We start from the raw sequence: 55,400 nt of genomic DNA on the forward strand, positions 1-55,400 counted from the left end.
TAAATCCACACAACAGTAATTGTAGTGGATATCATTTACCACACTCAAAGCATAGGAAACAAGATAAGACTCAACGTACCTTTGAGCAGGTCTGATATTTATTCTAGGTCTATCCTTAACATTACAATATATATTTTGATGGACTGACACTTTCTTTCGAGCTTAACTTAATCTGAGATGACAACTTAGATATATGACTCTTACCAATTTCAAGCTCCACCTAAATGCATGTCAGAACTCTGGTGACCTGTAGGGTTAGTTTCTTTTGCAAATAAACCACGAAACATAACAATTTCATCAAAAATAACATCTCTACTAATCACACATTTAGACGCTTCTGGATCATATAACTTATAACCCTTAACATCATATTTATAATCGATGAAAAGACACTGTTTAGACCTTGGTTCTAATTTTCCATCATTAATGTGAACAAATGCATGACATTCAAAAATTTTCATATCAAAATAATTTGCAGGAGTACAAACCATATTTCTTCTGAAGTTTTCTTATCAATAGCAAATGAAGGAGATCGATTAAGCAAAAATGATGCCATATTTGCATCCTTAGCCTAAAATGACTTGGATAAACTGGAATTGGACAACATACACCGTATCTTATCCATCAAAGTTCTGTTCGTCCACTCAGTTACACCATTTTGTTGTGGTGTACTTGAAATTATTAAATGTCTTAGAATTCCTTATTACCCACAAAAATTATTAAATTAATGTGAATAAAATTCTAAACCATTATCAGTACAGAGACGCTTAATCTGTCTTTCATTTTTTTTCTCAATCATAATCGTTCGCTGCTTAAAAGTAACAAAAATATCAATTTTCTGTTTCAAAAAGGATACCTGGACTTTTCTCGAAAAATCATCAATAAAAGTCAACAAATATCTGGCACCACCTTTTGTAGGTACTCTGGCAAGACTTCGGAGATCAAAATGAACATAGTCTAATATTCTTTTCGTATTGTGAATGCCTTTATTAAGTCCGACTCGTTTTTACTTACTAAAGACGCAATGCTCATAGAACTCCAGTTTTATAGTACTTTAGTCTCTATCCTTCAAGAAGTTATTTTTTTCTCAATTCATCTATACCTGTTTCACTCACATGTTCAAGACGCATATGCTATAATTGAGTGATATCACTATTAGACAAAGAAGAAGAAGTAGAAACAACATCACTTGTAATAGTATAACCCTACTAAACGTATTATGTACCATATTATTTTTTACTTTTCATTACAACAAGAGCACCTTTACTTACCTTGATGACTCCACCTTCACCAATGAATTTGTATCCATTTAAATCAAGAGTATTCAATGAAATAAGATTTCTCTTAAAATTGAGAACATGCTTGACACTAATTAAGGTTCTATACCTTTAAACATATTAATTTTAATTGTTATAATGCTAACAATTTTACAAGAAGAATTATTTTCCATCAACACATTACTAATAATCAAAGTTTGATATGTCGAAAACCAATTCTTATTAGGAAACATATGAAATGTGCATATTGTATCAACACATTACTAATAATCAAAGTTTGATATGTCGAAAACCAATCCTTATTAGGAAACATATGAAACGTGCATATTGTGTTAATGATCAAATCTTCACTAGGCTTGGTAATTTCATTAATTACTACCATAATTTTCCATTACTATTGTTATCTTCAACAACATTGGTTTCATCTGAAGTCTCAAGTTGTTTCATCTTCTGGTCAAATTCCTATCTCTTAAGTTTATTTTGCAGTTTAAAACACTATATTTTTATGTGTCCCTTTTTCTTACAATAATTATAGGTTTTGTCTTTATTTATAGACTTAGTTATACTTTTCCCTTTGCTATCAAAATTTCTATCACGCATTCCCCTTCTAATCAACAGACACTCCCTAATTTTAAGAATTTCTCAATAATTGCTTATCAATTCTCTCTTCTGGAACAAAAGTATCATAAACTTCATAAAGGGTGAGAGTATTACGATTATAGAGTATGGTGTTTTTAAAAGTTGAATACGAGGTTGGTAGAAAACATAATAAAATTAAATCTAAATTTTAATCATCATATTTAAGATCCATACTTTCTAAATCAGAATCAATTTTCTTAAAGGTTGTTAAGTGGTTTTCAATGGACACTTCTATCATTCGATGAGAATATAACCTTTATTTTAGATACAACTTACTGGTCAATCTTTTTGTCATGCATAGTTGTTTCAATTTCAATCATAGAGCAATAATAGTTTTTTCTTTCAAAACATCTTACAAAATTTGATTCGATAAATGCAGATGTATATGAGATAAGGCTTTATGATCCTTACGTTGTTTTTCTTCAATACTTCATGCTTATGGCATTTTATCAAAGCCTAAAAGTGCATCATCTAAATCCATCTGTGCCAAATTGCACGCATCTTAATTTGCCATAGCAAAAATATAATATTTCGATTCAATAATGAAATATCATACTTCAAAGTAGTCATTATGAAAAATTAAATAATCCCAAATAATATAAAATGATTGATAAATAAAAGTCCAATGGAAAACATACCAATATTTCAAATATGGGTAGCAAATATGGTTTGGACATATCTGGTATTGATGAGTAAGATTTGATTGGATCTCGGTGGGTCAAGCAGATCTGGATTGGATCTGGGCAAGAAACAATCGATGGTGAATGACGAACACAATGTCTACGACAACTGCTACTGCGAAGGACATGACCCGCCAATCGATCATGAAGACAAAGAATCAACTATGGCAACCTTGGAGGCTACGTTGCTAAAAACCCTAGCACAAGAAGATGATGAAGAGTTACAAATCCAATAACTGAGATTTGCCAATAACTAATAGATTGATCCAACGACTCTGATAGATTTTGGATCAAAACAAACCAAGAACCACACAAATGAACACATAAATTTAACATGAAAAACCCAAATCGAGAAAAACCATGGGTAGAAAGAGCAAAATATCACCAATCTAATATTAGTACTACAATAATAATGATATTGTCACACTAATTCCAGGGTATTGGTCACTATTTATTAATAGATATAAAATTCATCTATAGATGTATACAATAAATTATATCCTGATAAGAAGATAAGTATTCAATTGAGATAAATTTCAATCACATTCAAATTCGAAGTCTTAATCATGATCAAATTAGGAATCCCAATTTCAGATGAATTTAAAATTTGGGTCATAATTATCACATATTGCATGTTTCAAACATGGTTGTTGCTTATTGGTTTTGCAGGTTTGTAGACACTATTGATCGTTTGCTCTAGATGGTCAACTATTTTTGGTCTTTGCCTTGAGAAATAGTCTATTGTTTTTGAAATAGGTCAATTGTTTTTGGTAAACCTAAAAAAACTATCAACCGATGTTGGAAACTGTTGACTAGTCCTGGCTAACCCACTAAAACAATCGACATTTTTCTTTGTAATATCGACTTTTTAGCGATAAGACGTTTGGATGATAGGGGTAGCTCTGCATCAAGCATCTTTATATATATAAAAGTAGAATAGTTGAAAAAAAAAATTCCCTCCAAAACTTACATTAATAATTTATATTTAATACTTATTGCATTAATAATTTAAAATTTTCAATTGTTTTGAAATAATAAGTATTAATTAGTGTAAAACTAATAATAGATTTTAAATACATGAGTTTTTCAATGATAATTATAGGTTTTCCAATACATTATTATGTGAATATTAAATATTTAATTAATCCGTCAATTAATCAAAAATAAATACTATTTATGAGGAATATGAATAGATATTTAAAATATTAATTAAGTCACAGAAAATTATTCATTACATAAAATCTTATCTTTATATAATATAATAATATATAACATTTTTATATCTTTATATATATATAAGTAGGATAGTCTGAAAAAAAAAATCCCCCCAAAACTTGCATTACTAATTTGCATTTAATACTTATTACATTATTAATTTGCATTAACAATTTAAAATTTTCAATTACTTTGAAATAATAAGTACTAATTAGTGTAAAATTAATAATAGATTTTAAATACATGATTTTTTCAATACTAGTCATGGGTTTTCCAATACATTATTATGTGAATATAAAATATTTAATTAATCCATCAATCAATAATAAAATAAATAATATTTATAAGGAATATGAATAGACACTTAAAGTATTAATTAAGTCACAGAAAATTGTCTATTAAATAAAATCTTATCTTTATTTGATGTAGTGAACATACTATATGATATATTATTAATGTGACAGGATAATTCCTAGCCAGGGCAAATTGAAAGTTAGGAAAAGTGTTTATTGAGGTGTTACCTAGTCACATTAATGAGGTCTAACACATAGTTATTGAGTTTGTGAATTTGTCACTCCATGACTCTCACTCAGTCAGGACGTGAGGTGATTGAAAGATTATAGCACGTGATAATTGTCCATTGTAATAAGTTCACTTGAAGTGAAACTTCACTGCTACTTATACTATCATGAACTGGTGCTAGGCGCTATTCAGGAACTCTCAGAACATTGTTAGGATTTGGAGAAGTTTTGGTGATGGGTCAAAGGGTTGACCGATACTGAAAAATGTTTCGATTTTATTTGATTGCTAGCAAGTAATGAATCTAGAAAGTCACACACTATATAATGTTACGTTTGGTATCAACATCGTGTGCCCGATGTCTCTAGAATTGATTGATCAAAAGTTGACCATTGGCCTCCTATAAATAGTGCATAGTGCATAATGCATAGTATAAAATCAATTATTGATTGCACAGTAAAAGGCACCGAGCAAAATTGTATAGTGCATAGTAACCTCTAAATTATTGCATGCATAATTGAGGTGGTGGTGGCGGTAGAATCCAAAATTAATTGGATTTGGAGAAGAGAAAAATTAATGGGGAGAGAGATTTAATAAAATGATAGAGGCAGGGCCTCTGCATTTTTTCTTCTCTCATTTCTTATGATGCTATTATCTTTTTCTTCTTCTTCTTTCTACTTCCTCTGAAAAATCATCGAAATTATAAGTATAATTGTTACGCGTATAATTTTGAGACACGGGTACCGGTCATAAGTAAATCCTTTGTGTCTAATACGGGAAGAGGTGATCGGAACGGTACCTTACTACATACTAGGTGTGGACAGACTATGACCATCACAACGTGAGGTGGACACGGTCTCAGTATATAAATAGTTTCTGTACCCTAACCTTATATCGGATAGCAGGTATGAGATTTATTTATGCATTCAATTGTTGAATATGCGTGTTGCTTAAATGCCCAAGCTATGTATGACGTGTATATTATATTCCGTTGCATGCATTCGATACACGGTACAAATTTTATTTTTGTCTATACTGTCATACTAGTGATTCCCTTCAATTAATACATTTATTGTATCTTTGTATCTATTAATAAAATGCATATTTATCATAATTCATAAACTCTCTAGTTTAGTATATGAATGAGTCTCTAGATCTCTTATTTGAGAATCTTATTCTCAAGATGTTTAGACAGTGTGACAGAATTATTTGGTAACAGGACTTCTTAAATGATTTATGATCCTTAGATTAATCAGATGGGGACTCTAATTAGTTAAGTATATATTAGCACAGTGTTTACTACATTGTTCAGTATGAGATAGTGATGAGAGGATCGTGTGTTACATGCCATTTGACATGGGGATGTCTTTAGTAGATTTGTGGGTGGTTGTTGGGGAGTAGTGCACTAAATGTGACGTTGATGATTGACCACATGGCATTGTGGGCAATGGTCATGTCGTCTAGTTGCGACAATGTATTTGATCTTTAGACTCGAACTAGAACGATTGTTTTGTGTATAGATGTGCATGATTTGCTAATGCATAGAACCATCCAATTGCAATGTGAAAAGGTTTATCTGTGTAGTTCCGTATTGTTGGTATATGGAGCCAGGTGTTGAGGATAGGATTTGTCACCCTTATCGTAACTGATAGGGTGAACGTTCTATGTGATCTACTATTAGTGTGACGAGATAGTCCCTGGTTAGGGCATATTGATAATCAAGAGAAGTGTTTCCTAAGGTGTCATCTAGTCACATTGGTGAGGTCAAACACATAGTTAATGAGTTTATCATTCCATGGCTCTCGTTTAGTCGAGGCGTTAGGTAATAGAAGAATTATAGCATATAATAATCGTTTGAAGATAATCAGTAGTACGGCAGGTATAGACAAAAATAAATTTTTTATCGTGTATTAGATACACGCCGCGAAATATAATATACATATCATATATAGCTTGCATATTTAAGCAACATGCATATTCAATAATTGAATATATAAATAAATCTCATATTTGTTGTCCGATGTAAGGTTGAGATACATAAACTATTTATGTATTAAGACCGTATCCACCTCACGTTAAAGTGGTCTTAGTCTGTCCACACCTAGTATGCAGTAATGTGTTGTTCCGGTCATCTCTTCCCGTGCTAGACACAGAAATTTGAGACACAGGTGCTGGTGATACAGAGAACATCTTATCTAGCATGAGAAGATGTGATCAAAACAGTACTATACTGCATACTGGGTGTGGACAACCTAGGATCACCACAACTTGAAGTGGAATTAGTCTCAGTATAAAAACAGTTATTTACCCCAACCTGACATTGGACTTTAGGTATTTATTTATTACATTTCATGTGATGAAATAACGCGTTACTTAAATATCCAAATTGTGTATGGTGTGTGTGTATATTACTTTCGCTACGTGTATCTGATGCATATAAAAAATTGTATTTTTACTTGCACCACTATATGGGTATTCTTTCAGGGGTCCCCCTTTCTCCTAATATCATTATGGCCTAGGGGATCTCCAAGAGATGTTGGACCTTCTGGTGAGCTATCGAAGTAAGACATTTGTTATCATACGATATGTCTTGGAAGACATCTTTTAAGGACAAATTAAGCATGCTGACATCCATAAATAACCTCTTGGAGATACTTATTTGCCAAGTGGTCTCCCATAGGTAGGTCTCGCAACCCCTAGCTTCGAGAGGTCTGGAAATCTAAGATGGTCCCCTTATAGCTTGAGCAAATCCTTTAGGAACACTTTTAGCCGGGTTTATTAAGAGATCCTCATCTCCTGATAGTCTTCGAGTCGACCCGTTTCTTTGGAGGTTCATGCCACTACAATACTTGATACTCTCTCTTATTTTGTGAACGTATCCATCAATCTCTTTTAATCCATCTTGCACAATTAAATTCAGAACATGAGCACAACACCTAAGATGGAAAAATTCCCCTCCACATACCAGTGATTTTCTTGTATTCAGTTGATATTTTAACAAACCAATAAAAATGTCATTCGATTAAGTATTATCCAGAGTAACACAAGATGTTTTATTATCTATTCCCAATCAACTAGAATACTGTAAACTTTTTCATTCAATGCTACGCCATTATGCGGAGGCAGCATGAAAGACAAATTCAACACTTTTTTTCGCAAAACCCAATCATTGTCAACATAATGGGCAGTCACAAGCCAAATACCCATCAATAGCAATTGAGGTCCACAAATCAACAGTCAAACAAATCCTCCCTGATGTTTTCTCAAGCATGCATTTAAGTTTATTATTCTCTCTTTTATCTATTTTAAGCAAATTAGACTTTAACGTATTTTTAGATATAAGTTTAGCATTAAGATTGAGGTAAGAACAAAATGCTCCAACACCAATATACTCAACAAAAGACAATGACAAATCATGCATAATAATGACAACCAAAACTAACTCTCTAAATTTATCATGATTAAATCTCACAAACCTCATAAGCATATCTTAACCCAATAACAATTACCCAATATTAGAAGTGTCTTTTTTAATACAAACTTGAATATGATGTTTGAGATTATCTATCCCATATTTGCTATAATAAATGAATATAACACCACATTTACACATTTGTTTCCCATCCACAGTATTGTTTGTTAATTGATTAAAAACTATTGAAACGTGTAATGCTAGCCTCCTTTTTACATTTTCCTTTAACATTTATTTTGTCATTGGCATTTTGATGTACTTCATCTAACAACTTAACCACATCATCCTTATCATCATGTGTTTTTGTTCTTGATGAAGCTGTAGTTCGTGACTCAAGATTAAATCGAATACCATCAAGGTCCATTGGGGTTTGTTAACTAAGAAAAGCTTGAGATTTATATCTAAGTAGTAGGGATTTCTAATAGGCTTCAATACAAACTCATGCAGGGCATGCCTACAAGAAAAGTTTTTGTATACAACAAAACATACATGTGAAAGAAGTTGACATATTCTACGTATAGCAAATTCCAATGATTGAACCGATTGCTGGACACCATTGGCCATAGATTTCAATGATCGGGCTTGATTATTAAAACTCTTGACCATAATAGCTCATATACTAAAAAATAAATAAGATTCAATGATTGGATTTTTTTTAGATATAGGTTTGAAGTTTTTGTATTAAAATGAAATATACATATATATGTATATTGTTAGAAAAGTGGAGAAAGACACCGTAGAAGGAAAATAGTGGTTGATGGTTTAACTTGGAGGAGGAAAACCCTCGGTTCTTGAGGATGTTGACAATGGATAAGAGGTTGGAGTGATCGATTTTGCTTGAATGGGTTGGCTTTCATGGCTTTGGCATAACGGAAAAAGGGAAGAGTAGATTAGTGAAGAGTCGAGGGTGCAAAAAGAAGAAGATGAGCACTGACGTGAGCGAAAATATGAAAAGAGATAAAAGTGAAAGGTGACGGAATAGGCCTATGTTGGACTTATTATTTAGGAATTAACGTTAGGGTTTTAGTTTATTCACATTTCATTGTTTTCAATAGATAATATTTATTAATTTTAATAATAAAATTATGAGTTGATATAAATATAATTAGGTTAATAAGTCATTATGTATATAATAATTGAGTTATATAAGTTTATATTAACTTGTTAACCTATGTAATTAAATAAAATTATTATATGTCTAAATGAGTTAGGCGAGTTAATTCACTTAAGACACGACTTTTTTCATATTATAAATGAGTTGAATCGTTTTTGACACGGACCAATCTAGTCTCAATCTTAATTTGCCTAAATTGGTGCCGGGTCATATCATATAATTGGGCCGGGTCAAAAATTGACCGCCGGACCCATTTCATCTGTAACGGTTTACTCTAGACCGATGGCTGAACGGGCTGGCTATAAAAGTGGTAATTTGGGAATTATATTTTAAGAGGTGGTAAAGTCGGAATTAATTTTAAAAATATAGCAAATTAAGCAAACTCTGAAAAATGGTAGTATTTAGGTGAAAAAAATCAGTCGGAGCCTTCACGTATCGGGAATTGGGAATTGGGAGCGGAAATAGCATTTTCGAGCGAGAATGAAAAAGCCCTAGTCTCTCTCTCTCTCTTGCAAGAAATTTCCGTATCTCATTCCACCAAAACATCAATCCCCTAAACTCTTCTAGGATTTTTCACCCCAACCCTCAATCTCTCTGATCACTTCCTTCGAATTCAACCTCTCGCCGGCTCTCCAAACGCCTCAATTGGACGCAGGGAGAGCGTTTCCGTTCCATGAACCTCACCTTGCGCAAGCTCTGAGACAATGTCGGAGAACGCAGCGCTGCCGAAGAACGCCCTGGTATCGCCGACGAGCTCCCGGTCGGTCACGCACACCGTAAATGGCTCGCACCGCTTCGTGATCCAGGGTTACTCTCTTGCCAAGGGTATGGGGGTTGGCAAGCACATCGCCAGCGAGAACTTCACGGTCGGGGGTTACCAGTGGGCCATTTACTTCTATCCCGATGGGAAGAATCCGGAGGACAATTCGACGTATGTGTCCGTTTTCATTGCGCTGGCGAGTGAGGGCACGGATGTGAGGGCCTTGTTTGAGTTGACCTTGCTTGATCAGAGCGGGAGGGGGAAGCACAAGGTTCATAGTCACTTCGATCGGTCGTTGGAGAGTGGGCCGTACACCTTGAAGTACCGAGGCAGCATGTGGTAAGGCTTTTCGTGATGTATGCGCGTTTAATTCTATCTGGGCGTTGCTCGATTTAGGGTTTCCATTTGTGTCGGTATCCATTTGATATGTTTATGCATAATCTTGTGAATTATTTTGTTACATTTGCATAAAATAATGTTGATTGTATATTGGTGCAATTGATGTAATGGAAATGCAAATTCGCTGCTCTAGTGGGAATTCTTTTTTGTGTCAGAAGCTTTCAGGCATCAGAAATTATTTACCAATGTGGCACAGATCACTAATGTAATCTAATTGGCTACTGATGGTGGCTATATGTATATTTGCACATGCGATGCCTTCAAAATTAGTCAAAGAAAATCAAGTAGCCTCATCTGACACGGTGGCAGATTATAATTCTTCGTTTAAGGGTTGTCCTTGTGATGGTCATCAGTCATCCAATTTAAGATAGTGTCAATTATGGACCTTGATGATATTCTCTTGTAGTTTCTCATCATCAATGCTCCACCTAGAAAGACCACCTGTTGTCACAAACTATCATTATCCACCACAATGCTCTGTCATCCACATCATCAATCTCCATCCCCCAGCTTCAAGTACACCATGATGCTATCACAACTGAAGTGCATCAAGCTATATCATATGCACTGTTGCCCCCATCTCTATCTGATTTCCAACTCCTAAAAATTTCCTGTTTTAGAATCTTGAATTTATAACTTGGATTATGTTATATGTTTACATATGTAGATTTAATGGGTTGCATATGGAAAATAACCTGAGTATACTTGTATATCTAGAAGTGATACTGTTGGTTGCTTGTGACATCTTAAATTCTATGGATATATAGGGTGAAGAGATGTGGCTGCAGATCACCTTGAACAGTAAGGTGGTTAACTCTTGAGAGTGATATAATCAACCATCATGGCTGGTTGTTTTCATCCATAACCATGTCCAAAACCACATTTCTTGTGTGCTTGGTTAGCTGGAAAATTATTGAGCCTCCCCCTATTCTGAATAGAACTAATAGATGCTTTGAATTTGGTTAGTGGCTGGAAGCATCCTACGCCATCTAGATGATAAAACTCTTCCATTGATAAATACGAATCATAGATTGCTGCTTAAATGATCCTATTCCCCCATCTGTTTGGACATATCAAGAACACCAGTTTTTTGTTCCCCTTTGTTGAATCTATGTCACAATTAGGAGGAGTGTTTTGTCCTAACTTCTTTCACGCATGCAAGTTCGTTTTGTTTTGAAATGTCATGGGTTAAATGTTGGAATATATAAAACCAGAAGATCAAACATCTCTTGGTTAAAATAACTGCTGAAATCTCATGCTAATATACACAACTGAAAGAGATATGAGAGAGGAGGAAAAAATAAAGAAATCATGCAGGGAGTTAGCATGCATGTATGCCTTTCTATCCTAATGGGCCAGAAGTTCAGTAGCGAAGCAATAGTTAGGGCCTGATAGGGAAGCTATATGGGGTTTGTAATGGGTTACAGGAGAGGTTTTTATAATTCTTTGGTTTCGTCTGTTAGGTGGGACAAGGTTCAGCAAAGCCAGTACTGAACCTCCCCCTTTGCATATGCCCCATATCTGTCAAGTTTGAAGTGGTTTTCTGACTAAGAATAGCTAGATAGGGGCTACTGTTTTTCTTTTTTACTTTTTTTTGGTGTGCATGTGGGCACGAATCTAATGCCTTTGTTAACATGAAAGAATTTATGTTTTTTTTTTTTTTTGGGTGGGGGGAGGGTGAGGGTGAAGGACATATACATTTTCATGGAAAGTAATGTGCAATTGTTGATGTAATGCAAGCAATGTTGGCAGGGCATGAAAGCGATACCATAAATTCTTGTGGATTTTATGAGGCAGGTACCATGCATGCAATTTACTGTAAGCTGCCACCATAATGTCCCATCAACAGCAATGAATGGCAATTTCTGAAGATACAAGGGCATTTGTGGGACGATAGTGGTGAGAGTTGTGGTGTGGTCCAGATCTAGTATGGTGTTTTCATGTTTCTTGGTGTCTAATCCAAGTCCTCTTCATTGCTAGGATTTGCCTTAATGCAAAAGTTTTATGATATAGCAATGCCCAATTTTACTTGATGGAGTTTTGGTAATCTGTTCTGATTCTCGCAATGAGATGGATTGAACTTCCATGATTTTTGGTAATGATTACTTGTTTGAATTGTAGAAAAACTGATTAATGGAAATACTAATCTTGGCTTTCTGTTTTCTGTGTGATTCCAGAACTTAAAGCTTGAGGGAAAAGCTTCTAGGATTATGGATTTATGTTTTAGGGATCAATAGCTAAGAAGATAGATGTTTATTATTATAATTACAAATATGATGATGACAGGAAGAGAAGTAGATTAATAGCTGTTTGGTCGTGCAATGGGAAGCCAGAAAAATACTTTTTTTAATTTTTTTATTTTAAGTAAAAATATTATGTGAGTTTTTGGTACTGTTTGGCCTAAATTAAAAAAAAAAGAAAGAAAGACTTTTAGTGACAACAAAAGCTATTTTTCTGCTGTGAAGCATCAGTAGAAATTTGGAGCTTCTACTGTGAAGCAAAAGCAGAATTTAAGAACATACATAATTATGTATAGAGTGTGAGTGCAAAAGAACTATGTTAAAGTGTGAGAAACTTTTAAGAGGTGAACCCATTTAGTTGCCTTTTCAGAGGGTCAGATGCCAGTCTCTAGAGGAGATTGAACAGTGTCTTTATGAATTGTGATGGCTTGAATAAGTGGCTGGTAAACCGATGCAAATAAAAAAAAAAAAAAGGAGAGAACAAAAGTGGAGGAAAAGATGAATTTATGGCTAATTCCACTAACTCCATCTGTGTTTTTTCCTTTTTCTTTTGATTTTTTTCCTTTTTCCCTTTTTGTTTTGAGGAACTCCAACCAAGCAGATCAATTCATTCTCTTATTTTACAGGTGGACTAAAACAAGCGGGAGCTTTTGCATTCCATTGTCATATTTTCCGCATTGTCTTTGATAACTTTGTATGATTTTGAATCAGCTTATTTAGTTTTGCATTTATTCAGGGGATATAAGCGCTTTTTCAGAAGAGCTTTGCTGGAGACTTCAGATTATCTCAAAGATGATTGCTTGAAGATCAATTGTACTGTTGGAGTTGTGGTTTCCTCAATAGACTGTTCAAGAATGCACTTGATTCAGGTCCCAGATTCTGATATTGGAGCACAATTTGGTGCTCTGCTGGAAAATATGGAAGGTTCAGATGTTATTTTCAATGTAGCAGGGGAAAAATTTCATGCTCATAAGTTGGTATTGGCTGCTCGATCTCCTGTCTTCCGTTCTGAACTTTTTGATGGATCAGAGGGTAATATACAGGAGATTGCAATTACAGATATGGAACCTGAGGTTTTTAAGGTGAGGACAATGCCCATTTTTTATCTTTTTTTCATGGTTTCATTGAAGTGTTAAATCATCTTTGTTATAATAGAAGAAAAATATTGAATTATCTTTGCTCTTTTACTGGCATTGCTTACTTCATTATTGCTCTGTTCGTTAAACAGGAATGAACTGTTGTTTCTGCTATTCTCATGAAGGTGTTCTAAAATTTTCTGGCATTTGACAGGCAATGCTACACTTTATATACAGAGATGCTCTTATGGTAGATGATTTGGTAGCATCTAATTCATCACCTGCCCTCTCTGTATCTGACACATTAACTTCAAAGTTGCTAGCTGCGGCTGATAAGTATGATTTGGGGAGGCTGAGGCGGATGTGTGAATCTCATCTTTGCAAGTATATATCTGTGGATTCTGTAGCAAAAATTCTAGCTTTGGCAGACCGTTTTCATGCAACAGAATTGAAAGCCGTATGCCTGAGATTTGCTGCTGAAAACCTTGCTGGTAAGTTGTCCTTGGTTTAGAAATTTTTTCTCTGTATCTGACAGACTGACACAGTAACTCCATGATTTTTTTTCACTTCCATCCTTGATTCAGATAATTCTTTATTGAGGTTTCTTATAAATGGAAGAACTTTGTGTTAATTTAATTGGGAAAACCTCCTATAAGATATTTCATACCAACTGCCTTCACCTGTTGGTTGAACAGTTATTTCTCTTGCAACTGCATATTAGTTGATGTGTACTAGTCTCCTTAAATAGTTGTCTTTATTCCATGTCAATAAACTACTTGTTATGCTCTTAAAGGAAAACCTATTAGAGTTGATAGCTGCTATAGAAGTATGAACACATTAAGTGATCAAGTTTTATTTAAGAAGTATGGACATTTCTAGAAGGGACTTATCCGTGTTGCATTCCGACATGGACACGGGATCTCAGATACCTCCTGTAAAATGTCAAATTCATACAAATGCAGCCTTTTTATTATTTTCCAAGTTTTTGATGGCTCACACATATATTGATCTCTTAGGCTATAGACATTAAACACTTTGAAGGAAATAGATCTTGTAGTAAGATAAAACTGTCAGGAAAGGAAATCAGAAATGAAACTACAGTAGTTAGAAAATACCAGAACTAAAACAAGTGAAACAAATGTCAAATCTCTAGCTAATCTCCCTCTTTTTTTGAACAATTGATCCAAGATATTGAAATTGAATATTTTTTTGGAATTACTTGATCTCTAAGTTTCTCAGTAACATATATCTCTACGGTTATATTTTCATTGAACTTGCACTCCACATACTCAGTTTTGACCTACTTAGTTTAAAACCTTTTGGATTCTAAGGTGTTTATTCATAATTCAAGTTTATTATTCATGCTTTGCTTTCTTTCATGTGTCAATATAATTTGCAAATAACATACTCTAAGAAACTTCTTGGATATGTTTTGTGTGTTCATCCATAAAAAGGGCAACTGCTTTATTATTTTTCATCTTTTTCAATGTTTTCTTTATTTCATTTGGACAAATACATCTATAAAACATTTAGTTCTTTTCTTCTTTGGAGTTACTAAGATGCTCCAATGGAGCACCTATTTCTCCACCTTTATTGAATAGCTTTGAGAAATACTCTTTTCATGTCTCCTTGATTGTCACCTTATCTACTAGTACCTTTTAATTTCGTCTTTTATACATTTCACACTTGAGTACTTATCTAAACTTTTAGCCCGCAAAGAGTGGCCTTGGAGCAATGCAGGGAGTTGATTTACTCTAGTTGGGCTTGTGGCATTAAATTAATATTTTTTTTTCTGAGAACAGATTTTCTCAAGGGATTACCTTGAAATGGTTTCTGAAATTACTTCCTGTGATTCCATCTTTCTCTTTGTTTTTATGTTTCCAATTTCTTATAATGCAAAGCAGCTGTTATAACTATTCCAATTCAGAAATTGTTTCTCTCAGAATTATTGAGAAACAAGTTTTTGTGTTTGTAAACTTCTGGTGATCTCCATCGGCCCAACTATGGTGTAATTTTTACACCTTGTTGCTCGAAGCACACAAAGAAAGAAACAGGAGACAAAAGAATTAATATGCATATAGAAAATGACTAATCAACCTATTTTGACATCTCAGGTCATTTATTTGGCTTTGACAAAGGATTATGATGGTATAACCACTTTCATGAATTCAGTTTTCCTGCTGTTGTTCATTTATGGTGAGAGCTCTTGGCAGTAATGGATGTACTTAAGGTTGAGAGATGATATGAATTTTCGGAGGATAAGATTCTCTAATCTGATGTTTTAGAACAGAAACCTGCAGAGAACTAAATATATGAAGTGCTGGTAGAATCTACCTTGGGAAGTTTGTACTTGATTTAAATTTTCACCTGATGAAACTCTCTCTCTCTCTCTTCCACCCCACATTTTACCTCATGGAAGTCTATGCATTATCAATCTCAGCATTGATGCTTAAACATCATTGTGTAGCGTTCTAGCTATCCCAATGTGCCTCAACAAAAAGTGGCAATAGGCTTGAGCGTAAACATAGTTAAGTAGCATTCTAGCCTTCTAGAAGTACCTCAACAGAAAGTGGCAAAGAGCTTGTTCGCGGATTTCCTAAATGATGGTTTTTCTATGTTTACCTCCATTCCACCTTTTATTAATCTCCTTGTTAGCATTCCTTAATTTAAGATTACAATCCTAGTTGATTATGTTAGGATTCCTTAATTTTGGGGATTTAATTAGATTAGATATCCTATTATATCTAAGTTGATTCTCTTTTGATTAGAGATCCTAGTTAATTAAGAAATGCAAATCTTAATTGACTAAGGGAATTCTAAGTTGTTCTTTAGAGAGGTTGTCGAGGTGCTTGGTTGCCTAGTTATATCGTGTCATTTGAGGGATGTTAACTTCACGAGTCACTTTTGGAAGACCCTGAAGAATTTGGAGAATAATGAATTTCTCTACATTCCTTTGATCGAGAAGTACAATTATATAGAAGTAGGAACTTCCAAATACAGCTTAGGAGATTGCCAAAAAAGAATCATTAATTCCATAGGATCAGAAATTAGGGTTCTTGAATTAGGAAACAAACTAGAAAGCCAGGATTCTACACTCCTCCTTAAGTTGGGTTATGTTTGTCAAGCATGCCTAGCTTGGCCTCCAAATTTTTGAATGTATTTTGCGAGAGAGCCTTTGTAATTTGGAAAATAGTTGGAGTATAGATCAATTTGACAATCCCTCCTTCCACCTTTTCTTTTATGAAGTGTTGATCCAATTTTATGTGCTTGGTTCGGTCATGATGAATCGGATTCTTAGCAATTCTTATGGTGGTCTTGTTGTCACATAGCAGTCTCATAAAGGTGTTGGATTGAACCTTCAATTCCCGAAGTAATCTCATAAGCCATATACCTTCACAAATTCCATGGGACATGGCACGAAACTCTGCTTCTGCACTGCTTTTAGTGAGCATTGTTTGTTTTTTCACTCTTCCATGTAATGAGATTTCCCCAAACATAGGAACAATACCCTGTGGTTAATCGCCAATTTGTTATAGACTCGGCCCAGTTTGCATTAGTGTATAGTTCTACATCTCTATTTATAGTTTTCTTGAATTAAAGGCCCCTCCTGGGTTCTTTTTTAGATACTGGAGGATGTGATGGACAACTTTAAGGTGAAGTTTTGTAGGATTATTCATATTTCTACTTACCATACCTACTGCAAATCCGATATCAGGTCGAGTGTAGGAAAGTTAGATGAGTTTCCCCACAAGTTGCTAGTATCTTCCTTTGTCTGTGAGTGAGTCTCCTTCGATTTCACCTGATTTGTTTGCTGAGTCCATTGGAGTATCTGCTAGTTTGCACCCAATCATTCCTATCTCTTTAAGTAAGTCCAGGATATACTTCTATTGAGAAACATAAATTCCCTTTCTTGAGCGAGCTACTTCCATCACAAGGAAGTACTTGAGGAATCCCATGTCCTTTACTTCAAACTCATTGGCTAGGAGCTTCTTTATATTACTAATTTCTTCACCATAATCTCCTTTGATAATGATATCATCCACATACACAATGATGATAGCCCTCTTCCCCTCTTTTGAAAATTTCACAAATAAGGTATGATCATATTGACATTGCAAAAATCTGTACCTTTTTAAAGCTTTGCTAAGACAATACCATGCTTTAGGAGATTATTTGAGTCCATATAGAGATTTTTTAAGCTTGTTGACTTTCCCACTGCTGCCTTGATTTTCAAATCTTGGAGGGATTTCCATATAAACATCATCTTCCAAGTCACTATTCAAGAAAGCATTCTTGATGTCGAGTTGGTGAAAAGGCCGGTCCATGTTTGCTGCCAAAGTCAGTAGGACTCATACTAAATTCAATTTGGCTACAGGTGCAAACGTCTCCTCATAGTCTATGCCATAGGATTAGGTGAATCCTTTTGCAACCAGACGGGCTTTGAACCTGTTTAAGCTTCCATTTGCATTGTATTTTATCATAAAAATCTACTTGCACCCAATCAGATGTTTTCCTTTGGGAAGATAAGTGATTACGCAAGTTCCATTCTTTTCAAGTGCTGTAATTTCATCTAACACTGCTGATTTCCACTTGGGTTCCTTGAGGGCTTCGTGAAATTTTTTCGGAATCTGCACATTGTCAAGTTGAGTAGCAAATGCACGAAAGTTTGGTGACAACTTTTCATAGGAGGCAAATTTGGCAATTGGATATTAGGTACATGACCTTATTCGTTTCCTTAGGGCAATGGGAATGTCTAGATTAGCAAGAGGCTCATATATTTTGGCTTCAGGTTCAAGAGAGGTCTTACCTGTGTCAATTGTGTTCCTTGGGACCTGGATTCTTGGTCATTGTTCGGAGGTGTGCAGTCCTCTACTTCCTTCTAAGTTTTTTGGCACCTCGAGTACACAAGTAACTCCTTAGGATCAGTTGGCTGATTTTGAGAGACTGCAGTAGTTGGTTGAAGGACCAAAAAATGATATTATTTGTGAGTATGATTCTCCCCTTGAATATCATTTTTGGTGTAGAAGGGCTAGTTTTCGAAAAAGTTGACATCTGTGGAGTTGTAAAACTTCTTGGTAATTGGTGAATAGCACCGGTATCCCTTTTGATTTGGTGAGTAGCCAAGGAAAACACCTTTAAGTGATTTGGGATCAAGCTTGCTTTGATGTGGCTGAATGATGTGAACAAATGCAGTACAACCAAAGACTTCCAGGGGAATGGAGGATAGTATTCTAGTTACCGGGTAAGTTTCATGAAAGGTTTGATATGGAGTCTTGAAATTTAGAATTTGGGAAGGCATTCTGTTTACAAGATAGGTGGCAGTAAGGACAGCTTCACCCCAAAAATGTTTAGAGACATTGGATGCCAGCATAAAAGATTGAGTAACTTCCAAGAGGTGTTTGTTTTTCCTCTCGGCAGCTCCATTTTGTTGTGGAGTGTCAACACAAGAGATTTGGTAGATAATACCATGTTTGAATAAATAGGCACTGAGGGTAGAATGAAAATATTCTCCTCCATTATTAGTTTTGAGGACTTGGATTTTTTCTTGAAATTGAGTAATAATTGTGAAAGAATTCAAAGATTTTCCCAACTTTTGATTTTTCTTTCATTAGGAACACCCATGAGAGTCTAGTATGGTCATCAATGAATGTGACAATTCATTTAGAACAATGATATTGTGAATTCTAGAGGGTCCCAAATATCACTGTGTATCATGGAAAAAGGGTGAGAAGACTTGTAAGGAAGGCTAGAATATGAGGCACGAGTGTGCTTGGAAAGTTGACAAATCTCACATTGAAAGGTTTCTGCTTTCTTATTGAATAAAGTGGGAAACAATTTTTTGAGACACATAAAGTTTGGATGTTGTAATCGATAGTGCCACAACATAATTGGACTATCAATGTTAATGCTAGAGTTCAAGGCCATACATGGTCGTTGTGATGGTTGGGGTTTGCTGGCATCTTTGCCTAGAAGAAGGTAAGAGTCCTACACACAGCCTAGCACTGCCAATTATCTTCTTCGAGCTCGATTTTTTGATAGTGCTCGTATACTGGTTTATTTTAGCAGGAGAGAAAGAATGCTGTGTGCCTAGCATTATTTTTTTCCAACTTTCTTCCCGGGGAACTTTTGAGAAGGCTTCTCGGATGTTGGGAAAGGGCTTGATACTTAGGATTCTTCCTCTCACATCATCTAGATCCTTGTTGAGCCCGAGAAGGAAGTAGTAGACTTGGTCTTTTTCAACAATTTTCTTGTTTTGTTGACCATCTTCCGGGCACTTCCAAACCTTCTCTTCAAGGATATCCAATTGCTGCCATTGTCGAGTTAAGGCATTGAAATAGTTCGTCACGGACAAGTCTCTTTGCAGTAGCTCATGCAACATGCTTTTTATTCCAAGGATCTTCAAGGTGTTGTCAACATTGGAATAAATATCTTTAACTGCATCCTGTATTTCCTTTGCTGTTCTATAATACTTAAAATTCTCACCTGTTTCATTTGTCATGGAATTTATCAGCCATGACATGACCATACTATTTTATACCTTCCAGATCTTGAAGGTAGGATCGGTTTCTTGCTGTTGTACAACAAGTCCGATGAGATAATCCTCTTTGCCTCTCTCACAGACGAACAACATGACAGATTGCGACCATTGGATGAAGTTCTGGCCGTTCACCTCGTGTCTAGTAATATGAAGAATAGGGCCTTCAGGAAGACTGGAAACTGATGTTGCTGCTCCTTCAGATCTAGATGATACTTCAGAGACCAAGTTCTTGCCCCCACTAGCCATGGGTGGCTTATTTGGACTGGATCAATGGTTTAGATAAACTGCTATGATACCATGAAGAATTTGGAAAATAATGAATTTCTCTACATTCCTTTGATCGAGAAGTATAATTATATAGAAGTAGGAACTTCCAAATACAGCTTAGGAAACTATTAAATACTGCTTAGAAAACTACTAAATATAGCTTAGGACATTACTAAATACAGCTTAGGAGACTACCAAAAAAGAATCATTAATTCCATAGGATAAAAAAATCAGGGTTCTTGAATTAGGAAATAGATTAGAAAACCAGGACCCTTTGGAAGATGTGTGGCAACAGTCTTTTGTTTTGTTTTGGCATTCCACCCATAGACTGATGCTCAAACTAAGGTTGTTAAACATAGTTTGGTGATTTCCTTAGATGCATTTAAGACGAAAAGTTGGGAGTTTGCAATCTTGTGTTTTCAACCATTGAGTTTGCTTATAACGTGTTGCCAATAGATCAGTTGGCGTCAATCCCTTTTGAGTGTGTCAATGTCTATAATCCTCATTCAACTATTGATCTTATGACAGCTCCATTTGAATGTATTTTTGAGCCTGCTAAATCTTTTGCTCAATACCTATATGATTTACACCTTGAGAGGTTAGGTGTAAGATTGTAATGAGCAATGTTGATTGTAAGCTTGTTGTTGATGTGCATTGTAAGGCGAAGGGCTTTAATGCGGGTGATTATGTCATGGTTCATATCCATTGTGAGTGTTACCATATGCGCTCTTTTAAGAAATTGCATGCACAATCCATTGGCCCATCCCCATTATTTAGAAACTTATCCTAATTCATACTTGTTAGATTTTCTTGATGATATGGGTATTAGTTGTGTTTTTAATGTGGAAGATTTGACACCTTCTCGAGGACCTTTGAGCATCTTGTTTTGCATCATGGTCGTTCTACAGATTCTCCAGTTCCTCAGACTCCCCCTGTCTCTTTGCAGAAGGATGAAATTGAGGCTATTTTGGATTATGAGGTCGTCACTTCCTCTGATGAGAACTTCCATTATCTTTTGGTTCAATGGCGAGGAATGCCGATATTGGATGCAACATGGATACCCATGGATAATGTTTGTGCTTTAGCTCCTAATCTTCTACTGGACTTTCTCTTCCATGCCTTACCAGAGTCAAGTCCTCCTTCATCGGAAGAGTATGGGTATGTCGAGGGACTGTCTCCAGGGAGATATGGACAAGTTTATCGTAGGCATAGGAGTAGATGTTCCGATTCATCTACATCTGAGGTTCTTTAATTTCTTGTAATTGTGGGTATTCTTGATATTTTATGTTGGACATATATTATGCATGTTTGTAACTTTGCGTACTTGGATGTGAAAGGCAGTTATGTGATCAGTTTTTTTTAGAACACCCTCTTTGAATTGCTCTCCTCTCTACCAATCTCCTCTCTTCCCTTCTCCATTTCCTAGTGCCCTGCATCACTTAATGATGGGCAGGCTGAGGATTTCGTTGATCCGTTTTTTTTTTTACTTGATTTAGTTCACCTTATGCGGTTGATAGTAAAATCTGGGTGCTTCAAATTAGGTGGTTTTTCTTGTAAGGCCTTTTTTAACTTCGTTGTTAAAGGTTCTTGTTTCCTTTTACTCTATACAAGTTTATTTGGAAGTTGAACTTTCTTTTTAAGATCAAGACTTTTATTGCTTCTCTTGTTAAGATCAACACAAATGATTTATTGCAGAGAAGACAACCCATAAAGCTATCTCACCTAATATTTGTGTTCTATGTTGTTATTTGTTTTTGCATTGCCCCTTCTCGTGAATATTTGGAACAAATTGGTCTCTATTACTGGAGAGGTGTGGATTTGCGCTTTATCTTTCGAGGATTTCTTGTTACAAACATGTTGGGGTTTTTGATGTTAAGGATGGAAGCAAGATTTTGTGGAGGAATGCTTTATTTTAAAAAATATGGTGCATTTGGAATGAGTGAAGCAATTGATCCATTAGGAATAGACAAATGGCCTTGGATTTATTTTGGCATGGGATTAGCACTTTTGCTCCTTTGTGGAGTATTGCCTATGGTTCCTTCAAAAGGTTATCCTTTTCAGATGTTTAAGGAGATTGGGTTCCTCTCCTATTGTTATCATTTCCTTTTTTCTTTCTTTTTTGTTTCGTTTTGAGATATCTTTTCCTCTTCTTGTACTCCGTTCCTCTCCTCTACAAAATTCTTTGCTTCTGTCCACAAAAAGAAAAGAAAAAAAGAAGTAGCATTGGATGACTACGCACCACGAACAACCAAATTTACAAGCAATAACTCATCTCCATGATGCAATATTTCCCAAGCAAACCTACATAACCACTTGCCAAGAAGTGTATTGTTAACAATACACAGCCATCTTCTAATGCACTTTTTCCGAAAAATTAATGGACTTGGATTTGAACTCATCCTTCAACCCTCCCAAAAAAAGAGAAATCAAAGAAATTGGAATAGCGAACAACATAGTCTTAATGCATAAGTTTGCCACATTTAGAGAGATACTGTTTCTTTGAAAAACCTTACCCATTCTAACATCATTTCGCCTTACCGTTCCAGATAAGAAGTGTCAAACCCCTCTCCCAGATTTGATCCTGGGACCCTTCTACGAGAATCCGCAAGGGACTAACTCTCATACTAGGTTTTTAATTTTTATATCTTTTATCTTATTCCCATTTCCAAGCCCTCTTGTTATCCTATCACGTTAGGGAAGCGTTTCAACCTCCCATGACCGCACATTTTATTTTGTTTGGAAATTTCTTTCTTGGCTTCAAATCCTACTATTTTTCCTTGCAATTTCTAGTCATCCAACTTATTCTCCTTTGCAATTAATCATATAAATAACTCAATTATAGCACATGCAACTCATATAAAGTAGAATGAACAAACTACCTTAAAATGTACAACCTTTTGCATATTTCTTTGTTTATACAACATTTCTTTTCCAAGACATCATGCAATGCCATACACACAAGATTAGGCATCGCATATTGCTATTACATCTTAAGTCTTGAAACATAAAAGCTTGGGTTTCCATAGCTTGTTCCAATTAGTCAAGTGCCTGGCTCACCTAGGTGCTCGGTCGGTGCAGGGTGTTGGGAAGTGCCTCGCCTACTGGTAGGCGAGGCTCCTTCACTCAAAACACCACCTAGGCGAGCGCCTCGGTTGATGCGTCAAGCGTCACTTCCCTAGGTCCTAAAGAATCAAATCTGAAAGAAAAATGAAGGAAACTGAAGAGTTACCTGTAGAATGTTGAAGGCATGCAAAAGGTATCTCCACGTAATAGGATCATAGGGTAATAATACCATAGATTTCAGGGAGGTGACTTCAATAGCAGTTGCCGGAGGTCTGACGTAGCCGTCACATGCCGGAAACCCTTGGTGTGTGCCGGTGTGTTGCCAATCCTTCCGGCGACGGCTCACCACCAACGGCCTAGCCTGTGACAGGTGACCCTCCTATGGCCATCCCTCCTTTGAGAACCAATTTCAGATTGGTTTCTTCATTCTGCTGCAGCTTTTTACTTTTTACTGTTTGTGCCTTTGCGGGTTGGTCCTTCCTTTAGTGTTCTTCTTCTGCAGCTTTCTTTCTTTGAATCTTTTGTTTGGTTACTAACTTACTATTTTGGTTATTTTTTATTGTTACTTACTATTTTATTTGTTCTTATTATTTGAGTATTTGAGATGGTGTATATAATGTATTGTGGTTAGGATTTTACACTTTTATTTTATTTTTCAAAAATTACTTTTCAGATTTGAAGTTCAAACTCACAGTATTTGCAGCTGTTGTTTGTTGGGAATTTTTATATTAACTATTGTATATTTAATTTATAATATAATTTAAATATATATTTGCTAATTAATATAATATAATTTATATTGTGTGATTTAATAAATATATCTTTTGTCTTTGTTAGCTTTTCTATAACTATTAAATATTTAAAATTGCTTATTTTTATATAATATTGCAGATTTGTTATAATTGTAAAACTTTTGATGTTTGAGATGGTGTATAATGTATTATGGTTTTACAATTTTATTTTGTTTTTCAAAAATTACTTTTCAGATTCAAAGTTCAACCTTCAAACTCACTGTATTTGCACCTGTTGTATTTTTTTTACTGTATTTTAGATGTTTTACCATTGTATACATTATCTGATTGGCTTTTTCCTATTAAATATATTTTTCTTTTTTTTTGGGTTAATTTAACGCCTCGCTTCAGTCAGGCGAGCATTTTTTGGCCCCTAGCTCCTCAGGCGATAGAGTGTTCATAGTGCCTTAAGGGTGCCTTCCACCTCTGACTACCTTGGCTTCTTCGCAAAATCAACCATCCACCAATTTAAAACCTACTAATCTGTCGTGATTCTTTGGTATCTCATGCTAATTGTTGCACATATATGTAGAGAATGCAAGTTTTAGCATAGACATGCCTATCATGAATATGTAGGATAAATGATATGTTCAACAAGATCATGTGAACATGTGAGGATTAAGCGCTAATTTCTCACCTTTAATAAATTATCTAGGCAGTGTGCTTGCTACACATTATTACATCTCGACTCTTTTCTTTCTTTCTTCCTTTTTTGCTTTGGCCAAGACTGCTTCTCTTTTATTTCTCTCTTATGTTTTGCTCCTAGCTGAACACTTCTTATTCACTTTGTTTCTTCTTCACTCAGCTTCCTTGATCCTCAGGGCCAAGACTTCAATCTCCAATATTTTTCTTCTGTTCTCTCAGCTTTAGCTCTCCACTAGACCGAGATTGCCGATTCCTTATTTCTCCCAACTTTCTTTGCTCTCTGTTTTTTCAAATTGGCTGAGCATTCAAGCTTTCAAGATACTTTTTCAATTGCAATTCAGGCCACTATTTATACTAATGAAATTTGGGACACCTTGCGGTCTAGACTTGATTAGTCATTCCCAAATTAACCTCATCTTCATCTCTTCCAATTTCACTAGAATTTGACATCTCATGTTTTACTTTGCTGAGTTATTTCTCAATCTCTTCTAATTAGTCTAGGCTTGACGCATTGCAAACAATCAGCCACCATATACAATTCTAACTTTATTTTATTAATTTCCTCCTTTTTTTAATCCTAAACACCTTTCAATAATGAGACATCTTAAGGTTAGCAAAGTAACTATTCATAGTCACTTCCAAACTCATCCTTAATAAATCACCAGCTTTCACCGTTAATTCAGGTATACCATCATCTCTTTGAAATATAACTATTTTCACTTGGGTCAGCCACTTCCCAAATTGCCCACAGTGCCACACCAATGCTGGTCAGAAAATTTCAAACATATCTCTCATGTCAATTTTTATTACCCATGCTCAATTTGGCTCAAATTAATATTTATTATTACTTTTCTATATATATATATATATGTACGCACTCATGTATACATATATATATATATACCTCTGTATTCATTCCTCTTTACTCCAATATTCCAATATTGGATAGTCACTTCAATTCTTTTAAGTTAAATTTTTTGTCTCTCGTGTCATATGGCTTCATGATATCTACCACAAAAATACACATCTGCCGGCACTTGTCCAAAAACCTATTGAATTATATACCAACAGACTCATTTTGACACCAATATTTTGAATCCATGGTTTGCTTCTCAAAATTTCAGCATTTTCTAAGTTTGAATGCTCTTTTGCCACATTTTGTTTAGAAATAATCTACAAACTCATTTCAACACTAACCCACTTCCTTGCAACTTTAAATAAGTGGCTGCCCCGACTTCCAACTTCTCAATGGATGTCACTCATTTTGTAATATAACTTCTTAAAATCAAGCATGGTGGGATCACAATGGAAACAGAACTAAATTATGGGTGTTGTGGCTAATTTTGGAAAGTTTAGGGACTAATTGGGCCTATTTTTAAGTCCAAGGGGTGTGCAGACTGAAGGGTGAAAGATCAGGCAGTATATGGTCAATTTACCATTTTTCTAATACCAGAAGAATTTAAAAATTCTTTTGCTATCTTAATCCAATATTGAACTTCATATAAAATTTCATTTATTTCTCAAAAAATTCTGTTTTCTTCTCTTTCCTTGTATGAGACCCCTTAATATACTTGAACAAGCTTAATAACTTTGGATGCTCATTTTGACACTTTTACATAACCTCAACTTCCCTCCACTTAGTTCCACGTCACTAGTTGACCATTTCATACATTCCCACCGTGTCATAAGCAATTTTCAAAAATTTAGTTAGTGTATATCTAAATCACTAAATTACTTAATTTACAAATTTCTTCAAATTTTGTACGAAAACACAGGGTGTTACAAGAAGTGACTTGAATTTTGGATTTAAAGGAAGGCCCAGATGATTCGTAGGAAAACTACCAATTTCACAACCCAAAATTGCAACAAGGGATTCTAGTTTCTCACAGCCCCCACAGGATAATGTCACATTAGCAATGATTAACATGTAAACAGGACACCATCTTTAAACACAATAACGTGCAAGTGAAAAACCTCATTAGTATCACAGAAAATGAGGGTGTGCCAGCAAAGAGGAGATGAGTGAAAACCAAATCTCAAACTCCCCTAGCACTAACCAAAAAACTAGAACTCTATCTGTCCCACTTCATCTTAAGAATCATTGAACATAAGGTCTCCAATACAAGAATAGACATAAAAGGAGAAAGAGGATCACCTTGACTCAAGTCCCTTGAGCAACCAAAAAGGATTCACTTTTCCCAAACCTTGTAACATCAAAACCTGGAGAAGAAACCCCCTATTCATATGTTTATTAGCCTCTCCCAAGCCAAGCTTTCATACCAAACCCAGCAAATACCTTTTCAACCTAGAATTAGTGCCCTCGTTTGCCACCAAGTCAGCATCCAAAATCCAGACCTAACAAAGATTTTGAGTGGCAGAAATCACCGTACTTTCAGCATCCTTGAGTCTAAGGCGAAAGCAGCTTCGTTATGATTTTGTGAACGCCACCAATTAAGCTAATAGGCCTACAGTTCTTAACTTCCACACTCTTTCCCTCTTAGGGATAAGGGCAATAAATGATGCCATTGATACACTACTCAAACAACTCAAAATCTAGAAATAAAAATAGCCTCCAACATTTCCTTCCTAACCACATCCCAACATCTACAAAAGAAGACTAAGGAAAACCATCCAGGCGAGGGGCTTGTCCCGCCTATTAACTACTAATAACCTGTTACAATTTCCTTCTTAGAAAAAAAAGCCTTTCAAGTTCTTATGCTCTCCCCATAACTTATTGCAACTCGAGGGTCTCTGACTCGACTCTACTCTTCTGGATAAAGTTTGCCATAGAACTTGACTATACCTGTTTGAATTTTAGGATCTGTAGAAATCTTCTGACTGTTAGTAATTACTGACTTGACAATATGATTATATCTCCCATGAGGATTAGCCATCCTATGAAAATACTAGGTATTTTGGTCGCTGCCTTGATAAAGAACCATCTTTATTCTTGCTTCCACCACATTTCCTCATAAACAAGAAGCCTGTAAACTTCTCATTAGGACACTTTCAAATCTCACATCTAAAAGACAAGTTGGTTCTATTGGCCTTCTCATTATGATCTGTAATTTTTAGCAAGCAATCATTCAATTCTTAAATTAACATTGCTAAAGCACTCAAGATCTAATATCTTTCTAATGGAGCTTCAACTTCCTCACTAGCCACCATGACCTAACAAATGCTAACAAATGCTTTCAAAAAAGAATGGAAGCCTAGAATTTGGGTCTCTTTAATCCACCGTCATAGGTCTATGATCTGGTACAACTCCAGGTCAGGAAACCTGAGTCAAATTTGGGAAATGGCACTCCTAGTAAGGAGGAACAAGAAGTCTATCGATATAGTGTTGGAATCCGGAAATTAATCCCTGATTTAGAGGGAATGATTAAAAAGATTAAATACCCAAATCAAAGGAGTAATCGAAGGAATTACTTGAGGTCAACTTTCTGTTTTAGTTTTTTGGTAGTTTCCTATTCTTGTATTTGGTAGTTTCCTATTCTTGTATAGCCTAAGATGGAAAGATCTCTTGTATAAATGTACTATACAGCTGATTTCTAGAGGAAAGAAATCAAATAATTTCTTCCAAATTATTTGTTCATGGTATTAGAGCCAGATTTGATGCTAGTTTGACATTCAACTCATCAGTCTTTTTTCGAACTACAGTATCAGTTCTTTATGGTAGAAACTAACTCTTCTTCGGCTGACTCTTCCATTGCTCCAGTTATTTCTACTTCTTAAGCTAAATCCCATATCAACCCTTGATTTTCATTCTCTTCAAATCACCCAACACAAACTCAATGCACCAACTTTCGTGAATGGTTCCAATCTGTGTTGCTTGTTATGAAAGGCAAGGGCAAAGTTGGATATCTGATGGGTGCTATTCCTATGCCACCTTCAATTGCTGCTAACTATTCCACTTTGGATGCTGAAAACACTATAGTCATGGCATGGCTCATTAATTCTATGGAGCCTAAGATAGGACGGACCTACCTCTTCTACAAAACTGCAAAGGAGATCTGGGATGCTGTGTAAGAAATTTACTCAGATCTTGAAAACATGGGCCAGTGTTTTGAAATCCATTCGGCCTTTCAAACTACTAGACAAGGTAACATGTCAGTCATCGAATACCATAATGTTTTAACTGAACTTTGACAGGAGATGGATCTTTTTTATGATATTAGTTGGCATTGTATGAGGATAGTACTAAGTACACTAAAATGTTGGAGAAGGAAAGGGCATTCGATTTCCTACATTGCCTCAACAAATATCTAGATGAAGTTCGTGGTCGTCTCCTTTGTACCAAACCTTTCCCTTCCATCAAAGAGGCCTTTATTGAAATCAAACGTGAGGAGAGTCGCCAACAAGTAATGCTCAACAACTTTTCAAACCAGCCCTGATTTGGGATCCCAAAATTCTGCCTTGACAGTTCATTGTAGTAAATCTCATTCGAAGGATTAGAAACTTAAAGATAAACTCTGGTGTGATCGTTGCAACAAACGTCATCATACGATGGACACGTGCTGGAAACTTCATGGCAAACCTGCAAATTGGAAGCCAAGAAGCCAACGAGAACAGTAGAAGTTAGCATATACAATTGACTTAGCCATCATCTTTGAAAAACATGCTCCTTTTATAGTGGAACAGATGGAGATTTTACGACAGCTGCTGAACGAGTCCAAAGTGCCCAAGGAAACTAAACCTGCCCCTCAAACTAGTACAGTGACAATTGCTCATAGAGGTAACACTCAATCCACTTTATTAGCTCAATCACATTCTAGCAATTGTTGGATTGTAGACACTGGGGCTTTAGATCATATGACAGGCTTGTCAAAATTCTTTTCTACTTATGAAGATTGTATTGAGAATATTAAGGTTGCAGTTGTTGATGGGAATGTAACTGGTGTGGCTGGTTGAGGCACTATTTTTCTACCTGAATTAACATTGTTTTCTGCCCTTCATGTTCCACGTCTTAAATGCAATCTCCTTTCTATTAGTAAATTAACTAAAGATCTCAATTGTACAGTCACATTCTATCCTACCTATTGTGTATTTTAGGACTTGTCTTCGGGGAGGATAATTGGCTGTGTTGAGGAGAAAAATGGCCTATACTACTTCTCAAGGTGGTTCCTCCATCGACTCATAAGTCATTCAATCCTATTTCATTGTCTTCCATTTCTCATTGTGATGTTCTATCATGGCATAAATGACTAGGCCACCCTAGTTACAATTACCTTAGAACTCTGTATCCGAAATTATTCATCAATAAAGATCCTACTTCCTTTTAATGTGAACATTGTGTTTATGCTAAACATACTTGCTCTCATCATCCTACTCATCTCTACAAATCCTCACAGCCATTTCATATTATTCATAGTGACATTTGGGGGCCAGCTCGTGTCTTAACTTTAATCAATACTCGTTGATTTATTACGTTTATTGATGACCACAGTCGTGTTTGTTGGGCTTACCTTATGAAGGACAAATTTGAGACTTGTTCCATATTTAAATAGTTTCATAAACTTAATACCAATCTGTTTCAGTCTTTTGTTTATATCCTTCGAACTGATAATGGTGGGGAATACTTTGCACAAGAACTTAGCCAATACCTTATTGATCAAGTATCTTACACCAAAGTTCATGTCCCTCTACTCCCCAACAAAATGGGATAGCAGAAAGGAAAAATAGATATCTTCTTGAGCTAGCTCGATCCCTAATGTTTTCTAGCTATGCCCTAAATACTTTCTGGGATGAAGCTATTCTAAGAGTCACCTATCTCATAAATAGCTTGCCTTCCAAACCACTTAATTATCATACCCCATTGAGCTATTTACTTGCTGTGTTTCCAAAAATTCACATTTAAACTCATTGCCTCCCAAAGTGTTTGAATGCACTATCTTTGATCATAATCAACACCCTCACCACGACGAACTTGATCCTAAGGTACTCAAATGTATTTTTGTTGGATACTCTCCCACCCAAAAAGGCTACAAGTGGTACTCTTCTTCCACTAACCGATTTTATGTCTCTTGTGATATGTGTTTCTTTGAACATCAGCCTTACCATCCCAATGCTTCTCTTTAGGGGGAGACCTCTCATGAAGATAATCATTGGGACCCATCTATTTCCCTTCCGATTTCCTTCTGATTCATCCATTTAATGTTCCCTCACTTGAACTATCTTCCCATCCTTCACATCCTTCATTAGACCAACCTGAACCTGTACAAGAAATGAGTCAAGGGGAAGAACCTACTGTTGAACCACAATCGATTAAGGTTTACTCAAGAAGGTCAAAAGCTCGTAGGTTTGAGATATCTCTTGGGTTTGTTCTTTTTGAGATGGTTCTTGAGGTTTTATTTTAATGTTTTTCTTTTGGTATTTTTTATATGGGATTTTAGGTTCTTTTTGTGGGGGTTCTTCTTCTGAGTTGGTTTAGAATGTTGATCACACAACCATTCATCTAAACTGGAGCCAAGTCCTGGTTTGGAAGAGGCTGCCACAATTGATGACCTTGATGTTCCAATTGCTATAAGAAAAGGGGTGAGATTATGTGCCAAGCATTCTATCTCCAACTATTTGACCTATTCGAAGTTGTCTCCTAAGTACATGGTCTTCACCACTGTAATTGACAATGTGGAAATCGCTAAAGACATTCAAAGTGCCCTTCATGACCCCAAATGGAAAGAGGCTGTTTTGGAGGAAATGAATGCATTAATTGATGACAAGACTTGGGATATTGTGGAGTTGCCTAAAGGAAAGAGACCTATCGGATGTAAATGGATATTCATAGTCAAATATGGCCCAGATGGAAAAATTGAAAGATACAAGGCAAAGTTAGTTGCCTAAGGATTCACTTATGGCATTAACTATTCTCTTGTTGCCAACTTAGATTGGGAACTTCACCGGATGGACGTAAAGAATGCTATTTTGAATCAGAAGCTAGAAGGGGAAGTTTATATGAGGTTTCCACTTGGTTTTGAATCCACTAGAGCCTTAGTTTAAGTCCATAAATTAAAGAAGTCTCTCTATGGTCTCAAGCAATCACCTAGGGCATGGTTCACAAGGTTTAGTGCTGCTATGACTTAGTTTGTATATCGGCAAGGACAAGCTAACCACACTCTCTTCATTAAATAGGCTGAAAATGGAAAAAGATCAATTTTGATAGTGTATGTGGATGATATGGTGATAACAGGTGATGACATTGAAGAGATAAAGGGACTTAAAACCAGGCTGAAAACTGAATTTAAGGTCAAAGATCACGGTACGCTAAAATACTTCCTTGGCATGGATATAACAAGGAGTAAACAAGGTATTTTCATAACCCAAGGAAAATACACACTTGATCTCTCGAATGAAATTGGAAACTTCGTTGTAGACCTGCAAGTACTCCATTGGAACAAAATTGGAAGCAAAAAGTCACAGAAAATGACTCTACTGTTGATAAGGAAAGGTATCAACGCCTAGTAGGAAAGTTGATATACCTTTCCCTTACCAGACCTAATATTGCCTATAGTGTGAGTGTTATAAGTCAATTCATGCACTCACCTACACAAAGACACCTAGAGGCAGTTTACCAGATTCTTCGATACCTAAAAGGGACCAATGGAAAATGGCTTTTGTTTCAAAAGAATGATCATAGGGGAGTTGAATGTTTTGCAGATGCAGATTGGGCAGATTCAATTGAAGATAACAAGTCCAGAACTGGCTACTGCACTAAAATATGGGGTAACTTGGTCACTTGGTAGAGTAAAAAGCAAACTGTCGCGGCAAGGAGCAGTGCTGAGGCCAAGTACAGAGCAATTGCTCAAGGGATTTGTGAGTTGATATGGCTAGGAAGATTGTTACATGATCTGAAAGTTAAATAGATAGAATCTATGAAATTGTATAGTGACAACAATTCAGCTATCAGCATAGTTCATAATCCAAACCAACATGATAGAGTGATAAGGCACAAGAAGTAGATGTTCTGATTAAAGCACTGTCAAAATTAGGTTTTGAAGCATTTGTAAGCAAGCTAAGAATGATTGACATCTATTTACCAGTTTGAGGGGAGTGTTGAAATCTGAAAATCAATTCTTGATTTAGAAGGAATGATCGAAAAGATTAAATCCCCAAATTAAAGGAGTAATCAAAGGAATTATCTTAGGTCAACCCTCAATTTTAGTTTTTTGATAGTTTCCTATTCTTGAATGTGGTAGTTTCCTATTGTTGTATAACTTAAGATAGAAAAATCTCTTGTATATATGTACTGTACAACTGCTTGCCAGAGGAAAGAAATCAAGTAATTTCTTCCAAATTATTTGTTCATATAGAATTGGCATCCAATCTAAATCAGGTATAATGATCCCCTTCTGAAGGCAAGTCTATCAAGTCCCGAGCATTAAGAAATTCAAAGGAACACTTTGTAGCATGGCTATTGTTCACACGTTTCCAATCACACAAAAAACAAGTGATGTGTCATGACCCTGGGAGCAATAAAGGGGTAATATGATAATAGGTTTATAATAGTTGTTAGGAGATATTTTACAAGTTGTTAGAAGCACATGGGTGTTGTTAGATATTAGATAACAGCTAGTTAAGGCCTATATAAAGGCTATTTGTAAGAGATTGGAGGATATGTTTTTGAAATGATAAATGATATTCTGATTTCTTTATAAGAATTCTAATCTCCCTCTCATTTGTTCTCTAATTCCTCTCCCTCTTTCTGTTGATTTTTCCCCCTCCTTCAATTCTTCTTCCCCAATACCTCTTTTAACCTATCACCAACCCTAGGTTCGTGATATGATATTAAAAATCCCCCTCCCTCAAAAAAAAAAAAAAAAAAAAGCACCATGGGTTCCTGCAATCTGGCTTGACGAGGTCCAAATCTATCCCCAGGACCTTCCTATCCCTCTCCCTTTGAGGGCCATAGACACCATTTAGACTAGTCACTATTACTGAATTTACAAGAAAAAGAAAAAAGGAAACAAGCTGGGAATCCATTTTGTTTGAAACTCTAGGGTGTAAGTAAAAGAATACCACCTGCACCCGAAATATCAAATGGCACTGAGTCCACCCAGCAACTACACCAAATACTCCTAACAATAGCCAGAGCAATTGACTCTAGCTTAGCTTCTTGGCGATAAACCAAGTCTCGATTCCAAGAAACAAAAAGGGAAACAAGCAAGACATCCATTTTGTTTGAAACTCTGGGATCTTGAAGTAAAAGAATTCCACCTGCATCCAAGTGTCAAAAGGCAGTCTGTTCAACCAGCAACTTCACTGAATTTTCCTAACTGTAGCCAGAGCAATTGATTCTAGCATAGCATCTTGAAGATAAACAAAGTCTCCATGCCATCTATCTATTAAGGAATGCTTTTGTTGATTCATGTTTTAGAAAAGTCATCTAGTCCCATACTGTTCATGAAAGGATACGAAACTTTAAAGCAGCCTTATAGTGTCACCCTTCCCAAGTTCCTTAGTTTACTTATAATTGACATCACATGGAAGGTTTTAAAACTCCCTCTTCCCTTTTCAGTGGAGTTGTATTGTTCCCTAAGTTTCCTCCTAAGTTCAATTTTCTCAAAAGGACTAATAGATTAACCTTTTAGGACATTTCTGTAAACCCACTAAACTTTTTAATTCTTCTCGAAATCCATTCAGATGATTCCATCTCCTTATCAGCCAAGCCTTAGATAAATATCATTAATGGGTTCATAGTTTGTTGAGCGTGGCTCAAGAGAGCAAACCCATCACAACCAAACTTTCCACCAAAGCCCAGTTACTACTCTTAGTAGTGCTGTCCCTAACATGCTTGAGGGCCTTCCCGACAAGTGAGGCTATCAACCTCCCATTTATGGGAACATTTAGAGAAAAAGCATTCAATGACTGAAATCATCCTTGAGAGGGCAAGAAGTTATTGTTATAAGCTTTCCTTGGATCAACAATAGGTTGAAAAGGATTAATAGAAGAAAAATGCAAACTTGGTTCTTCATTTGAAGAAACAAGGGTAGAGAGCCCTTTTATTTTACTATGAGGAATATTGTCTAAGAGACTGGCACTGTGAGTAACCTCTGTGAGTAACCTCCAATGACAAACAAGTATGAAACCCTAAAAAACCATGGGAAGGAAAGCGTTCATCCAACATCCCTATTGGACACTTGACTCATCTCTGAACAACCTGGAAGAAGAGAAGAACCTGAAAAATTCTAGCACTCCTTTGAGCATAACTAGAATGCCCTGCAGTTTTCAACAACACAGGGTTCACATGGGTCTAATTATCTCAAGAACCTCTGGAACTCTGGAGGGCCAAAAAACAGTTACAAGATGGAGGACAGACAAAAAAGGTGACTGGGCTTTCTTATCTGGGTGCAGAAGTAGTACCCCTCCCACTTGGGCTAAATCTCTGTCATGACCCCAAGGAACCCCAAGGATATATTAGTAATACATGTCGTGTTTTCCTTATTAGTTGTATTTTTTGTTGTTGTTAGCATTTTCAATTATAAGCCTATAAATAGGCTTGAGTAAGAGGAGGAGGCTTAATGAATAATTTGAATCTCAATTCCCTCTCTCAATACTCTCCCACGGCTTCTCTCTCTCCCCCTCAGTTCTGTTCTATTCTTCCTTGCCCTCTTCTTTGCTCTATCTTCCTCCAACTCTTATCCAAATTCCTTCCTAGACCCTAGCTAAACCCTAGGGTCATGACATTTGGTATCAGAGCTCCCGTTCCTCGGCGATGACTTTCTTTGTTGCTTCTCGGAATTAGAAGGCTACTGTAATAGCTGAATTCAGCAACATAAGGCCATGGAATTGATCAAGCGGTGACTTGTGTGATTTCTTGCAGCAAAGGCGATTCCGTGCAGAAAATTCCGAAGGTTGATTTTCGGAATTGGAAGGCTGTTGCGATCGGGAGCAAAGCCTTCAACGATTGAGATAACTGTTCAGAGGAAATTTTCGCAAGTGGCAATTTAAGTGATCTTGTCCAGAAGCGAATTCCACAAGCGGTATCAGCAAAGCTCGGCGAATCATAGAAGCAAGTTCCAAAACTGACTCAGGAGATTTCCGAACGATTGGATTTCAATTGTCGAAATTGATAGTGGTGAGTGTCGGCTCGGATCTGAAGGAGAAGTAGGCGGATTGGTTCGGCTAGGATTCTAGTGATTTTGTTCGGAATTGAGGACGAGCAACCCAGGCGATTCAAGGAGCAGCGAATTTCGAAGAATTGAAGCAGAGCAATGAGCGAATCAAGAATTAAGGAGAATTCCATTCAGAGGTCGGTGATTGGGTAAGTGGACGCAGGCTTGGGTGATTACAAGCGATTACCATAAGAATCCGCGATGCTGGAATCCACAACGAATCTGATATGGAACGGGCGGATCGTGATCTGCATGTAGCCATAGGCTACTGCTCTCAGTAACGAAATCAAATCAGGCAAGGAGGAATTACGCAGCGGAAGTTGATTTCAAAAGCAAGATGTTGGATGGTGATTGGGTGTCGATTCCGCTAGGGCTAGCCTTAAATCAGTTCGATTCTAGCAAACTCGTTGCATGTGATTGAGGCGAAAGGCAGGAGCGATCGGGAGCGAAATTCAGATCTCGGTTGCTGCTTGTGAGTTAAGCGAAGCAGGATAGGGCCGATCGAGGCTGCTTCATGAGGTTCTAGTGACAGAATTCTGGTGAAGTTGGAAGCTGCAAGTAGGCGAACTTGAAGGCCACACAAATTCGATCCTCGATTGCTGAAGTGAGGTTGAGGCGAGAAGGAAGCTGCAGTTGGCGAAATTGAGAGTCGGCAGCTTGAATTTTGAACGCGAACTTAGAGGGAAGTCGATTGTTAGTTGGCTGGAACTTAGGCGGACATCGATTGAGGCAAAAAAAATTCTCAGGCGAACGGCAAAAGCCTGCCATTTCTTGAAAGCTGATCGAAGCTATTTAGATCAGCGATTTTCGGAAGTAAGTGCGCAACATAAGTTTGGTTTCAGTGTTGCACTGTGGAAGTAATTGCGAAGGGGAAGTGTCGGGTTCGGAAGTTGCCTGGTTGATTTCTGAAGCTGCTTAGAACAGGTTGTCTAAAACTGTTCAGAGCTAGCAGATTGTTTGAGGTGGACTCTGCAATGGATTTGGAGGCTGTTGATCATTTTAAGAGGCTGAATTCGGAAGCTAAGGAATCCAAGGTAATGCAGGAGGCGATGACCCATGGCCTGAAGGACAATGTAGCCAACAGAGAAAACATGAGGGAGGATATAGCTGCCTCTCAAGAAGGAACGCAGAGAGACTTGGAGAGGCATCGGGAGATGATGGAGCAACATGTCCAGTGGATCAATAGCATGTTGAACAAGCTGTCTTCACTACCACAATTCCGGCTATCACCGAATTTTCCTCCCCGGGCAGTAGCTGATCCAATTTTACCTAGTCAAGGCACCCTTCCTATGACCTATGGCTTGCAAGAGGCCGAGGAACTACTGGCCTTGAAACTGGAAATTTAGGTAAGATGTTCATCTTCCCACATTGCCAATCATACTCCAATGTCTAGGGAAGGGGAGATCAGGTGGGCTGATCTTGCTAGAAATTTACATGACCAATTTGGGATGAAAAAGAACATGATTAAGGTGACTGAGGAGTTCAACCAATTAAGTCAGGAGGGATCAGTGACAGATTATTGGAATAGATTTGAGGAGTTAAGATCCCTATTGTGGAGTAATCAGCCAGTTTTGACGGAACACTATTTTGTATCAAGATTTGTTAGTGGTTTGAAGGACAAACTGAGGTCAATGGTCAGGATGATGATGCCAACAACTGTGAAAGAGGCAGCCAAGAGAGCAAGGCTGCAGGAACTTGCCTTGGAAGCCATTTTTAGAAAGCAAGAGTTGCAGCCTAACAGTTATATTAAGGGCAGACAACTGATTGAGGAAGCTTCTAAGGCTGCAAATCATGCCAAGCATGAATCAGAGGAAAAATTGGGGTTGGACCGGCCAATTGTAACTAAAGATTTCAGCAAGGAAGAGAGATTGGACAATGCTATCGGTGGGGATCACTATTCATATCTGCTGGAGGTTGATGTATCAGCACTAGAAGGGAAGGATGGCGATGGTGATAGTGTCCTTGCAGCTGAGGAAAAGTATGAGGCTAATAAAGACCTAAGGATAAGGATGGTAGCTGTAAAGAATGAGGAAAAACCTGAATTGGATCAGGCAATTCAGGCTGCCAAGGAAGTAATGGTAATTGTTGAAGAAGCTATCAAGGTTCCACTGACAGAAAAATCTGCTGGAAGTGGTAACTTCCAGAAAAATCTGCTGGAAGTTAAAGATACCACAATTGAGGATACCTCTACTAAAGAGAAAGAAGACATTGGGAAGATGGTGGGGAAATTCTTTGTGGAAGGAAGCGAGACTTTTGCTGCTTTGATAGTTCTCATTTCCATTGGAAAGCAGCAACATCGAACCAAATTTCGACCTACAAAGCAATTTGACTTACTCTCTACAGTTAGAGAGATTATAGTGGAAGGTGTGATAGGTCAAATGGAATTAATTTTGAGAGCAACAAGGAATGGGTGGATGGCTGGAACAGGGGCTGCAGTGAATCATGATACTGCTGTTCTCGGAGGAAAAGACATGGCAAGACAAAAGAAAAGAAAAGTGAGAGATAAGAACAAGAAAAGGCGAAGAAGAAAACAAATTATTAAGGCTGGAATTGGCTGAATAATAGGGTTAACAGCAGCCAATTCTTGGGGACAAGAATTGTTTGAAGGGGTGGGGATTGTCATGACCCCAAGGAACCCCAAGGATATATTAGTAATACATGTTGTGTTTTCCTTATTAGTTGTATTTTCTGTTGTTGTTAGCATTTTCAATTGTAAGCCTATAAATAGGCTTGAGTAAGAGGAGCTGGCTTAATGAATAATTTGAATCTCAATTCCTTCTCTCAATACTCTCCCACGGCTTCTCTCTCTCCCCCTCAGTTCTGTTCTATTCTTCCTTGCCCTCTTCTTTGCTCTATCTTCCTCCAACTCTTATCCAAATTCCTTCCTAGACCCTAGCTAAACCCTAGGGTCATGACAATCTCATTCTAGAATTGACACAGACAGGCTATTTTTTAAAAGCAACATTACAGCACAAATCATCCTGCAATTGACTGACATTACCTTGCTCAGACTGAGAAACACCCTGAAACCCAATTAAAGGGGCAAATAACAACCAATTTCATAGAGCTTCACTGCATACTGTCATGAGCCTAGGGTTACAATTGTAATTGATTGGCATTTATCTTGTATGAGCAGTTGGGGGCTAACTAAAAAGGGTTAGGCGGTTAGGTATGTTAGTTAGGTGGTTGAATTAGCTGATGAAGTGTACTAGAGGCTCTATAAAGAGACCTACACAGCAGCAGGGAAGTATCATCGGAGAATAATGACAAGTCCTTTTCTTTCAATCCTCTCTCTCTCTCGTTCTCTCTTTCCCCCTTAATCTGTTCTGTCTCTCCCTCTAATTCTGTTCTTCTTCTTCTAAATTCCTATTCAAATCCTAGGAAACCCTAGGGTCTTGACACATACTTCCATGTTTGGAGGGTGGTGTCTCCTTTGGAACTGAGCTGGCCAATCTTTCCAGGTACTCACTCATGTATAACCTGCACGTCAAACACTCACCATCTTCCTCCCTTCACCAATGATTACAAACCTACTGTTGTTTGGCACACTCTTCATAGCTGATACCACAATATTAGCCTTCCTGAGATATTTGGCCTGAATTCTTCTTGATGGGCAATGCAAGGATATCTAAACCTACTTCATTGTAATTCATTGCCCAAACACCCCTCCTACTCCTTTTTACAAGCACGGTTGAAGCCAACTGAAATGTTCGCAATAATTAGATTTACATGTTAGTATGCACGATCCACTTAAAAGTGTTGCCAATTTCCTTAAAATCCCATAATGAAATGAAATCCCTTACACCCTAATCCTAACTTTCAAGGCTTAGAGGTTGAACAGTATCAACTAGTATTGGGTTCCACCAAGCCAGATTAAGTTTCTGATCTTGAAGATCCAAGATGATTTCAAAATCCTTGATGATTCAGTAACAAAAAAAGTGGTAAAGGAAAGAAGCTCCATAGTTGAGGAACTCCTCCATCAGGCTCTGACTTAATGCCTTGAACCTAGGTAAACAAGAATTTGGCGTCACTTAAAGATTTGCCTCTTTAGTCTCAAGAGTTTCAAGGGAGGGGCAAACCAAGAGTAGCCATCACCTGGAATAAAGATTTATAGGAACCTTCCTTCTGCCTACCATTGAGCATTGACAAGGAAGCCCTCAAAATCACTCTGGAAGTAACCCCTGCCAATAGATCAATCTCCAAAAATCTATATTTGGCATTGGGTCAACATCTAGCTACGACCTTCCAAGAGCTGGATTGATGCCAATTAAGATTATTAGTGCTATTAGACCACCCCTAGCACATCGGAGGAATCACACAGCCATGTGACTTCTACTTGACCTTTTGATACCCATGCCTCCACTCAAAATAGGTGGGACCCATTTTAACTTTGAGATAGCTGAAGTCTTCTGATGAATTTGTAACAGTTCTCTGATGTTGAAAATTAAGGATTCATAGGAGGTGACAAAGGGTGAAGGAAGAAAGTAGAATAAATAAAAGGACAGTGGTGCTAATCATCTGCGAGAAAGGTGAATGTTGGAGACCACAAGAAGTAGAGCTCTCTTTCTCCTTCTTTCTCCCAACATCCTGGTGTTTAACTTGGTGAAGGCCATGAAAGGTCAAGGTCGGAGACCATAAGAAGAGCAGAGATCAAGTTATGATGGTTAACCATATTATATAAATTTATAATTTGTTACCCTTACATTCTTTCTGGTAGGATCTTGATCTCAATCCAACCCCTACAATTCAATTCAGAAGAACCACTGAAATCCTACATAGGATCCTCCTGATGTCAACCATTTCACAAACAACCCAAGCATCCTTGAGGACGTTACCATGCAATGCGTTGTATGATTCTGCATTTTTTTCCAATCATAATGGGCATGAACAGCTGCAATTGTGTAAAGACCAGCATATTCTCAAATTCACAATGAACAGGTTCCTCTTTTGAATATACTATTTGAGGCCCCTTTCATTTGAGATGAGCTCCCTTCTTTGGTTTGCATTTTCTTCTCCTAACTTCATTCATTATCAAAACTCTTTGTTTGTTTCGTAACATTTTTGTTGGGACAGTTGTTCAAGAAATGCCCAGTTCCAGTACTAGGAAAACATTCATAATGCTTATAATCTTCTTTATTTGCGGTGCTGATGTGTGACTCAACATCATAATCATCAGTAAAAGAAAGGCTCACAACCAAACATGGATGTGTGTGTGTGTATTTCCGCTTGAAACTTGTGTTCTTCTATTAGATACTTCTACATCACCCTTTGATTAGTGGGAGCAGCACAACAATCAATTTATTGTTCTTTGTAGTATGTTTTCAAATTGATGCTATTACAGCTGTATAGAGCATCAAATAGTCTGATTCTTGTTTTTGTGAATGGTAGGGTTGTATTTCCATTCTTTGGTGAAGGTGGTGTTTTCAATATGCTTCTTTTCTTAAAAAAAAAAATATTTGTGCATATTGCTCAACCTATACGTGAAGCACCAAGTAGTGCCAAGGATAGGTTTCTGTGCATTTGGAATCCATGAATAATGTCACCTTGATCTTTTACTTGTGAATTTTCAACTTTGAGGCTATGGGATCCAATCACATTCACAAACTGCATTTCTTTTGGTGGGTTCAAGATATATGATTATCTGCTGATGGGGGTTGCAGCCACATGACCAGCGAACCTTTTCCTAGAGCTAGGTAGCAGTATGTAATTTTTGGTATTCATCTATTGCTATTGCCACCTAATTGCTATTATTATGACAAATATTACCACCCTCAAATATTTAATCATCAAATTTCTAGAACAGTTTGCCTGTAGCTCTCTTTCTATAGGGTAGAATAATCATCAAATTTCTAGAACAGGTTGCCTGTAGCTCTCTTTCTATAGGCTAGAATTTCTACCTTGTTGTCTTCACGGTTGCAAATATTTAGGGTTGATATTTGTCAAGCTGTTCCGAATTTTATAACAAAAAGGAAGCATTTATGGTGAGAGAGGAGGCAAGGATGTGGTTATATGGCTCATTTCTACTCTTTGCAAGAGAGGAGAGGAAAAGAGGATTGCGAAGATCAAGTGTGTAAATGTTTTATAATGTCCCTTTAACAAGTGTCTAAATATGAAATTGTTGCGGATTCAGATGTGCTTTGGTTGTAACATGACATGTGTATACCAGAGTAGAGGAAGTTCCTCATGCTTTTTAGTTTTCCTAGGGGTTTCCTAATTCTTCTTTATTTGCTTGCTCAATTGTAACATTACTTATTCTGTGCTTAATATTCACACTCAATCTTGGTTCGGAATGTGCTACTGCAGCGGTTATGCGCTCTGATGGGTTTGAGTATCTCAAGGAAAACTGCCCATCACTGCAGTCAGAGATCTTGAAGACAGTGGCAGGTTGTGAGGAGGACTGTAGCAGTGGAGGTGGGAAGTCACGAAGCGTTTGGGCCCAACTCTCAGATGGTGGCGATACTAATGGCAGAAGGGTTAGGCAGAGGATGACTTGACGTGGACTAATAAGAAAGGAGATTGTGCTTGTACAAGGATGGTAATAGTGTAGATCAGGAAAGGCCATGAATGGTGTCAAAAAGAAATGCAGAAATTGTTAATAGAATGAAACATCACAAGTTTCTCTGCAAGTTCTATCATATGAATGTTTGATGTTTGTGTGACAGGAGCAAACTGAACGATGTTAAAAAGTTCGAAGGTCTTGTGCTTATGCTGACTTTAGGGCTGTTTTTGGCAGTGGGGCAAAAAGTATACAAGGAGACTTTATTATATATGCAAATCTCCCAGTAGTATGTCTTTTCTTCACTAGTGCATACTGCTTACAAATTTTACCAGAAAGGGGTTTATTTGTGAATGTGTATGAATAGGAATACATAATTGTGCATATAAGCTGTTGATTCAGGAGCCTTCTTGGGGCGTCAGATATTGGCAACTTAATTTTGCAATGTAATTGGGAATGGTGGGGGAGATTTGTCTTTTATGTTCTGTTTATTTGCATTAAGGCTGTTTTTGTTATCTACATACATTGGCTTTATTGTCCATTTGTTCTTGTAAATGTATTTGATTGAAACTGTAATTGCTCTTTTGTATTTTTTTATGGTTACAGCCATTAAGTTAAAAGCCTTAAAATTCTTTTAGGAGGGAGATTTGATCTGCTTATTAAGAGTTCATTATTTGTTACTGCTTGTGTCATGATGGTTCAATCTGGAATTTTCTTTGTTGGTTACCATGTTTAGCAAGTTGTCTTCGTTCTTCCCCCCCCCCCCTTTTATTGGAATATTGTATCTTCTGGAAAATAGTTGTTTAATTGTGTGGAAAATTACTGAAAATGTGTTATGTTAGCATAACTATTATATTAAAATTTTAAAATAAGTACAAAATGTTTGTTAGTAAATATGTTTTATAAAGAAAATGGTGTAAGACAGAAATAGTATGTAATGGCATTGGTGGTGGTGAGTTGATATTTGTGGTGGGGAAAGGTGCATGGATGCTCACAGCACACAACGCAGCTAAGGCTTCTACTTTGGTCTCCGCAGCAGCACTACATGCCAACATCATCATCGTGATCTCATCATTTCTAATAAAGATTATCTCAACTTGTCCGTCTGTTCACTTCTCTTGGCCACCCTTTTCTATTTATCTATGCATCTATTTGAATTAATGAAGGTAAAATTGCTGCATCCCACTCTGTATAACTCTCTCTCTCTTTAGGTGCTAAGAATTATGAGCCACATATCAAACCTTGTGTCCCCTCTTGACTATTCTATCATCTTTTTCCTCCAAATAAAATGCTTCGCTTGCATCATTCATCATTCATCATGATAACATTGTTGATCCCTTCCCCTCCCTCCCTCCCACAGCAAACACATAATAAACATGTATATATTTGTCAATCTTCTACGTTGAACTTTCTTCACACTCTCTCTTGTATATGCTAGTCCCGGATCACCTACCTAGCTCTCGCCCCTGATGGTGATAATTTTCATTATATATATATATATGTGTGTGTGTGTATGTATATCTTCTCAACAACCACTTCGACTCACCAACTAATTCCAGAACCAGATGCTAATAATTACACTGTGAATGGGTGCACAGAGCTTCACAACCTCCATAACCACCAGGCCAAGTGCTCCTATCTCAGGGCCAGCGGCTGCCGTCCCCCAGCAGAAGCCGTCATATCCTGTATCCGCCTCTTCTATTGCTCTTCCCCTCTTTTTCTTCTGGGCCTCCCCCTTCTCCTCTGGCTCCTCGTCCTCTTCTACCTCCTCGCCGACACTGCTTCCACTTACTTCTCCTCTTCCCTGCAAAGCATGTCCAGAGCCCTGAAACTTTCTCCGGCCATAGCAGGCCTCACTCTCCTTTCTCTTGGAAATGGCGCGCCCGATCTCTTCTCCGGCATCGCCTCTTTCATGGGAGACGGAGACGGCAACACCAAACTCGTTGGCCTCAGCACCATTCTGGGCGGTGCCCTCTTTGTGTCTACTTCTGTGGTTGGCATCATAAGCATTTCCATCCGCCATAGCCGTATACAGATAGATAAATCCAGTTTCATCAGGAACATCCTCGTCTTCCTTTTGTGTCTACTTGGGATTCTAATATCCGGGAAGGTCAACCCATGGGGCGCAATCGTTTCCTCACACTGTACCCTCTATACGTGTTCATGGCCTCCACCACACAGGCTTGTAGATCTCAATCTCCAGAAGAGGACAATCCAGCGTTAGGAGAACTGTCAATTAAAGATGAAATATGCTGCAAATACACCAAGCAAAAATGAGAAAATATGATTCTTCCAGAATTCACTGTTAAAACATAAACATTTTTCCATTGCTTTCAAATGAGAGTTACAAAGCCATTTATACTAGTAACGTAATATATTAATGCTATGAATGTAGAATAGAACATTAATAATAACTTAAATTCTTAAGAGACTTAATACATGCATCCAGAGAACTTATCAACTTCCTAATCAATTAAGCTTTATCTTCAAGATACATGGAATAATTCTCAATTAACATTCTCCTCCTTAGGAATTGTTCCATGTACCCCCAACATGCTTTTTATCTTCTCAAACCTTGCCTTTTGAAGACTTTTGGTCATGACATCTGCTACTTGAGCTTCGGATGGACAATAATTTAGCTTAATTTCTTTATTAGTCACCATTTCTCTTATTGCATGAAACTTGACCCGAATATGTTTGGCAATGCCATGAAGAACTGGATTTTCTGCAAGAGAAATAGCAGATTTGTTGTCCACATTTAAGACCACAGGTGAACTGACATTTATGCCCAAGTCTGAGAGTATTTTCTGAATCCAAATAGCTTGATTTGCAGCATTTACAGTTGCAATATATTCTGCCTCAGCAGAGGATTGAGCAACAATTTCTTGTTTCTTTGAACACCATGAAAACACACCATTTCCAAGGGTAAATGCATAACCTGAAGTACTTCTGCTGTCAGCTTCATTTCCAGCCCAATCTGAGTCTGAATATCCCATTAACTCCTCTGAATTTCTGGAGTTGAACCAAATACCATACTTTATGGTTCCTTTCACATATCTCAGAATCCTCTTAGCACATTTAAGATGCCTTTCACATGGCTTATGCATAAATCTTGATAAATAGCTCACAGGAAACATAATATCTGGCCTAGTGTGTGTGAGGAAGAGAAGACCTCCAATGATGCTTCTGAAAAAGGTTGCATCAACCATTTCACCTTCATCATTTTTTGACAGCTTCTCATTGCAAGCCATTGGAGTTGAGACTGACTTGCAGTCTTCCATCTTACATCTTTTCAATAGATCTTTAGCATACTTGGATTGAGACATAAAAATACCTTTTTCTGTTTGCATGATCTCCATTCCAAGAAAGTAGTTCATAACTCCAAGATCTGACATCTCAAATTGCTTTTTCATTTCAGCTTTGAATTTTTGGAGTTCATCCTTATCATTACCTGTTATTAATAAATCATCAACATACATAGAAACAACAAGAGTTCTGTTGTTAGAACCCTTCTTGACATATAATGTTGCCTCATGTAGACTTCTTTGAAAGCCACATCTGGACAAATAAGCATCAATCTTTCCATACCAGGCTCTTGGAGCCTGTTTCAGCCCATACAAAGCCTTATGAAGCTTTAAGACTTTATCACCTTCTACCTCAGCTGGAAAACCTTGAGGAATATCCACATAAATATCTTCTTTCAAATCACCATTGAGAAATGCTGATTTTACATCCAAATGACAGATTTCCCAGCCAAGTTTTGCAGCTAAAGCAACCAGTAGCCGAACTGTGTCCTGCCTTGCAATAGGAGCAAATGTTTCCCCATAATCCAAACCAGCCTTTTGAGCATATCCTTTCACAACTAATCTTGCTTTTAGCTTGTTGACTGAGCCATCTGGGTTTCTCTTCACCTTGTAAATCCATTTCAAACCAATTGGCTTTCTTCCTTTAGGTTTGCTTACAAGACTCCAAGTTTGGTTCTTGTTGATCATCAACAACTCCTCCTCCATAGCTTGAATCCATCTAGGATCTTGAGAAGCCTCTTCATATGAATCTGGTTCAGAAATAACCAAATTACAGCTCTCATATATATCAACAAGACTTCTGGTTTTTTGCTTTAATGGTTCATCTTGCCTATCAAATTCATCTTTGGCATCTGCATCTTCATTGCTTTGCTGTTGAAATTGCAATTCCTGAGTGGGTTCAGAAATGATATCTTTATGTGGCTTTAGTTCATTCTCATCAAAACTCCAATACGAGCCTTCATCAATCACCAAATCTCTAGTGATAAGGACCTTTCCTTCTTGCACATCATAGACTTTGTAACCTTTAGTCATAGGAGCATAACCTAGGAGTATCCCAGGTCGAGACTTTTGATCTAATTTGGATCTCTTGATTGCTGGCACATGAACATAACATCCAGAACCAAAGATCCTCACATGCTTTACTGAAGGTTTATGACATGTCCATGCTTCAACAGGTGTAACTCCCTTTAAAGCTGAAGTAGGAAGTCTGTTTATAAGATAAATTGTTGTGTAAGCAGCTTCTGCCCAGAATTCATTTGGGAGCTTCTTTTCAGCCAAGATACACCTTACCATCTCCATGACAACTCTATTTTTCCTCTCCACTACACCATTCTGTTGCGGGGTATATGGAGTTGTGAGTTGATGCGAAATACCATACTTGCTGCAGAATTCTTTAAATTCTATGGAGTTAAACTCAAGACCGTTGTCAGATCTGAGAGCCTTGATCTTGCAACCACTTTGTGCTTCCACCATCCTTTTGAACTTCTTGAAAACATCAAAAACTTGTGACTTACTTTTGATGAAATAGATCCAGGTACTCCAAGTGTAATCATCCACAAAAAGGACAAAGTATTTATTCTTGTTCAAGGATTCCTCCTTCATGGGACTACAAAGGTCACTGTGAATGAGTTCAAGCTTGTTCTTTGCTCTCCATGTGGCTTCAGTAGGAAATGGAAGTCTGTGTTGCTTCCCCATTTGACAAACCCCACACACTTCATTTGGGATCATTACATCTGGCATATTTCTTGCCATGCCTTCCTTACATAATTTAGAAAGAGCATTATAGTGAAAATGACCAAATCTACAATGCCACAACTTGGATTCATCAACAGTTACATTACATGCATCTTCCTTTTGGATATTAAAATTTAACATGAAGGACTTGTTGATCATAGGCATCCTTGCAGTTAAAGAGCCTTCTTTATCATAGATGTAACATGTATTTCCTTTGAAAAGAATTGAATAACCATTCACTAGCATTTGAGGCACACTTAGGAGGTTATGAAAGAGTGAGGGGACATAAAGAACCTGATTAATATATCTTGGACCAACCTTGGTTTGAACCAAAATAGTTCCCCTTCCAGCAGCTTCAACAAATTGACCATTTCCAAGTCTGACTTTGATCTTTACAGACTTGTCCAGGCTATGAAATAGACTGTCCTTCTTTGCCATATGACTTGTGCAACCACTATCAATCAGCCATGTATGAGAATCAGTTTCAGATAATTGAGAGGCAAGAAGTACCTTTGCTTCGGGCTCATCTTCTTTTTCTCCTGTGATATTTGCTTGTTGAGTTGCCCCTCCTTTGCCTTGAACTTTTTTCAGTCTGCAATGTTTTTCAAAATGGCCCACCTTGTTGCAAAACCTACATTGAATGGGAGGCTTGCCTTTGTATCTGCAATCTTCCTCTTTGTGGTTTGTTCTAGTGCAATGTTTGCATGGTGGATAGCTTGACTTTTTGTCTGAATCTGCAGAAATCTGCACGCCTTTCCCTTTGTCTGAACTTCCTTTTGTAGGTTTCTTGCCATATCTTTTGTCTTACTTGCCTTTGTGCCTTGCTTGGAATGCTCCTTCGACATCATCTTCTTCATTTCTAATGCTTAGCCTTTTTTCAAAGGCATAGAGCCTACTGATTAGTTCTGAAATACCAAGAGTCTTGGGATCAATAGACTCTTCTATGGCTGAAATCTTTGATTCATACTTCATTGGTAGGCTGACAAGAATTTTTTCAATAATATTTTCATCTGGAAAATCTTGGCCCAAAAATCTGATCTTGTTTGCCACATCAAGTAGCCTTGAAGTATATTCTTTAACACTTTCTCCTCCCTTCATTTTCATGAGATCAAATTCCCTCCTTAAAGTTCTTAAATTGACAGACTTCACTCTGTCGTTGCCTTCAAATTCCAGCTTCAGTTTGTCCCACACTTCCTTTGGAGACTTAATATTGATAATTCTTGTGAAAACTGCCTCAGAGACAGCCTGGTGAATGCAGGTCAAAGCTTTTGGTTTCCTTTGCTTTGCCTCATCATGAATTTTAATTTGATTGAGAGTAGGATTTGCAAGTAGAGAAGGTGGATTAGAATCAAGCTCCACTACTTCCCATAGATTGAGGGCTTCGAGATATGCTTCCATCTTGAAAGCCCATAAATGGTAGTTGTTACCATCAAACCTTGGAGGACCAGACCCAATCTGCTCATTTGAAGACATTTTGGAGTTAAATGAACAGATCCCTCAAGAATACAACTCTGATACCACTTGTCAATTAAAGATGAAATATGCTGGCAAATACACCAAGCAAAAATGAGAAAATATGACTCTTCCAGAATTCACTGTTAAAACATAAACATTTTTCCATTGCTTTCAAATGAGAGTTACAAAGTCATTTATACTAGTAACGTAATATATTAATGCTATGAATGTAGACTAGAACATTAATAATAACTCAAATTCTTAAGAGACTTAATACATGCATCCAGAGAACTTATCAATTTCTTAATCAATTAAGCTTTATCTTCAAGATACATGGAATAATTCTCAATTAACAAGAACCATTATTGCCGTGTTATGTGGTCGATGAAGGTGAACCGGAAGGCAGAAAATGGAGCTTGTTTGAAAAACTCGTATGGATCCTAGAGCTGCCACTTTCATTGCCAAGAAGGCTAACAATTCCAGTAGTTTCAGAGGAGAGATGGAGCAAGCCATTTGCAGTGGCTTCAGCCACCATGGCCCCTGTTTCACAGGCAGCGATTTGGAGCTCCGGCGCCGGCGGTTGGAGTCGGTGGGCTGGTGGGAATAAGCCTTGGAGTTTTGGCATTTTTCACCAGAGAGAGGTGTCACCCACCAAGAAAGAGCTGTTTGTTGCTGGGTTGGCTTGGGGGAGGGTTTGTGATGAGCATTACGTGTTGTAGCCCAAGAACTGGTGGCTCTCTTGGTCTCACTAGGCCGTATATTTGGACTCAGCCCATCAATTCTAGGGCTCACTGTGCTGGTTTGGGGGAACTCTCTGGGGGATTTGGTGGCCAACTTGTCAATGGCAAGGGAGGGTGGGGCAGATGGGGTTGAGGTTGCAATATCTGGGTGCTATGGAGGGCCCATTTTCAACACTGTGGTGGGTTTAGGGCTCTCACTTGCTCTGGGATCATAGGCCCATGATCTCGACATTCCGGGGTTCTTAGTTGGTGGCTTACTTTGGGCCCTTGTGGTCCTTCCCAAGAGAAACATAAGGCCTGATAGGTTTCTTGGCAGAGGCCTTTTGTCCATATATTTGGGCTTTCTATGTCTGAAATTTTCTAGGACACTACTTTTAGTGGCAGGAGACCATAACAATCATCCCTAAAAGTTTTAGTGACTGTCCAAGAACAACTTACAAGTGGGCACCATTAAAAGTGATCATTTTCTCTAGCCGTCACCACTACAAGTCTAGTTTCTTATATGATGCGACTTGATCTAGTTATGCAATTGGTGAGTTAATTGTTTATATTTCTAAATCTAGGCCATAACTGTTTCATATATATTTATTTAATTATTTTAAGATCCCATTTGTCCTTGATCTTTTTTTAATTTCATACATCACTCCAAAGTTTAAAACATTGTTAATTACGTTAAAAAAAAAGAAAAGATTTTGACATAGTAAATGACTCAGTTGGCATCTAGCTATTTTGTTTGTGCGTATATACAGTAGATGAATAAGAATAGACTATAATTAGTCTTATATATATATATTGCTTTTTTTAAATATATATATATTTTTAATAATCAATATAAGATACTGCCTATTAATATGTGGGATGGCTCGATCATGGGGAGTCTAGTGCCTCAGTTGGAATTTTTGTCTATTCCAACATGTCAATTGCCTATCTCCCTTCTCGTCCTCATCCTATTTGGCTTAAGCCTAAATGTACAAGAAGCTCCTATTGATGGGGGTTTAGTCCATGCTTATACCTTTCGTAGTCCTGGTGGATAATGAAAACAAATATTAGTTAAACACAAGGCGACATCTATTTCCACCATTCAAAAGAACGACTAATTTCATATAAACCCTCACCACAAATGAATATATTAATACAAAATTGCAACTAGGGTTTCATTTCGCTCTTTGTGCAATCTAAAGAAGTAAGAACAAATCTCACCTTTTGAGTCTTTGAACTAAGTTATGTGTCTTAAATGAGACAAGGGTTTAATGAGCCTATGGTTCCATCGCAAATGGATCTAAATTTTAATGGTCTAACTCATTGATCTAGGTCAAGTTCTACTCATTGACAACTCTAGTTTCATTAGTTTAAATTCACCTAAGGAACATAAAAATTCTCATGACATATTATATCAATTGACTATCTTAAAAAAAAAATAATCAATTGACTTTTTTTTCTTCTCCTTTATGTTTTTTTGTTTATTTTTTCTCCCAATGTGTACGTAACTCATATACTATAGGGTCGATTAATGAATCATGTCTCCTACTTGAGGATTCTCTACTACAAACTACTAATGAACTATAAATATGCCTAAAATCAACAAGCTAACCCTAACCATGTCTTTCTTACACCATCCCAACCTCCATTAGTTTTGTCCGATTTAGATATGATATTTCATATCTAACAATTATGACAACGTGAATGTTGGGCTCAATGGTAAGTAAATACGATTTTAATGATAACAAAAATATTTTTATGATATAAATGTATTTCTTTCTCATATAAAAAGTAAATTTATTTTGAATTAAAAGTGGATATAAAGAGTAAATTTATTTTGAATTAAAGGTAGATTGTCTTTAGACATATTTTCTTGTTTTGATTATTTATATCTCAAAAGTTTATGTTTGAATTTTCATTTATTGATAAATGCATTTTTTACTTATGCAAAAAGTATATTTATTTTGAATTAAAGAAAAATTACTTTTAGACATGTTTTCTCTTTCTCATATAAAAAGTAAATTTATTTTAAATTAAAGAGAATTAGTTTTAGACATGTTTTCTCTTACTCATGCAAAAAGTAAATTTATTTTGAATTAAAGGAAAATTACTTTTAGACATGTTTTCTCGTTTTAATCATTTATATCTTAAAACTTATATTTGAATTTTCAAATCTTGAATTAAAGGAGAATTACTTTTAGACATGTTTTCTCTTACTCATGCAAAAAATAAATTTATTTTGAATTAAAGAAGAATTATTTTTAGACATATTTTCTTGTTTTAATCATTTATGTCTCAAAAACTTATATTTGAATTTTCAAATATTGATTTCTCATGCAAAAAGTAAATTTATTTTGAATTAAAGGTGAGACATGTTTTCTTATTGTTTGAGAAAGTCTAAATATTTTTAGAATTTCAAATTTCCTATTAACTTTTTCTTTAATGGCTAGTGTGTTTGGAAGATGTATATATATAGGGTAAATATGAAGGCTCAAGGTAGGACAAACTTGATAGAGCATTCAAATAAGAGTGAGAAGGCTCAAAGTGCTGGAAGTGTGTTGGCTAGTGGAATTCTCAACCGTTAATTACTTGTTTGTAAATTGTCTTTGATTGTAAGTTTGTTATTTTTACTCACTTATTGTGTGAGGGGATTGTATTTCTTAGTAGTGTGCTAGTGGTTCTTGCTTAGGCAAGAGATTGTATGTTGGTTTTAGCTCCAATTAAAAGTTAGTGTTGATTCTCCCTAGTAGAATTTCAAGTTAAGTCTTAAGAGCCTCAAGCTAAGTCTTGAGAGAAAGGGTTAGACTCTTTACAGCCGAACCTCTATATATTTCTCTATTTTGTGTGATCGTGTGATTTTATTAATTTCAATCATACTGCAATCACCATATATTAAAATCATAAATTTAAGAGTTTTCAAAAGAGTTAAAATTATTAATTTTTAAAAAATCCAATTCATCCCTGGATATTTTTCTAGACAACAGTGAATATCCCATATTTCTTTGTTTACTTGTAAAATTTGGTTTTTCATCCACTTATGTTCCCTTAAAGAATTCTTTAAATTCCTAGCAAAAACTATAAATTCTTTAAGTTTTTTATTTCAATGAATTCCAATGTTCGAAAATAAAATGTGGGCTAGGCGATCGCCGCAATTAAGGGCAACTTGGCACCCCTAGGCGTTGGGCTCGGTAGATCGCCAGTGGCGGCACCTAGTCACTTGGGTTGCGCACGACTGGTTCCCCTTCTCTTTTCCCTTTCTCTTTTTGATTGTTCATTGCCTAGGTCGTTTCTCTCTCTTTCTCGTTACCATCACCGATCTCTTCTCTTTGTCGTTCTCTCTCGTTTCTTGGCCATTCTCTCTCGTTGTTGATCACGTATTCCTCTAGTACGTATGAATTGCTCCTTATTGCAGCAAGCAACATGCGTTGCTGACTCTATAACAGTTGCTTGTTGTTGTTGCTCCTTGCTGCAGCAAGTATTGTTGTAACAATTGCTTGTTGTTGCTGCTATTTGTTGTAGCAAGCAAGAATCTTTTTTTCTAGGTGCTAGGCGCCAGCCTGATACCCAACTAGCGCTTAATGTGTTTTAGAGCACTGATGAATTCTTACTTATGGGAAAAAAAAAAGATTTTATTAATTTTTTTAAAATACAACATTGAGACCAAAAATTAAGATAAAAAGTAATTTGTCGGGTAAAATATTTCAAAATTAAAATTATTTTGCAATGTAAAAATTTGAAAGAAATTGAGTTTCGATAATATTCCAATGGGTATTAATATTATTTTTTGTTTAAAATAATTCCATTCCACCTATTTTTTATTACTCTCTCAAATAAAAAATAGTTTAAATTGCATTTTATTTCATTTTTTTCAAACAAAAAATAAATAAATATTTTTCATAACTTGATGAACTATAAACATGCCTAAAATCAACAAAATAACCCTAACCATGTCTCTCTTACACCATCTCAATCTACATTAGTTTTGTCCCATTTAGATATGATATTTCATATCTAACAATTATGACAACGTGAATATCCCATATTTCTTTGTTCACTTGTAAAATTTGGTTTTTCATCCACTTATGTTTCCTTAAAGAATTTGTTGAGCCAACTTGCTCATATTAATTAAGTTTTGATAATTAACAAAAATATTCTTATGATATAAATATTTTTTCTTACTCAAACAAAAAATAAATTTATTTTAAATTAAAAGATAATTAGTTTTAGACACGTTTTCTTATTTTAATTATTTATGTCTCAAAATCTTATATTTGAATTTTCAAATTTTGAATTAAAGGAAAATTATTTTTAGACATGTTTTCTCTTACTCATACAAAAAGTAAATTTATTTTGAATTAAAAGAGATTATTTTTAAACATATTTTCTTGTTTTAATAATTTATGTCTCAAAAGCTTATATTTTGATTTTTAATTTAAAAAATAAATTTATTTTGAATTAAATGTAGACATGTTTTTTTATTGTTTGAGAAAGTGTAAATATTTTTTGAATTTCAAATTTTATATTAACTCTTTCTTTAGTAGCTAAAATGATTATAAATATCTCCTAAACTCATTTTATGAGAATCCAAGTACTTCCATTGCATATCTAAATCACCCGAAACCTCTCAAACGCTCTCAAGCAAAGTATCCAAGCAATCCGAAGCTCTTGAAATATTATTCCACATCTACTGAAGAATCACAAGGTAAGAGAAGAAAAATTCTTCAAATCTTCTACGACAAATCTGAACTTTTTCATTTGAGGTTACAAATTTATTTATTTATTTAAATATTATTGTTTCGTATAATTTGTTCTTAATTGCTTATTTGTGTCCAAATGTGGACAAATTATTTGTAACATTTAAATTACTATTGTGGATTGTATATGTTTCTTAGAACCGTTAAAATCTAGGTGAATTTAATTTTCAAGGTAAGTTAGGAAGAAAACCTTGGTGTTGGTGGTTTTCCTAGAATCTATTGTAATCTAGAAGTGTATCTAGTTTTCAAGATGAGTTAGTGTGAAAACTTTTGTGAGATTAGTGGAATTCTAAGGGTGGTTGAGACCTTGGAAAAGTGGAGTAGGTGTGTGTGGAGACACCGAATCACTATAAATTGTTTTGTGCCTTATTTATTTATTCTTACTATATCTTGTGGCTTGCAATTTATTAATCTCAAACTTACATATACATAGTTATAAAATCTTAATTTGTTTAAAATTAAATAACAAGAATTTAATTAAAAGAAAATAATTTATATATGTTCTCAGAGAAAATAATTAATTAATAATATTTATTAAAAAAGAAAAAAATTTTAAACACTCAATTCACCCCCTATTGAGTGGCCATACTTTAAGGGACTAACAAAATTCTTTAAATTCCTATAAAAAACTATAAATTCTTTAAGTTTTTTATTTCAATGAATTCTAATGTTCGAAAATATGGCTTAGGCAACCACTACAATTAAGGGAAACTTGGAACCCCTAGGCGTCGAACCCGGTAGATCGCCGACAGCGACGCCTAGTAGCTTGGGTCGCGTGCGGCTGGTTCCTCTTCTCTTTTCCTTTTCTCTCTCTGGTTGTTTGTTACCTGGGTTGTTTCTCTTTCTCTCGTCGCTGCCGCCACCGATCTCTTCTCTTGGTCATTTCTCTTTCTCTAGTCATCGCTGCTACCGATCTCTTCTCTTGGTCGTTTTCTCTCTTCATCGCCGCCAATCTCGTCTCTTGGCTATTCTTTCTCGTTGTTGATCTCGTCTTCCTCCAGTACGTATGGATTGCTCCTTGCGCTAGCCTGGCACCTGACTAACACGTAGCGCGTTTTGGAACACTAATGAATTCTTATTCACAGGAAAAAAGAATATTTTATTAATTTTTTTTAAATACAACATTGACACCAA

At 36.5% G+C, this 55,400-nt stretch overlaps 2 protein-coding genes across 3 annotated transcripts; both read left to right on the forward strand.

Moving 5' to 3' along the window:
- The first annotated feature begins 9,348 nt into the window (after nucleotides 1-9,348).
- Nucleotides 9,349-42,796, forward strand: LOC127806370 (BTB/POZ and MATH domain-containing protein 4). Of its 2 annotated transcripts, none has more exons than XM_052343605.1 (4): nucleotides 9,349-10,015; nucleotides 13,052-13,397; nucleotides 13,606-13,882; nucleotides 42,107-42,796. In XM_052343605.1, exons 1-4 carry the CDS (start codon nucleotides 9,621-9,623, stop codon nucleotides 42,295-42,297), a joined length of 1,209 nt encoding a protein of 402 aa, XP_052199565.1. In that variant the 5' UTR covers nucleotides 9,349-9,620; the 3' UTR covers nucleotides 42,298-42,796. The 2 variants fall into 2 exon arrangements, with proteins under 2 accessions (XP_052199565.1, XP_052199570.1); XM_052343610.1 differs by lacking the exon at nucleotides 42,107-42,796 and adding an exon at nucleotides 21,143-21,499.
- An 844-nt stretch (nucleotides 42,797-43,640) lies between these two features.
- Nucleotides 43,641-49,748, forward strand: LOC127806232 (cation/calcium exchanger 2-like). Its single transcript, XM_052343429.1, is given in 5 exon segments — nucleotides 43,641-44,428; nucleotides 44,431-44,574; nucleotides 49,184-49,370; nucleotides 49,372-49,503; nucleotides 49,505-49,748. Coding segments are annotated over 5 exon segments (1,323 nt in total). The 5' UTR covers nucleotides 43,641-43,812.
- Nucleotides 49,749-55,400: the final 5,652 nt, after the last annotated feature.

This window comes from Diospyros lotus, chromosome 1 (assembly GCF_014633365.1).
Source record: "Diospyros lotus cultivar Yz01 chromosome 1, ASM1463336v1, whole genome shotgun sequence".
NCBI lineage: Eukaryota > Viridiplantae > Streptophyta > Magnoliopsida > Ericales > Ebenaceae > Diospyros > Diospyros lotus.

Excerpts from the sequence above, each read along its gene's own strand:
- LOC127806370 (XM_052343605.1), top strand. The coding sequence starts at position 9,621 with ATGTCGGAGAACGCAGCGCTGCCGAAGAACGCCCTGGTATCGCCGACG. Across the intron at positions 10,016-13,051 it reads AAGTACCGAGGCAGCATGTG|GGGATATAAGCGCTTTTTCA; the intron begins GTAAGGCTTTTC and ends GCATTTATTCAG. Across the intron at positions 13,883-42,106 it reads TGCTGCTGAAAACCTTGCTG|CGGTTATGCGCTCTGATGGG; the intron begins GTAAGTTGTCCT and ends GTGCTACTGCAG.